This window comes from Scyliorhinus torazame, chromosome 18 (genome assembly GCF_047496885.1).
Source record: "Scyliorhinus torazame isolate Kashiwa2021f chromosome 18, sScyTor2.1, whole genome shotgun sequence".
NCBI classification, from domain to species: Eukaryota; Metazoa; Chordata; class Chondrichthyes; order Carcharhiniformes; family Scyliorhinidae; genus Scyliorhinus; species Scyliorhinus torazame.
Window position 1 is genome coordinate 57,489,508 of NC_092724.1, and position 71,697 is coordinate 57,561,204.

The following is a 71,697-nucleotide window of genomic DNA, read 5'->3' on the forward strand; positions in this document are numbered from 1 at the left end:
GTACCCGTCCGGCCCCAGGGCTTTACCTGACTGCATTGCCTTCAAGCCCTCAGCTATTTCTTCGGCCCTGATCGGAGCCCTCAACCCATCCACCAGCTCCCTGTCCACCCTTGGAAAGGTCAGTCCGTCCAAAAAGCGTCTCATCCTCTTGGGCCCCGTGGGGGGTTCCAAGCGATAGAGCCCGCTGTAAAAGTCCCTGAACGCCCTGTTTAACCCAGCTGAGTCCACTACCAGGTTCCCATCCCCATCAATCACCTTTTCTATTCCCCTGGCCGCCTCCCTCTTCCTGAGCTGCTGTGCCAGCATTCTGCTGGCCTTCCTCCCATGTTCATAAAATGTTCCCCTCACCTTTCTAAGCTGCTCCACTGCCTTGCCTGTGGACAACACCCCAAACTCAGTCTGCAGCCTCCGGCGTTCCCTTAACAGTTCCACCCCCCGGGGTCGCTGCATACCTCCTATCTATCTGTAGAATCTCCTTAACCAGTGGGTCCGTCTCTGCCCTATCCGTCCTGTGGCAGGAGATCTCAGACCCGTGTCATGCTCCTCGTGTACGATGTGGGAGCTCAGGGACACGTCCACTGTTCCTGGCTCCTTCACGTGCAAGAAGTGTGTCCAGTTGCAGCTCCTGTTAGACCACTTAACGGCTCTGGAGCTGTGGATGGACTCACTTTGGAGCATCCGCGATGCTGAGGACGTCATGGATAGCACATTTAGCGAGTTGGTCACACCGCAGGTGAAACGTACTGAGGGAGATAGAAAATGGGTGACCAAAAGACAGAGCAAGAGTAGGAAGGCAGTGCAGGTGTCCTCTGCGGTCATCTCCCTGCAAAACAGATATACCGCTTTGGATACTGTTGAGGGAGATGGCTCACCAGGGGAAAGCAGCAGCCAGGTTCATGGCACCATGGCTGGCTCTGCTGCGCAGCTGGGCAGGAAGAAGAATGGCAGGGCTATAGTGATAGGGGACTCAATTGTAAGGGGAATAGACAGGCGGTTCTGCGGATGCTATCGAGACTCCAGGATGGTATGTTGCCTCCCTGGTGCAAGGGTCAAGGATGTCTCGGAGCGGCTGCAGGACATTCTCGGGGGGGGAAGGGTGAACAGTCAGCTGTTGTGGTGCACATAGGCACCAACGATATAGGTACAAAATGGGACGAGATCCTACAAGCTGAATTTAGGGAGCTAGGAGTTAAACTAAAAAGTAGGACCTCAAAGGTAGTAATCTCAGGATTGCTACCAGTGCCACAAGCTAGTCAGAGTAGGAATGTCAGGATAGAGAGGATGAATGCATGGCTCGAAAGGTGGTGCAAGAGGGAGGGAGTCAAATTCCTGGGACATTGGAACTGGTTCTAGGGGAGGTGGGACCAGTACAAACCGGACGGTCTGCACCTGGGCAGGACTGGAACCGATGTCCTAGGGGGGGTGTTTGCTAGAGCTGTTGGGGAGAGTTTAAACTAATGTGGCAGGGGGATGGGAACCGATGCAGGAAGTTGGAAGGTATTAAAACAGGGACAGAAATAAAAGGCAGTAAGGGGGAAAGTGTAAGACAGAGAAGCCATAGTCAAAAATCAAAAAGGGCAACAGTATAAGGTACAGTGACTGAGGGGAGCTCAGTGAATAGGACCAGGAATACTAAAAGAAATAAAACGGGAAGTGAAAACATTAATGGTAAGCGACGCGGCAGGTTGTTACAGGAAGATATGGGTTCAACGACAAGGAAAATTAGGAGAAAGGTTAAGAGGAAATATAACTTAGGAGAGGTTACTGATCGAGGTGTTAAGATTCAGAACAGAGGTAAAAAAGCCAACATAAGTGTACTTTACCTGAATGCTCGTAGTATTCGGAATAAGGTAAATGAATTGATGGCGCAAATCATCGTGAATGACTATGATTTAGTGGCCATTACTGAAACATGGTTAAAGGATGGTCACGACTGGGAGTTAAATATCCGAGGGTATCAAACTTTTCGGAAGGACAGAGTGGATGGTAAGGGAGGTGGTGTAGCTCTGTTATTTAAGGATGACATCCGGGCAACAGTAAGGGATGACATCGGTGCTATGGAGGATAAGGTTGAATCCATTCGGGTGGAAATCAGGAATAGTAACGCGAAAAAGTCACTGATAGGAGTAGTCTATCGACCACCAAATAGTAACATTATGGTGGGGCAGGCAATAAACAAAGAAATAACAGATGCATGTAGAAATGGTACAGCAGTTATCATGGGGGATTTTAATCTACATGTTGATTGGTTTAACCAGGTTGGTCAAGGCAGCCTTGAGGAGGAGTTTATAGACTGTATTCTCGATAGTTTCCTAGAACAGTATGTAATGGAACCTACGAGGGAACAAGCGGTCCTAGATCTGGTCCTGTGTAATGAGACAGGATTAATTCAGGATCTCATAGTTAGGGATCCTCTCGGAAGGAGCGATCACAATATGGTGGAATTTAAAATACAGGTGGAGGGTGAGAAGGTAAAATCAAGCACTAGTGTTTTGTGCTTAAACAAAGGAGATTACAATGGGATGAGAGAAGAACTAGCTAAGGTAGACTTGGAGCAAAGGCTTTTCTCGCGAAACAGTTGAGGAACAGTGGAGAACCTTCCAAGTAATTTTTCACAGTGCTCAGCAAAGGTTTATACCAACAAAAAGGAAGGATGGTAAAAAGAGGGAAAATCGACTGTGGATATCTAAGGAAATAAGGGAGAGTATCAAATTGAAGGAAAAAACATACAAAGTAGCAAAGATCAGTGGGAGACTAGAGGACTGGGAAATCTTTAGGGGGCAACAGAAAGCTACTAAAAAAGCTATAAAGAAGAGTAAGATAGATTATGAGAGTAAACTTGCTCAGAATATAAAAACAGATGGTAAAGGTTTCTACAAATATATAAAACAAAAAAGAGTGGCTAAGGTAAATATTGGTCCTTTAGAGGATGAGAAGGGAGATTTAATAATGGGAGATGAGGAAATGGCTGAGGAACTGAACAGGTTTTTTGGGTCGGTCTTCACAGTGGAAGACACAAATAACATGCCAGTGACTGATGGAAATGAGGCTATGACAGGTGAGGACTTTGAGAGGATTGTTATCACCAAGGAGGTAGTGATGGGCAAGCTAATGGGGCTAAAAGTAGACAAGTCTCCTGGACCTGATGGAATGCATCCCAGAGTGTTAAAGAGATGGCTAGGGAAATTGCAAATGCACTAGTGATAATTTAGCAAAATTCACTAGACTCTGGGGTGGTCCCGGCGGATTGGAAATTAGCAAACGTGACACCACTGTTTAAAAAAGGAGGTAGGCAGAAAGCGGGTAATTATAGGCCAGTGAGCTTAACTTCGGTAGTAGGGAAGATACTGGAATCTATCATCAAGGAAGAAATAGCGAGGCATCTGGATGGAAATTGTCCCATTGGGCAGACGCAGCATGGGTTCATAAAGGGCAGGTCGTGCCTAACTAATTTAGTGAAATTTTTTGAGGACATTAACAGTGCGGTAGATAACGGGGAGCCAATGGATGTGGTATATCTGGATTTCCAGAAAGCCTTTGACAAGGTGCCACACAAAAGGTTGTTGCATAAGATAAAGATGCATGGCATTAAGGGGAAAGTAGTAGCATGGATAGAGGATTGGTTAATTAATAGAAAGCAAAGAGTGGGGATTAATGGGTGTTTCTCTGGTTGGCAATCAGTAGCTAGTGGTGTCCCTCAGGGATCAGTGTTGGGCCCACAACTGTTCACAATTTACATAGATGATTTGGAGATGGGGACCAAGGGCAATGTGTCCAAGTTTGCAGACGAATCTAAGATAAGTGGTAAAGCAAAAAATGCAGAGGATACTGGAAGTCTGCAGAGGGATTTGAATAGGCTAAGTGAATGGGCTAGGGTCTGGCAGATGGAATACAATGTTGACAAATGTGAGGTTATCCATTTTGGTAGGAATAACAGCAAAAGGGATTATTATTTAAATGATAAAATATTAAAACATGCTGCTGTGCAGAGAGACCTGGGTGTGCTAGTGCACGAGGTGCAAAAAGTTGGTTTACAGGTGCAACAGGTGATTGAGAAGACAAATGGAATTTTGTCCTTCATTGCTAGAGGTATGGAGTTTAAGATTAGGGAGGTTCTGCTGCAATTGTATAAGGTGTTAGTGAGGCCACACCTGGAGTATTGTGTTCAGTTTTGGTCTCCTTACTTGAGAAAGGACGTACTGGCACTGGAGGGTGTGCAGAGGAGATTCACTAGGTTAATCCCAGAGCTGAAGGGGTTGGATTACGAGGAGAGGTTGAGTAGACTGGGACTGTACTCGTTGGAATTTAGAAGGATGAGGGGGGGATCTTATAGAAACATATAAGATTATGAAGGGAATAGATAGGATAGATGGGGGCAGGTTGTTTCCACTGGCGTGTGAAAGCAGAACTAGGGGGCATAGCCTCAAAATAAGGGGAAGTAGATTTAGGACTGAATTTAGGAGGAACTTCTTCACCCAAAGGGTTGTGAATCTATGGAATTCCTTGCCCAGTGAAGCAGTAGAGGCTCCTTCATTAAATGTTTTTAAGATAAAGATAGATAGTTTTTTGAAGAATAAAGGGATTAAGGGTTATGGTGTTTGGGCCGGAAAGTGGAGCTGAGTCCACAAAAGATCAGCCATGATCTCATTGAATGGTGGAGCAGGCTCGAGGGGCCAGATGGCCTACTCCTGCTCCTAGTTCTTATGTTCTTATGTTCTTATGTCCCTATGAGCTCGGTTCGAAATCAGCTCCCCTCTCGCCACTGCCTTCAGTGCCTCCCAGACCACCTCTGCTGAGACTTCCCCCGTATCGTTGACCTGCAGGTAGTTCTGCATGCACTTCCTCAGCCTCTCGCACACCGCCTCGTCCGCCAACAAGCCCACGTCTAATCGCCATTGCGGGCGCTGGAAGCTCTCCTCACTAACCTGCAGTTCCACCCAGTATGGGGCATGATCCGAAATAGCGATGGCCAAATACCCCATGTCCATCACCCCCGCCAGCAAATCCCTGCTCAAAATGAAAAAATCAATCCGGGAGTACACTTTATGCACATGCGAATAAAAATAAAACTCCCTCCCAGTCGGCTGCCTAAACCTCCATGGGTCGACCCCACCCATCTGCTCCATGAACCCTATCAGTTCCTTTGCCATTGCTGGCACCCTCCCCGTTTTCGAACACGACCTGTCCAGGCCGGGGTCGATGACTGTATTAAAATCCCCTCCCATCACCAACTTGTGCAAGTCCAGATCCGGTATCTTCCCCAGTACCCTCTTTATGAATTCAACATCGTCCCAGTTCGGCGCGTACATGTTGACCAAGACTACCTTCCTCTCCTCCAGCTTACCGTTCACCATGACATAATGGCCCCCCCCCCGGTCCGAAACTATGCTGCCCGCCTGGAATTGCACATGCTTATTGATTAAAATCGCCACCCCTCTTGTCTTGGTGTCCAGCCCCGAATGAAAGACCTGACTGACCCAATCCTTCCTTAGCCTAACTTGATCCGCTACTTTCAGGTGTGTCTCCTGCAACATCACCACGTCCGCCTTCAGGGACCTCAGATGTGCGAACACACGATCTCTCTTGACAAGCCCATTCAACCCTCTAACATACCAGGTGATCAGCATGGTTGGTGGGCACTGCACCCCCCCCCTCCGCCGATCAGCCATCCCCCTTCCTGGGCCCGCCCCCAGCCCATGTGCCGCACCTCCATCGGCCCGCCTCCTGTCAGCCCCCACCCCCGACCTCCTCTCTGTCCCAAAACTTAAGTCCCTCCCTCATCAGCAGAGTAACTCCCCCCTCCCCCCCTAGCAACACCACCTTGTAACCTAACCCCTGCCCTATATTGAACCTACATACCCCCCCCCCCCCCACCACTGTGCTTCCGTAGACTAGCTCACCCAGCTAGCCTGGTGACCCTTGCCTCCGGCGCCAAAAAGTCTCCCACCTATTGTTCCCTACTCCCCTCCCCCCGCCCATCAAAACCACTTCCCTCATCGAACAGAGACCGAACAATCTCCCAATTACCATAGGAGACAACCCAAAACAGACACAACTCCCACAAAGAACCCCCACAATAGTGCAAATCAGAGTGATAAAAAGTAAAAAGCCCCACCCAGCCACCCCCATCAAAACACTGAAAACCCATGGAAACCGAATAACTTTTACTCACCCATCTTTGCCCAAAGTAAAAAAAAGAAGAAAAACGACAATCAAAACATATATACATTGCTCAAAAAAGGCTGCCACTTAAGTCCAAAAAGTTCTCAGTTCTGCGCCAGTCCCTTTTTCTTGGCAAAGTCCATCGCGTCTTCGGGGGATTAGAAATAATGATGCTGGTCCTCGTGCGTAACCCAAAGACGCGCTGGATAGAGAAGCCCAAATTTCACCTTCCTCTTAAACAGGATCTCCTTCACTTGCCTGAAGACTGCCCTCCTTCTGGCCACCTCCTTACTCAGGTCCTGGTAGACCCTCAGTATGTTATTGTCCCATTTGCAGCTCCTAGTACGCTTGGCCCACTGGAGAACACACTCTTTATCCAAAAATCTGTGGAACCGGCCCACCATCGCCCTTGGGGGGGTCCCCCGGCCGTGGCTTCCTCGCCATCGCACTGTACGCCCTGTCCACCTCCAACGGTCTGGGAAAGGCCCCCTCCCCCAGAGGCTTCTGGAACATATTCACCACAAACGCGCCAGCATCAGCCCCCTCAGCCCCTTCAGGGAGACCGACAATTCTTCAGTTCTGTCAGCGAGCTCGGTTCTCCAGATCTTCCACCTTCTCCAGCAGCCTCTTTTGCTGATCCTTCAGCACCCCACCTCTAGCTTGACCACCGTTTGGTGCTCCTCCTGGTCCGCCAGCGCTTTCTCCAGCTTCTGAATCGTCCGATCCTGGGCATCCAGCCTGTGCTCCAGCCGATCGATCGACTCCTTTATCGGGTCAAGACAGTCCCGTTTCTGTCTGGCAAAGCCCTCCTGGATGACCTGTATCACCTCCTCAGTCGATGGCTGGGCCGTCGCAGCAGGGATCCGAACATCAGCCATGTTGTCTTCAGCGGCCACCTCTACCCAGCCCTTGCTTATCTTTTTATTTCTTCCTTTTCGGTCCCTTGGGGTTCTCCGTTCCATGCACCACTGTGTGGGTCCAGTGCCTAAATGTCTGCACCTTCAAAGCCCAAACTCAAAATCACGAAAAAATCGGGGAAAAAGGTCCAAATGTCCGGCCAGAGCAGGAGCCACCAAGTGTGTGACTTACTCCTTCATAGCCGCCACCGGAAGTCGGGTTTTGTTTTCTTGTTGATTCATTGGTTTGTGTTTTTGGTGTACTGTGGATGTTTTTAGCGTATTGTGGATTGTTTTGAGTTTGGCTGTGTTCTTTTGTATTATGGAGTTGTTAATAAACTCAAAATATCCACATGTGTAGCAGATCTTATGAGCCTTCCATCTTGCACACCCAGCCTACCATGATAACATCCCTGTTAGCCTGGACTCCAAGGGCACAGCTCCCATCTACAATGCTTCATTACCTTGCAGCCTGGGTTGGGGAGATACATGTGTTATGGGCTAGGCGTTTTCTCTCACTCTCGTATTCAAGCCGCTTTAATTCTTTCTCATGTTCCATTTGTTTAATTTGCAACTGAATTTTTGCCATTTCCAATGAGTCAAACTCTATCTCAGGCCACTTTAAATGCTTAACCACCGCCATAATTACCTCACCTTTTCGCATTTTGTCAGGTAATGTTAACTGCAATGTTTTTGCCAGACCCAAAAGTCTGCGTTTAGTCTCTGTCCGTAAGGTATCACATGTCACCACGACCAACCCCAAAAACTTCTGAGCCTCTGAAAGAGCCATTGTTCACAACACTCGCCCCACTTAAACTAAAATACCACACCGGAAAAGCAACAATCCTTCACTGTCTTTAAGTTCACAAAAGCCAATCCAATAGATAGACTTTTATCCCCCTCGAGCCCCCAATTGTTATGGAAAAGGGGTGTTCAGAACCCCAAAATGTATCATGGAGTTCAACCAACCTCTCCCTTTAATGTAATTGTTGCTTTTCCTAGCACAAGGCTTGTTCCCTAGGTGTGGGATTACAATTATGGACATGTGGGTTTTTAAACACAAAACAATGTTTATTCCATGACATCAACTTAACATCTTAAATAAACATTGGATCTCTGAACACCCCTTACTTCAAAGATAACTCCGAAAATATTGCAACAGTAAATAATACCTCAAAATGTTCCTTCAAACTTCCAAGAGACTTAACACCTTTAAACAGAATCACATCAGGTTAAAGGCCTTACTATTATGAGTTTAAATCACCCAAATGATCCAGAGATAGTCTTTCATGGCAGAGATCCAGCTCACTGCAAACACAGACACTCCCAAGCTCTTTTCAAACTGCAAAACTAAACTGCAAAATGGCTGACCTGACCTCAGCTCCACCCACTCTCTGACATCACTGTTTTCTTAAAGGTACATTGCTTAAGCATCCATGTCTTAAAGGTACTCTCACATGACACATGTGACTGGCCTTTTTGTCTGTGCTGTGTTCGGTTCCTATTGCCCTCATGGAGCAAATCACCACCCCATGTCAGAGTCCCTCACATTGCTCATCCAACCAGGCGTTTCAACGGACCCCACCTTGGGACCCCACGGCTGACCCCTGTGCTGAACCTGTGGGTTTCCCTGCTCTCACCACTTCCAGCTGCCAATACAGAAAGTCTAACCTTCCGAGAAACCAGATTAGACATCAGCAAAGGAGACCCAAGATGCGCAAAGTCCACACCAATGACAGACCCCTTGGACCTACAGCGCCACGTAATGAAGACCTGCTAAGGCCTACGAGCAGCAAATCCTCCCACCCACAACTGCCTATACTGAATACCCCCCCCCTCCAAAACTGGCCCCAAGAATGGCTTAGCTTGATCCCCGACGTCCTTTCCGGTGCCCTCGCTACATTGGACTCCCTGTTGTGTAATGGTGACCTGCACGCACATCTCCAATATCCCTTTCAAAGGTGAGTTTGCCAGGTTTCCCATTTTTTTGAGCTGTTGTAACCCATGCTGGATTGAATATTCAAAGAATTTATGGTGGGACAGCTCGCTAATTATATTATAATGTATTAAAATGAGGTACCTGTCCTTCCTCGGTGGGATCCTCATTGCATCATAGGCGAGGGGAGTGGAAAATCAGGAAACAAGATCTCGCCGATGAGAATCTCTTTTCGTGACTCTCTTGAGACTTTGGGCTCACGTTGTCACTTACGCTGACGGTGAAGGCAGTCTCCAAACCTCCCGCATCCATTGTGAATAGTATTTCTGTCATTTGGGAAACTAAATAATCCTTTCTGACTAATCTTGAAATCCAATCTTTGGACAATTCTGGATCATCGAAAGGAATGGGTCTGTTATTAGAGAGTCAAATTCTCCCACTCCTCCAGATAACTTTTCAGGCCAAAGCCATGACAGGAAGATGGCATTTCCTTCCTTGACGCGCTAATGTGCTGTAAGTTAACCATATACATGAGGAATGCAGTAGAAATAGAAGGTGTTTCAGATGAGAGAAGCACTGGAGGTTGATCTCTGTTGTTTAGCCGCCTGAATTTAGATGGTTGAACTCCAGAAGGACATCTTCAATCCTGAAGGTTTGTCCCTTGACATCTGCACCAAACCTGGGTGGATATATGCGAAGTGGGATATTCCTCCAGGGAGAATGTGAGAACCCCATAATCAGGCAATTATTACATTTCAAAATCTTTAAGGAATGGAAAATGAGTTGATTGAATTACTGAATTTTCTGACATTAAACCAACCAGAAGAAAACTGATACCATCAGTTGAAAGACCATCAGGTGAGGTACCAGATGACTGCCAGTTCTCGCTGGAGTAACACCATGGACATTGGGAACTGTGTTTCCTTTCGAACAATTCTGGATCAGTCAACATCAATGGGGCCACCAGAGCAGCTTTAGAGTCAGACCTGATTCAACATTCTCTAAACTTCTCAAAATAAACTTCCCATTTTTTGACTAAAAACAAACCATAATGCTTATACCATATTGATATAAATATCTCTCTGACTCTTTCCTTCTTTTTACACAGTGTTTATAAAGTATGTTGATCTAAAACTGACAAGGCCACACTGCTACAGAAGGTCGCCTCTTTAAACAGGGATATGTCTAACCATTACTCAAAAGGGTGGAGCTGAAACTGAGATATTTGTTTATGATGCAGTAAAATGAAAATAGATTGTGTTTGACTCTGTTCTGGACAGTCCTCTCATTAAAATAACATTGTACACTTCCTGCTGGGACCCCAGCGGTTTGTTAGTCTCACCCATCTAACTGCAATTAAACACTGAAAGCTGATTGGGGGAAGCTGCCATCCTTAATACAGTTTTGCTTTAACCAATCTCCTTTAGCATTTACATGAGGTTCAATTAGCTCTCAATGTTCTGATTCCATGAAAATAACATATTTTATAACTAGATCTTATATGGGAGTTAGTGCAATATAGTTCATAATTTACATAGTCAGTTGCTGGTTGATGGCAGATTAGAATATGATAGTCAGGTGGTGAGCTAGTTAGTGCATCAGGAACTAGTTAAACATTCATCTCTCCCAGAGGGAGGGAACGGGTAGTGTAGTGTTAGTCACACTATACCAGCAGTCCAAAAGCCCAGGCGAATGCTCCTGGGACATGGTTCAAGTCCCACTAATTCCTGAACATTGATCCATTTAGTAGCTGAATTAGTTCAGTTGGGAGAGTGTCAGTTAGACTAAATGTCCCCATGTTATGCTTGGGTTCCTCCTGTGGCCCAGGGGTATAATTCACTGAACTGCTAAAATACAAACCTAAAGCAATGCTGATTCAAATCTCACCACATAAATGGTTGAATTTCAATTCTGAAATAAAACTCCATCCAGATAGGTAACAGCAAGGAGTTCCTTTTTTGCACATTCATTCTCTGTGGAAGCAGTGTCCGATTGTCGAAATGTGAACTGAGGGGGTTTATGGGTTGCGTGGGGATGGGAAACAGAAGTTGGGACCATTAACAAGTCCCAATCCCGCTGTCCCTGAGGAATGGTGGGCACAATCACACATCAGGATTTTCCTAGATTCTCCCGCATGGAGACAGATTCCAGATATAATGGGTAGTGGGTGGGCTGTTGAAGGAGACGCGAAAGGACCAATGAGGAGTCTTCCAGCTTGAGAGGTTTCAGGAGAGACTAAATAACAGTAACTGTCCTATAATTACCTGAACAGGCGCCATAGTGTGGCGACTGGGGTATTTTCACAGTAACTTCATTGCAGTGTTAATGTAAGTCTACTTGTGACACGAATAAAGATTATTGTTATGAAGAACTTTCTGTATCATGTTTCACATGGTTTCTCTTCTATTAGTATACGTGGTCTATCAGTGTATGAGAAAAGTATCATCCTCAGTTTGAGAACGTTTCATTTGAGGAGAGTTAACTTCAAGGACTGCTGTCATTCTAGAAATGATGTGGAGATGCCGGTGCTGGACTGGGGTGGCACAGTAAGAAGTCTTGTTCTCGGTTTGTTCTCACTGGAACGACGGAGGTTGAGGGGCGCCCTGATAGAGGTCTACAAAATTATGAGGGGCATAGACAGAGAATAGTCAGAGGTTTTTCCCCAGGGTAGAGGGGTCAATTACTAGGGGGCATAGGTTTAAGGTGAGAGGGGCAAGGTTTAGAGTAGATGTACGAGGCAAGTTTTTCACACAGAGGGTAGTCGGTGCCTGGAACTCGCTACCGGAGGAGGTGGTGGAAGCAGGGACGATAGTGACATTTAAGGGGCATCTTGACAAATACATGAATAGGATGTGAATAGAGGGATACGGACCCAGGAAGTGTAGAAGATTGTAGTTTAGTCGGGCAGCATGGTCGGCACGGGCTTGGTGGGCCGAAGGTCCTGTTCCTGTGCTGTACATTTCTTTGTTCTTTGTTTGTCTTACAACACCAGGTTAAAGTCCAACAGGTTTGTTATAAATCACTAGCTTTTGTGATTCACCTGCTGAAGGAACTGCGCTCTGAAAGCTAGTGATTCGAAACAAACCTGTTTGACTTTAACATGGTGTTGTAAGACTTCTTTCTGTGCCATTCTAGAAGGCATTTCACCACCGCCTGCTCAAGGACAACTGGGAATGGCCAATAAATACTGGCCTCTCCAGCGACGCCCACATCCTGTAAATGAATTTAAAATTGAATTTTGCACCAGATTGTAATATAGCGGGAATATTTTGTTACTGGTGGTGTGGACAGCAATTCATTCTCCAGATTTGAACTGAAGAAGCAGGCAAACATAAAAGTGAAGTGGGAAATATCAGACAAGAAAGTATTTTGTTTAAAATGTAATTCAGTCTCTAACTGGACTGAGGTGTCACAACATCAATCTGAATCTCTGACTCTGATTGGGAGGGGTTTCAGACCCTTGCTCTGATTGGTGAGTGTGAATTCTCTAATTTGCATGGGGTTCCTTCCTGGTCTGAATGGCTCTATAACTGGGTTCAATGGGCAGCTGCTGCCACAGTCTGGCACAGATACACTCGCTGAAGGAGACAGCAAGCTCACGGGCAGAAATGATGCGGATGTTGTGTTTTTTCTGCTCTCTGGCGCTGTGGCTGGGCTGTAAGTACAAACACTGAACTCTGCTCCTCCCGCAGCAGCAGGTGGAGGTCTTGGAATCACTTTTAAACAGTCAATTTATAATGTTTAATTTCTGCTCTTTTACAGATGGACAGCCTCAGACTCTGACTCAGCCTCCAGTCCTGACTGTGACACCGGGAAACACGGCCACACTGGAATGTAACATTGGAACGGGTGATAGCTATGCTGTGAGCTGGTACAAGCAGACACCAGGAGCAGCTCCTCAATGGATCCTCTATTACTATCACGCTCACGGTATCCCTACCTATGGTTCCGGGTTTAGTAGCGACCGTTTCACATCGAAAGCCAACAGCGGCCACAACATTTACCAGTTAATCATAAAGAACGTGGAGGTGAATGATGCTGCCGTCTATTACTGTGGAAAGTGGGTTTCCTCGAGCAGTGCTTATGTGTCACAGTGACAGAGGGTAAAACAATAACTGAAATCAGCAAATATAATAAAATTAATAACTTTTGTGTTTGGTAACACATTCTAATATTTTACATTACATAAAATCACTTGAATGTTGTCCTTAATACAATATTTTATAATTACTATCATTCAATTTTTGATAAAATTCTGAATCTCATTGCCCAGTATTGAGTGTTGATATTTTACTGTCAGTGTGTGGATGTTACTGTGAGTTTATTCCTTATTGTTCCTCACCAGCAGGAACTCTGGGAATACAGGAAGCCTGAATAATGCTGGACTGGAGAATCTGAGCGTGTTTTCAGTCTGATTCCAGGATCCGGGATAACTGTATGGACTGAACCCTAGAACATCACACTGTGTGGGTGTTTGGCCAAGGGACCAAACTCTTTGTTGCGGGTAAGTGGCTGGATTATCCCTCTTGAATAAAGTTATCTTTCTCTTACCCTTTGAAAGGGTGACTATTGGCTGTGCAGCAAAACAGAACAGGCAATGAACACAGAGCAAGATGCTGCACACAATGTGACCAATCATCAATTATTATTTTTAATGGAATTAATTGAAGGAATATTGACCAGGACACTGGGATAATAATGTCATGGGACCTATTGCATCCACCTGTATGGGTTTATATTTACACAAGTCATTGATGTTGTCAGGGCAGATTGAAGAAGTGGTTATACAGGTACATGGGATCCTGGGCTTTAGAAATATTGGCATAGAGAACAAAGGAAAGGAAATTCTGATGGTCTTTTATAAAACACTGATTTGGCCACAACTTGAACATTGTGTCCAATTCTGGGTAACACTCTTTGGGAAGGATGTGATGGCATTAGAAATGTTTATGAAATCATAGAATTCCTACAGTGCAGGAGGAGGCCATTCAACCCATCGAGTCTGCACTGACCCTCTGAAAGAGCACTCTACCTAGGCCCACTCCTCCATTCTATCCCTGTAACCTAACCTGCACATCTCTGGATGCTAAGCAGCAATTTAGCATGGCCAATCCACCTAGCCTGCACATCTTTGGAGTGTGTGAGGAAACCGGAGCACCCGGAGGAAACCCACACAGACATGGGAGAATGAACAAACTCCACACAGGCAGAACCCAGGTCCCTGGCACTGTGAGACAGCAGTGCTAATCACTGTGCCACAGAGCCACCCGCTTTTAAAACATTTATGAAAACAGTTCCAGGGAAGAGAGATTTCAGTTTCATGGATAGGTGGAGGTGATCTCCTTGAGGAGATTTGATGGAGGTGCTAAAATCCATGAGGGGTCTGGATAGAGTAAAAAGTGTTCCCATTGGCTGATGGGTTCAGAATAAGAATACACTGATATAAACTGAATTACAAATGAACCAAAGGCCACATGAGGAAAATCTTTATTTTACAGACGGCAAGTGTTGATGATCTGGAATGCAGTCTGAGATTGAATAGTGGCTTTAACATGGAATTGGATAATTATCCAAATGGAAAACCCTTGCAGGGTGATGGGGGGTTGGGTGGAAGCTGGGACACTGGGACTAGCTGAATTGTCCTTATATGGACACGGCAAACCGAATAGCTTCCGCCTCTGCTGTAAACATTTTCTGATTGTTCAATCAGCACGTGTGGAATTTTTAACCACTTTACAACTTTCTATTTCCAGTCACATATTTGGATATTGTCTCCCTCATTCCCTCAGGCTTGTTTCAGTTGGAGCCTTGACACTTACTGTCTATGGACCTCTAGACCACACACCTGGTGACCTCATATGTTGTCAAGAGTTTGAGATGCTTCTTCTACCCTTCCTGTGGCAGTGGGTGGCCATTAATGGAGGGGTATTAATGATGGCTGGCTTGTAAAGGGGAAATGAAAGAGGTGCAGCTGGGAGGAGAGTGTGGGTCTATTCCCTGGGTCTGGTGCCACCCTACACTGACAGTTTGTGTCTCACACGTCCATTAATGGCACAGTGTCAGAATAAATCCCTGTAGATTTTCAGAGGCATTGATCACTTGGGTTTTGGTGAGCACTGGAATCTGGAATCTCTTCTCTTCCCAAACAGGGGCACGGGGGTCAAATGAAGCATTTCTGGTGATTCACCTGATATCATCCAACTCAACACAGACTGGGGATAGAACCTGGGAGCTGGAGGAGAAAAACCCATAGTGAGCGATGTTCTAAACCATAGGGTAGTTTAACGCAGTTGGTTGTATGACTGGTTCATGATGTTGTGCGGTGCCAGCAGAGTGGGTTCAATTCTCATAATGGCTGAGGTTATTCGTGAAGGCTCACCTTCTCAACCTTGCCCCTCGCCTGAGGTGTGGTGACCCACAGGTTAAATCACCACCAGTCAGCTCTCAACAGGTGAAAGCAGACTATGGTCCTCAGGGGCTGTGGCGATTTTCATTTCAATCCAGAGTCACCAGGAGGATCCCAAAACAATAAATTTTACATCAAACTTAGTACTTCCTGTTCTCAAAGCTTTGACAATCGAAATAAAATCTTCTCACTTGATGAATTTCAGGACCCATTACAGGAAGCTATAACCTTTCACTGCAGTTTCTTTTAAACTTGGAAATGATGCCAATGTTTCTCTGACGTTTTATACAAATATCTCTTCTCTGGTTCTGATTGCAGCTCAGCAACTCCCTGACCCTTCAGTAAAACTGCTCGGACCTTCAGCCGATGCGATATCCACTAAAGGAGCCGGCACGTTAGTTTGCCTGGTCAGCAAACTATCCATGGGCTTTGCTGCGGTCAGCTGGACAGTCGATGGGAGCCCGACGAGCAGTGATGTCCAAACCAGCGTGGCATCGCGGAACCCGGACAACAGCTTCAGTCTCAGCAGCTACCTGGCAGTCCCTGGCAGAGATTGGAGCAGTGGGAAGGTGTACTCCTGTACAGTTCGACAAGGAGCAGCTCCAAAAACAACTGCAACCGCCTCTCAATCCGGGTGTTAAATAGATGGAAATGTGTTGTGCCTGCATAGTGAGAACATGTTAATTTGTCACCATTCTCTCTGCCACCATTGTCCGCACTCTATCCTTTGTACTGCTGCATTTTTTGTTTCTGTTTTGCTCTGTAGGATTCTGTTGTATCTTTTGAAGTTTTTTGTAGCAGTGCAAAGTTTTGCTCAGTCTTTCCCATTGCAAGAGGCTACACAAGGGTTGAAGTGACCAATTACTTGACTGCAATCATGGTTGTTTTCGTTAGAGAGAAGAAGGTTAAGAGGAGACTTAATAGAGGCATACAAAATGATCAGAGGGTTAGATAGGGTGGACAGTGAGAGCCTTCTCCCGCGGATGGAAATGGCTAGCACGAGGGGACATAGCCTTAAACTGAGGGGTAATAGATATAGGACAGAGGTCAGGGGTAGGTTCTTTACGCAAAGAGTAGTGAGGCCGTGGAATGCCCTACCTGCTACAGTAGTGAACTCGCCAACATTAAGGGCATTTAAAAGTTTATTGGATAAACATATGGATGATAATGGTATAGTGTAGGTTAGATGGCTTTTGTTTCGGTGCAACATCGTGGGCCGAAGGGCCTGTACTGCGCTGTATTGTTCTATGTTCTATGTTCTAATCATGAATTTCAGTTCAAATGGGTGGTCTGCTCAACACCAGTGCTGTGTTTAATTAAAATTATGAATGAAAACTGTTGATCAGCTAACAGTATCAGACTGGTAATGACTGTCACCGATTTTAACTTCCCAAGAAATAGAATCTGTGCAGTAAATATTTCCGCCTGTGTGTGTGTGTGTGTGTGTTCGGTCATCTTGGGTGGAATTTAATGCCCCTCTGGAAGTGCTTTCAGAGACGCGAGGTGCATGAGTTCGGGGTGGTGGATGTGGGTCCAGGGCTGGATGTCCTGCCAGCAGCCTTGCCACCCACAGGCCAACTGAGGCTTCAAGGAGCTTCTTAAGGTCTCACCCTGCTGCTGTTGCGTAATCAACCTGTGATGAACAGCGGACACCCCATCTGGCGCGATGCCACAGCTAACCATGTCGATGTTGTCTTCTAGAGGATGTCCCTAGAGCAGCCCACAAGAAAGTCACCCTCGAAGTTGCCCTTCTTTCCTCACTGTCGACATTCATCCGCTTCGCACTCTCCTCTGTTTGGGGATCCAAGGCCAATCCTTCCTACAGGCTTCAGTACAATACTGGTGGTGACCACCACCCCTGCTGGCCCTGTTGTGTAGCTGCCGATTGATTGCCTGGCCGTTCTCCAGGGTGGGATGTACATCCCAAAGTATAAAGTGTAGCAATTAAATGGCCCTGGCAGAGCTGGTAGACCTGGTGGCATATGTCCACTGTCAATTAGGAACTTTAGGAGTTGGCACCACATTTATTGGGGATGTTTAGTGAGGAGCTGGAGAAGGGGGAGCTGCCGGAGACACTGACACAGGCATCAATCACACTAATTCCAAAGAAGGGGAAGGACCCGCTAGACTGTGGGTCATACAGGCCAACATCATTGTTAAATACGGATACGTTGGATACGTTAGTGGCGGGGAGGATGGAAGGATGCATTCCGGGGTGGTTGAAGAGGACCAAACGGGCTTCGTGAAGGATAGGCAACTTTCCAATAACATTAGGCGCTTATTAAATATGATCATGACCCGTCGAGGGGATGGGTACCAGAGGTAGTGGTCTCTATGGACGCGGAGAAGGCTTTCGATGGGTGGAGTGGGTTTACCTGTTTGAAGTTCTGGGAAGGTTTGGTTTTGGGTGTGTTGTGGTGTGGGTACGCCCGTTGTACGTGGCCCCCGGTGGCGAGTGTATGGACAAACAAGATGCTTTCATAGAGCTTCGGGTTACACAGGGGAATGAGCCAGGGGTGTCCGCTGTCGCCGTTTTGTTTGCGCTGGTGATAGAGCCCTTGACGATGGCCCTTAGGGGGTCAGCACAGTGGCAAGGGATTACAAAGGGGAGAATTATGGACATACTAGAGAGATTCAGGGCCTTCTCAGGCTATAAGCTGAAAGTTGGAAAAAGTGAGGTGCTTCCGGTCAATGAGGTGGGTCAGGAAACCAATCTGTGGGTGTTGACATTTAGGGTTGCCAGGGATAGGTTTAGGTATTTGGGGGTCTATGTGACGGGGGAGTGGGTGACGATACACAAATGGAACCTAACAAAGTCGGTGGAGGAGGTTAGGGAGCACTTTAAGACTGGGATACATTACATCTGGCACTGGGGAAGGTCCAGGTGATAAAAATGAACATCCTATCAAAGTTCCTTTTTGTAATCCAGACCCTCCCGATCTTCATTCCAAAGGCCTTTTTCGGGAAACTGGATGCAACGATTTCAGAGTTTATATGGGCAAGGAAGGTACCGAGGGTGAAGATGGCCCTGTTACAGACGCAGAGGCAGAAAGCGGGATTTGACGTTACCAAATCTGCTGCACTATTACAAGGCGGCGAATGTAGAGAAGGTGAGGTAGTGATGGGAAGGAGAGGGATCAGAAATACTGTAGAGGGTCCAGCCTGAGAGCCATGGTGACGGCGGCGCTACCGCTGGCATTGAGCAGGTATACTGAGAGCCCGGTCATACAATCCGCGATTAGGGGGGTGGGGAGGGGGTGGCGGGGGCGGGTGCCCAGGGAGATTGGCAAACTGTAAACTGTGAGATGTTTTTGTACTTTTGAATCTGTCTGGAATAAAATACATTTTTTTTAAAAGTGGCTCAGTAGTACCAGCACAGACCGAGCTGGCTGGGTCATAAGGGACATGCCTGCTAGATTGGGTCAAGTCATGAGGGAACCAACTAGAATGAAAGATATGCTCATCTTCACCTGCCTGCTGCAGATGCACCTGTCCATGTCAGGATCGGTAGGAGCGATCACCTCACGGTCCTTGTGCAGAAAGGGACCTGCCTTCACTTCGAGGATACTCTCCATCGTGTTGTGTGGCACTACTATTAGAACCCCTTTGGGAGCCATGGACTGTGTTCCATTTGTTTTCCCCCTTACGCAGCTGAGTATGAACTCCCCTGGTAATTGGGAGCAGGGTTTCCCCTTAATGAGGAAAAAAAACACAGTCTAAAAAAGCTGACCTGGGTGCAGGTCAGGGAGGGTTGCCCTTCGGGGAGAGGAATTATAGGGCGCGATTCTCCAGCCTCGTTACACTCGCGTTCAAGCGTAACAAGGCCAATGAATAATGGAAGGGGCCAAAAACGAGATCTGCGCCGGGCGCCAAACAGTTTCGATGCAACTGGCCCGCACCCCGAGTCAAAATCGGGATTTCGCCGTAGCATGGTGAAAAACCAATTATCACCACTTAAGCCCCATTTCCACACAATTAATGGGAGCCATGGCCATATCCAACAGCCTCTCGTCATTCAGCAGCCTCCCCAGAAAGTGCTCCCGCTGGCGCTGATTAGTAATCCTTTGAAAAAACGTGGTCCTGGCAGAAGGGGATCTGTGGGGAGCCAAGGAGGTGAGTAGCCATCTTTGCTCACAGGCAAGGAGCCCAGGGGGCTGGGCTTGCCACCACAGTGGCCGGCGGGGGGTGGGGGACACTCCGCAAGGGATGGCCGCCATGGGAGGGTGGGGGGGAGGTATTGAAAAGGGCAATCGCTCATGGCACCACCAGGCCAACCCCTGTATCCCAACCCCATTCCAACCCTTGTCCCTGCCTGTCTGCCCCACTGATCACCCATAACCCCCACCGACTGCTGAGGACTCTGGCTTCGCAGCTGAAGGCTATCACTAATAGGGAATTGGCAATCGTGGGTAAATGGGCACTTGACACATGCCAAGTGGATTTCCGTGGGTGGGTGGGCCATGCAGCATGTAGGAGTCATTGCCCAGCATTCCATTGCACCTTGATGCCTGGACACTGTGCCTGAACACTGCGGGAGGCAACACCACACACGTAGCAGTCAATGCCCCAGCACCCAGGGGATGGGACACAGCTCTGGGGACAAGTCCACGGCCGGAAGCTCGGTGAGCGCCAGGAGGATGGGGGGGGGGGGGAGCGCATTGCGGAAGGAAGTGACAAAGGCATCAGAATGGTTGTGCAAAAGGTTGTTTGATGTGCTGTACCATACCTGTTAGCAGGAGAGAATCTCAAAGAAATCACTCAATGCTCAGGGCCGGTCCTTGCATCAAACGTTCATTTCACCGGCGGGGTGATGGCGGCTGTTAAATTCTCAGACCGTCTCTCCACCGAACAAAGTAAAACATCCATTCTTATACATTTTTCTAAACAGCTACACAGCCCATTTCGAGTGGACTTTGTCCAATGATACTGATTATAGATTACATACATCAGTTATGAGGCACGATCAATTTGACTTAAAGACGAAAGTTGAATCCAAACTGAGACTTTATTGGCCTCCCACAGCAGCTGGTGAAATGGCTGCGAGTTGGAGGACATGTATATTTATACCCCGCCTCCTGGGCGGAGCCAGCAGGCAGGGGCCACAGGCGAACCTGTAGTGCAGGTTCTACCGTACAACCTCTAATATAAGTACAACAGTGGTTTACCACATTCACCCCCTGTTAAAATTGAGTCTGGCGGGGGTGGTGGCTAACTATATACAATCATGATTTTAATATTTACAGAGCAAAACAAAGGTCTCTTGGCGTCCGGTGGACCGGTCAGAGGTTCAGCCGGTCCGGGGCCTTGATGGTCCTTTGAGAGCGACAAAGTGGTGACGGCAATGTTGGTGCTGACCTGGTCGAGCATGCCGAAATCATCTTCATCGACGGGCGTGGACAGGGGGAGGACGCACGGTCCTGGGGGTGGTGGTGTTGCGAGCAACCAGGGGGGGGGTGGCGCCGGGGGCGACGGGGGGGGGGGGGGGGGGGGAGATGGGGGGGGCGGTGGAACCTGCTGGTGCCAGGTCCCTGAGGGAGACAGTATGACAGTATCCTGGCGGCCGTCGGGGAATGCCACGTAGGCGTACTGGGGGTTTGCGTGGAGCAAGCACGGAGAAGCACGGTTCCTGGAGCTGTGAGCCAAGTCGGGAGTGCCACCCCGGATGTAGACTTCCTGGGTAAGGCAAAAAGACGTTCATGCGGTGTATTGTTAGTGGCAGTGCAGAGTAACGAGCGAATGGAATGTAGTGCATCAGGGAGGAACCTCTTGCCAGCGGGAGGCCGGGAGAGTTCTGGACCATAGGGCCAGCTGGACGGCCCTCCATACCGTCCCATTCTCCCTTTCTACCTGTCCATTTCCCTGGGGGTTGTAGCTTGTCGTTCTGCTGGAGGCGATACCCCTGCTGAGCAGGAACTGACGCAGCTCATCGCTCATGAATGAGGATCCCCTGTCACTGTAGATGTAGGCGGGGAAACCGAACAGAGTGAAGATCGAATTGAGGGCTTTAATGACTGTTGCAGACATCATGTCGGGGCAAGGGATGGCGAAGGGGAACCGGGAGTATTCATCGATCAAACTGAGGAAATATGTGTGACGATCGGTGGATGGGAGGCGGCCTTTGAAGTCCATGCTGAGGAGTTCAAAGGGGCGGGAGGCCTTCACCAGACGCGCGCGGTCCGGCCGGTAGAAGTGCGGCTTGCACTCTGCACAGACCTGGCAGTCCCTGGTGATTGTCCTTACTTCCTCGTCGGAGTAGGGTAAATTTTGTGCTTGAATGAAGTGGTACAACCGTGTGACCCCTGAGTGACAAAGGCTGTCGTGCAGTGTCCGGAGTTGGACTACCTGTGCGCTGGCACATGTGATGCACGATCAATAACCACGAAAGCGAGGTTGTAGTCCAACTGAAGGCTTTAATAAGCTAGATGTTTTCCCCAGCAGCTCAGGTACAGGATGAAGGCTGCTGGGGCGGCACGGGCTCTTATACCCTGCCTGGCAGGGCGGAGCTACCATACAGCTTGACCAATAGGAAGCATACAATTTCTACCAATGGTGTTCCAGCATTACCAGGTACCGTAATACCTCTACTACCACAACATGTACCTTGGGATAGGGCGTCTGGGAGCTCGTTATGTTTGCCAGGGCGATACCTAATCTCGTAATTATAGGTGGCGAGCTCGATTCTCCACCACAAGATTTTGTCATTTTTGATCTTGTCCCGCTGTGTGTTGTTGAACATAAAGGTTACCGACCATTGGTCAGTGAGGAGGGTGAATCTCCTGCCGGCCAGGTAATGCCTCCAATGCCGCACAGCTTCAACGATAACTTAGGCCTCTTTTTCGACGGATGAGTGCCGGATTTCAGAGAAAAGAATGCCACGGGCCTGCCTGCCTGATTGAGGGTGGCGGCAAGGGCGACGCCTGATGCGTCGCTTTCTACTTGGAAGGGCAGTGTTTCATCTACAGCGTGCATTGTGGCCTTGGCAATATCAGCTCTGATCCGGGCGAAGGCCTGTTGGGCCTCGGCCGTCAGGGAAAACTAGGTGGACTGTATGAGTGGGCGGGCCTTGTCCGCATAGTTTGGGACCCACTGCGCGTAATATGAAAAAAACCCAGGCAGCGTTTGAGGGCCGTGCCCCAGAACTCCGTTCTGGACCACAGAGCCGAGGATGGCGAAGCGGTTCATGCTGAACACACACTTCTCCTTGTTGTAAGTGAGGTTTAGGAGAGAAGTGAGGTTTAGGAGAGTAGCGGCGCAGAGACGTTTAGCAAGTTTGGCATCGTAGTCCTGCTGATCATGGCAGCAGATGGTGACATTGTCTAGGTAGGGAAACGTGGCCCGCAAACCTTACCGGTCAACCATTCGGTCCATCTCCCTTTGGAAGACCGAGACCCCGTTAGTGACGCCGAAGGGGTCCCTAAGGAAGTGATATAGGCGGCCGTCTGCCTCGAAAGCGGTGTATGGGCGGTCCGATTTACGGATGGGGAGCTGCTGGTAGGTGGATTTCAGGTCCACTGTTGAGAAGGCCCGGTACTGTGCAATCTGGTTAACCATGTCAGATATGCGTGGGAGGGGGTACGCGTCGAGCTGCGTGTACCGGTTGATGGTCTGGCTGTAGTCCACGACCATTCGGTGTTTCTCCCCAGATTTAACCACTACCACTTGGGCTCTCCAGGGGCTTTTGCTGGTCTCGATGATGCCTTCCCGAAGCAGCCGCTGGACTTCGGACCTGATGAAGGTCTTGTCCTGGGTGCTGTACCGTCTGCTCCTGGTGGCGACAGGTTTGCAATCTGGAGTTAGATTAGCAAAGAGGGAAGGTGGGTCGACCTTTAGGGTCGCGAGGCCGCACACAGTAAAGGGTGGTAAGGGTCTGCCGAATTTAAGGGTTAGGCTCTGGAGGTTGCACTGGAAATCCAGGCCGAGGGTAAGTGCAGTGCAGAGGTTAGGGAGAACGTAGAGGCGGAAGCCGTGGAATTCTACGCCCTGGACCGTGAGCGTGACCGTACAGTACCCCCGGATCGCTACGCAATGGGATCTGGAGGCCAGGGAGATTTTTTGATTGGCGGTGTGTATCGTGAGGGAGCAGCGCCTTACTGTATCCGTGTGTATAAAGTTCTCGGTGCTCCCGGAGTCCAACAGGCAAGAGGTCACATGGCCGTCGACTTTCACGCTGGTGGATGCGTTGGTCAGGTTATGCGGGCGAGACTGGTCGACTGACATGGAGGCAAGCCTTGATTAGTCATCGGGTAATGGGGCGGCCATTGAGTTCCGATCTTGGAATGCTGGTGGTGCCCATGTGCTGAGGGGTAGACAAGATGGCAGCGCCCGGAGATTTTGGGGGTTACAAAATGGCGGCGCCCATGGAACGCACGTTGCGGGGGTGGAGCAAGATGGCGGCACCCATGAAACGCACGTGTTGCGCGGAGGGGAAGATGGCGACGCCCACTGATCGCACATGGTCTGGGGAGGAGGAGAAGATGGTGACGCCTATTGTCCGTGACTGGGGGGATGGGATGGGGGCGATCGCGGCCACTGAGCGGGCCTGGCACACCGCGGCGAAGTGGCCTTCTTCCCGCAGGCTTTACAAACGGCAGCGCGAGCCGGGCAGCGTTGGCGGGGCTTCTTTTGCTGGCCGCAAAAGTAGCATCATGACCACCCGGGGCTTGCTGGCTGGCATGTAGCGCAGGCATATTGGGTGGGCAGTGCCCCCGCTGGGGCGGCTGCCTGTGAGGTCCATGAAGCAGAGGAGGGGTGGGCCGTGCGGCTGGGGGCGTAGGACTGGACATTGCGCAGGGCGACCGTCATGGAGAGCGCTGGTGTTTTAGTCTCTGCGAGGTCGGGCGTGGCCCCTTCTAGGAGCCGCTGACATATGATGTCTGACCCAATTCCGGTCACAAAGGCGTCCCTCATAAGGAGGTCTGAGTGTTCCTTAGCTGTAACGTCCTGGCAGTCACAGTCCCGGACTAGTGGGATTAGGGCCCTCCAGTAGTCTTCTATGGACTCACCCGGTAGTGGAGAACGAGTTGCGAGCACCTGCCTGGCGAAGAGCGTGTTTGTCTTTGTGGTATTATAGTTATTACGGTACCTGATAGGCTGGAGCACCATTGATGGAAATTGTATGCTTCCTATTGGTCAAGCTGCATGGTAGCTCCGCCCTGCCAGGCAGGGTATAAGAGCCCGTGCCGCCCCAGCAGCCTTCATCCTGTACCTGAGCTGCTGGGGGAAACATCTAGCTTATTAAAGCCTTCAGTTGGACTACAACCTCGCTTTAGTGGTCATTGATCGTGCATCAATTTAATAAGCTAGTTTTTTTAAGAATGGAGCTCCGAATCAAGCTGGAGTGTCTGCAACTCAGCCCCCACGCGGTGAACTCAGTGGCGATCTTCAAGCATTGGCTGGCGTGTTTTAAAGGGTATCTTGGGACAGCCGAAAGCACACCCACAGGAGAGCAGAAACTGCAAGTCCTGCACTCAAGGGTGAGCCCGGAGATTTACACCCTCATCGAGGTAGCGGAAGACTTTGATGCAGCAATAGAGCTGCTAAAAGGACACTATATTCGCCCGGTAAACCAGGACTACGCCCGGCACCTGCTTGCAACAAGGCGACAAACCCCTGGGGAATCGCTGGAAAAATTCTACCGTGCACTCCTGGTGTTGGGAAGAAGCTGCAGCTGCCCTCAAGTTTCGACGAGTGAATACACTGAACTCTTAGTCCGGGACGCGTTCGTGGCAGGTATACTATCCTCACAAATCCGCTAGCGACTGTTAAAAAAAGACACTCTGGGTCTCAGGAAGGCACGGGCCATTGCAGGCTGCCTGGAAGTGGCCTCCAGAAACGCCCGCGCTTACGTTCCCAACTGCGCGGCTGCCCACTGGGCAGCGTGGAACCCCTCAGCGGCCAACACCGAGACTTCCCCCATCCTCCCACAGGTCTGCACTGCAAGGCGGCCTGGCAACCCGATGGGGCCCCGCTGCTACTTTTGCGGGCAGGCCAAGCACCCCCGTCAGCGCTGCCCGGCCCGCGCATCCACCTGCAAGGGATGCAGCAAAAAGGGCCATTTCGAGGGGGTATGTCAGGCCCGTGCGGTTTCCGCGGTCTCTAGCGGCGAATGCGGACCACAACCACAAACTTCTCCACAGTCCCCGTGCGGGCAGCGGTCGCCGCCATCTTCCTATTTCAGGGCCATGTGCGGACCCCGGGCGCCGCCATCTTGTTCCACGGACGCCACATTGGAGGGATGGGAACCGCAATTTTGTGCACCCCAGCCATGTGCAACCAATCGGAGCCGCCATCTTGGATGAACCCTCAGGACCCCAGCTCGGCTGACCACGCACTGCCCGAAGAGAACTCTCAACTGCTGCGATTAGCCTCTGTGACTCTGGATCAGTCCCGGCCTCGAACGCTCTCAACTGCTGCAACAACCATATTCATCAACGGGCACGAGACATCCTGCCTAATCGACTCTGGGAGCACAGAGACCTTCATACACCCCGACACGGTAAGGCACTGTTCTCTCCTCATCCACCCCGTTAATCAAAAAATCTCCCTGGCCTCAGGTTCACACTCAGTGGAGATAAAGTGGTTTTGTGTAGCAAACCTCATAGTCCAGGGAAGGGAGTTCAAAAATTTCCGTCTCTACGTCCTTCCCCACCTCTGCGCGGCTGCACTCCTGGGTTTAGACTTCCAGTGTAATCTCCAAAGTCTAACCTTCAAATTCGGTGGCCCTAAACCCCCCCTCACTGTCCGCGGCCTCGCGACCCTTAAGGTCGACCCGCCTTCCCTGTTTGCGAAACTCACCCCGGATTGCAAACCCGTCGCTACCAGGAGCAGGCGGTACAGTGCCCAGGACCGGATCTTTATTAGGTCAGAGGTCCAAAGGCTACTGAGGGAAGGGGTCATTGAGGCCAGTAACAGCCCCTGGAGAGCTCAAGTAGTGGTGCTAAAGACCGGGGAGAAGCATAGGATGGTCATCGTCTACAGTCAGACCATCAACAGGTTTACGCAGCTGGATGCAAACCCTCTCCCCCGCATATCCGACCTGGTAAACAGGATCACACATTATAAGGTCTTCTCCACGGTGGATCTCAAGTCCGCCTACCACCAGCTCCCATCCGCACTAGTGACCGCAAATACACTGCCTTCGAGGCAGATGGGCGGCTCTACCACTTCTTCAGGGTTCCCTTCGGGGTCTTGGTCTTCCAGCGCGAGATGGACCGAATGGTTGACCGGTACGGTTTACGGGCAACATTCCTGTATCTCGATAATGTCACCATCTGCGGCAACGACCAGTAGGACCACGGCACCAACCTCCGAAAATTTATCCAGACCGCAAAAATCCTTAACCTTACATACAACAAGGATAAATGCATGTTTAGCACCGACCGCCTAGCCATCCTCGGCTACGTAGTGCGAAATGGAGTTCTAGGCCCCGATCCTGAACGCATGCGCCTCCTTATGGAGTTCCTCCTCCCTCACTGTTCCAAGGCCCTGAAGCGTTGCCTAGGGTTTTTCAGCTACTACTCCCAGTGGGCCCCCAACTATACGGACAAGGCACGTCCCCTGATCCAATCCACAGATTTTCCCCTGTCGATAGAGGCGCCCCAGGCCTTCAGCCGCATCAAAGCAGACATTGCGAAGGCCACGATGCATGCCATCGACGCGTCCCTCCCCTTCCAGGTCAAGAGCGATGCGTCCGACATAGCTCTGGCGGCCACGCTCAACCAAGCGGGCAGACCGGTGGCCTTCTTCTCTCATACCCTCCATGCTTCCGAAATCCGCCATTCCTCAGTCGAAAAGGAGGCCCAGGTCATAGTAGAAGCTGTGCTACATTGTAGGCATTACCTGGCCGGCAGGAGATTCACTCTCCTCACGGACCAACGGTCGGTGGCATTCATGTTTGATAATGCACAGCGGGGCAAGATAAAAAACGACAAGATCTTGCGGTGGAGGATCGAACTCTCCACCTACAACTACGAGATCTTGTATCGTCCCGGGAAGCTAAATGAGCCTCCTGATGCCCTGTCCACCGCACAAGTGGACCGCCTCCGAGCCCTCCACGAGGACCTCTGCCACCCGGGGGTCACCCACTTTTTCCATTTTGTCAAGACCCCGCAACCTGTCCTACTCCATCGAGGAGGTCTGGACAGCCACCAGGGACTGCCAAATTTGCGCGGAGTACAAACTGCACTTCTACCTGGCCAGAGAAAGTGCATCTGATAAAGGCTTCCCGTTCCTTTGAACGCCTCAGCATGGACTTCAAAGGTCCCCTCCCCTCCACTGACCGCAACACGTACTTCCTGAACGTGATTGACGAGTACTCCCGGTTCCCATTCGCCATCCCCTGCCCCGACATGACTGCAACCACCATCATCAAGGCCGTCCATAGCATCGTTGCACTGTTCGGGTTCCCCGCTTACATACATAGTGATAGGGGGTCCTCCTCTATGAGCGACGAGCTGCGTCAATTCCTGCTCAGCAAGGGCATCGCCTCGAGCAGGACGACCAGTTACAACCCCCAGGGAAACGGACAGGTAGAGAGGGAGAACGGAACAGTCTGGAAGACCGTCCTACTGGCCCTACGGTCCAGGAACTTCCCAATCTCCCGCTGGCAGGAAGTCCTCCCGGATGCCCTCCACTCCATCCGGTCACTGCTTTGTACGACCACCAACCAAACACGTCACGAACGTCTCCTTGTCTTCCCCAGGAAGTCCTCCTCTGGGACTTCGCTCCCGACCTGGCTGGCAGCACCCGGACCCATCCTGCTCCGAAAACATGTGCGGGCGCACAAGTCAGATCCGTTGGTCAAGAGGGTCCATCTGCTCCATGCTAATCCCCAGTACGCCTACGTGGCGTATCCCGACGGCCGACAAGATACGGTCTCCCTACAAGACCTGCCGCCCGCCAGATCCCCAACGCACACCCCAGCCACCAGTCCCACCCTCCCCTCCACCGGGGCACCTTACAGGAGGATTGGTCCTTCTGCCGGCCCCGTCTAGGCCCCCCCACCCACCGACGCCTCCCGCAGGCGCGCCCTTCCCAGGTCAACTGTTTTCCCCACCAGCACCGTCTAGGGGTGCCAAAGCTGCCATGGAGATCAAAGCCACGCTCCTGGAGTCACAGACACCCGAGCCTCCACCGGAGTCACCACCGAAGCTCCGACGATCACAGAGGACGACCAGGGCCCCCGATCGACTGATTGCTTCAATTTAAATTGTAAACTGTCAACTGTAAATGTAAATCATCAAATGTATATAGCTATCAGAATTGTAAATAGTTACAAAACAATGTACGGAGGTATTACGGTACCTCCACAACGAATTCTACCACGTTGCCATGTTTGTAGTATCAGGCCACCACCCCCGCCGGACTCTTTTTTAACAGGGGGTGAATGTGGTATTATAGGTATTATGGTACCTGATAGGCTGGAGCACCATTGGTGGAAACTGTATGCTGTCTATTGGTTCGGATGTATGGTAGCTCCGCCCTGCTAGGCGGGGTATAAGAGCCCGTGCTGCCCAGCAGCCTTCATTCTGTACCTAAGCTGCTGGGGGAAACATCTAGCTTATTAAAGCCTTCAGTTGGACTACAACCTCGCTTTAGTGGTCATTGATCGTGCATCAGTCTTCTGTTCGTAATTGTCCTTGAGTCGAGTCATGGCTTCGGCGTAGTTTGGCACATCCTGGATCAGCGGGAAGAGTTTGGAGCTGAGCCTGGAATATAAGATCTGGATCTTCTGAGCCTCTGGAACAGTGGTCGGCGCCACGTTGATATACGCTTCAAAGCAAGCTAGCCAGTGCTGGAAGCCCTTTCTGGCGTCGTTTGAGTCTGGATCCAACTGCAGGCGATCTGGTTTAACACGGAGGTCCATCCTTCGAAACTGATACCAATAAATTGAGGCACCATCAATTTGACTTAAAGACGAAAGTTGAATCCAAACTGAGGCTTTATTGGTATCAGATGTGTGGCCTCCCACAGCAGCTGCCGAAATGTCTGCGAGCTGGAGGACACACTTATTTATAACCGGCCTCCTGGGCGGAGCCAGCAGGCAGGGGCCAGAGGCGAACCTGTAGTGCATGTTCTACTGTACAACCTCTAATATAAGTACAACAGTGGTTTACCACAAGTTATATATCCAATTAAATTTGACATTACGTAAAGTGGGTTGGTACTTGTGGTAGTCTGCGTAGAGGTATTACGGTACCTGGTAATGCTGGAACACCATTGGTAGATATTGTACATTTCCTATTGGTCAAGCTGTATGGTAGCTCCTCCCTACAAGGCGGGTTATAAGAGTCCGTGCCGCCCCAGCAACTTTCTTTCTGTACCTGAGCTTCTGGGGGAAACATCTAGCTTATTAAAGCCTTCAGTTGGACTACAACCTCGCTTTAGTGGTCATTGGTCGTCCATCAATTTATTAAGCTAGATTTAAGGGATGGAGCTCCGAATCAAGCTGGAGTGTCTGCAACGCAGCCCCCACGCGGCGAACTCAGCGGCAATCTTCAAGCATTGGCTGGCGTGTTTTAAAGGATATCTCGGAACGGCCGAAAACACATCCACGGGAGAACAGAAATTGCAAGTCCTGCACTCGAGGGTGAGCCTGGAAATTTACACCCTCATCGAGGACGCGGACGACTTCGATGCAGCAATGGAGCTGCTGAAAGGACATTATATTCGCCCGATAAACCAGGTCTACGCCCAAAATCTGCTAGCAACAAGGTGACAAATCCCTGGGGAATCGCTGGAAGAATTCTACCGTGCGCTCCTGGTGTTGGGGAGAAACTGCAGCTGCCCGCAAGTTTCGGCGAGCGACCACACAGAACTCTTGATCCGGGACGCTTTCGTGGAAGGTATGCTGTCCTCCCAAATCTGCCAGCGATTCCTGGAAAAAGACACCATAGGCTTCAAGGAGGCATGGGCCCTTGCAGGCTCCCTGGATGTGGCCTCCCGAAACGCCCGCGCTTTTGTTCCCGACTTCGCGTTAGCCCCTTGGGCAGCATGGAACTCCTCCGCAGCCGACGCTGAGACATCTCCCATCCCCCCACAAGCTTGTGCTGCAAGGCGGCCTGGCAACCCCGGGGGGGGGGGGGGGGGGGGGGCCCGCTTCTACTTTTGCGGGCAGGCCAAGCACCCCCGGCAGCGCTGCCCGGCCCGCGCATTCACCTGCAAGGGATGCGGTAAAAAGGGCCACTTTGTGGTGGTATGCCAGGCCCGTGCGGTCGCCGTGGTCTCCGGTGGTGAATGCGGACCGCCACCACAAACCTCGCCACGGTCCCCGTGCGGTCAGCGGGCGCTGCCACCATCCTCCTCTAGGGCCAGGTGCGGCCCCCGGGTGCCACCATCTTGTCCTGTGGACGCCACGTTCGATGGATGGGTGCCGCCATTTTGTGCACCCCCAGCCATGTGCGACCAATGGGACCGCCATTTTGGATGGACTCCCAGGACTCCAGCTTGGCTGACCGCAGACTGCCCGAAGAGAACACTCAACTGCTGCGATTAGCCTCGGTGACCCCGGATCAGTCCCGGCCTCGAACACTCTCAACTGCTACAACAGTACTAATCAACGGGCACGAGATGTCCTGCTTAATCGACTCTGGGAGCACGGAGACCTTCATACACCCCGACACGGTAAGGCTCTGTTCTCTCCTCGTCCACCCCGTTAATCAAAAAATCTTCCTGGCCTCCGGTTCCCACTCAGTAAAGATAAAGGGTTTTTGTGTAGCAAACCTCATAGTCCAGGGAAGACAGTTTAAAAATTACCGGCTCTACGTTCTTCCCCACCTCTGCGCAACCACACTCCTAGGTTTAGACTTCCAGTGTAATCTCCAAAGTCTAAATTTCTAATTCGGCGGCCCTATACCCCCCTCACTGTCTGTGGCCTCGCGACCCTCAAGGTCGATCCGCCTTCCCTGTTTGCGAACCTCACCCCGGATTGCAAACCCGGCGCCACCAGAGCAGACGGTACAGTGCCCAGGATCGGATCTTTATTAGGTCAGAGGTCCAAAGGCTACTGAGGGAAGGAGTCATTGAAGCTAGCAACAGTCCCTGGAGAGCTCAAGTAGTGGTGGTAAAGACCGGGGAGAAGCATAGGATGGTCATCGTCTACAGTCAGACCATCAACAGGTTCACGCAGCTGGATGCGTACCCTCTCCCCCGCATATCCGACCTGGTAAACAGGATCGCGCATTACAAGGTCTTCTCCACGATGGATCTTAAGTCAGCCTCCCACCAGCTCCCCATCCGCACTAGTGACCGCAAATATACTGCCTTCGAGGCAGATGACCGGCTCTATCACTTCTTAAGGGTTCCCTTCGGTGTCATCAACGGGGTCTTGGTCTTCCAGCGCGAGATGGACCGAATGGTTGACCGGTACGATTTACGGGCAACATTCCCGTATCTTGATAATGTCACCATCTGCGGACACGACCAGCAGGACCATGACACCAACCTCCGCAAATTGCTCCAGACCGCAAAGATCCTTAACCTTACGTATAACAAGGATAAATGCGTGTTTAGCACCGACCGCCTAACCATCCTCGGCCAGGTAGTGCGAAATGGAGTTATAGACCCCGAGCCTGAAAGCATGCGCCCCCTTATGGAGTTCCCCCTCCCTTACTGCTCCAAGGCCCTGAAGCGCTGCCTAGGGTTTTTCTCTTACTATGCCCAGTGGGTCCCCAACTATGCAGACAAGGCCCATCCCCTGATCCAATCCACAGCTTTTCCCGTCAATAGAGGCCCGCCAGGCCTTCAGCCGCATCAAAGCAGACATTGCAAAGGCCACGATGCACGCCATCGACGAGCCCCTCCCCTTCCAGGTCGAGAGCATCGCGTCTGACGTAGCTCTGGCGGCCACCCTCAACCGATAATGCACAGCGGGGCAAGATAAAAAACGATAAGATCTTGCGGTGGAGGATCAAACTCTCCACCTACAACTACGAGATCTTGTATCGTCCCGGGAAGCTAAACGAGCCTCCTGATGCCCTGTCCCGTGGCACATGTGCCAACGCACAAAAGGACCGCCTCCGAGCCCTCCACGAGGACCTCTGCCACCCGGGGGTCACTCGCTTTTTCCACTTTATCAAGATCCACAACCTGCCCCCTACTCCATCGAGGAGGTCAGGGCAGCCACCAGGGACTGCCAAATCTGCGCGGAGTGCAAACCACACTTTGACCTGGCCAGAGAAAGCACACCTGATAAAGGCTTCCCGTCCCTTTGAACGCCTCAACATGGACTTCAAAGGCCCCCTCCCCTCCACCGACCGCAACACATACTTCCTGAACGTGATTGACGAGTACTCCCGCTTCCCATTCGCCATCACCTGCCCCGACATGACCGCAACCACCATCATCAAGGCCCTCCATAGCACCTTTGCACTGTTCGGGTTCCCCGCTTACATACATAGTGATAGGGGGTCCTCCTTTATGAGCGACGAATGTTTGAGGGTAAATCAACATCTGACATGTGGGAGGCTTTCAAGTGTCAGTTGAAAGGAATTCAGGACCGGCATGTTCCTGTGAGGAAGAAGGATAAATACGGCAATTTTCAGGAACCTTGGATAACGAGAGAAATTGTAGGCCTCGTCAAAAAGAAAAAGGAGGCATTTGTCAGGGCTAAAAGGCTGGGAACAGACGAAGTCTATGTGGAATATAAGGAAAGTAGGAAGGAACTTAAGCAAGGAGTCAGGAGGGCTAGAAGGGGTCACGAAAAGTCATTGGCAAATAGGGTTAAGGCTTTTTACATGTACATAAAAAGCAAGAAGATAGCCAGGGAAAGGGTGGCCCACTGAAAGATAGGCAAGGGAATCTATGTGTGGAGCCAGAGGAAATGGGCGAGGTACTAAGTGAATACTTTGCATCAGTATTCACCAAAGAGAAGAAATTGGTAGATGTTGAATCTGGAGAAGGGTGTGTAGATAGCCTGGGTCACATTGAGATCCAAAAAGACGAGGTGTTGGGCGTCTTGAAAAATATTAAGGTAGATAAGTCCCCAGGGCCTGATGGGATCTACCCCAGAATACTGAAGGAGGCTAGAGAGGAAATTGCTGAGGCCTTGACAGAAATCTTTGGATCCTCACTGTCTTCAGGTGATATCCCGGAGGACTGGAGAATAGCCAATGCTGTTCCTCTGTTTAAGAAGGATAGCAAGGATAATCCAGGGAACTACAAGAGGGTGAGCCTTACGTCAGTGGTAGGGAAATTACTGGAGAGAATTCTTCGAGACAGGATCTACTCCCATTTGGAAGCAAATGGACGTATTAGTGAGAGGCAGCATGGTTTTGTGAAGGGAGGTCGTGTCTCACTTACTTGATAGAGTTTTTCGAGGAGGTCACAAAGATGATTGATGCAGGTAGGGCAATGGATGTTGTCTATATGGACTTCAGTAAGGCCTTTGACAAGGTCCCTCATGGTAGACTAGTACAAAAGGTGAAGTCACACGGGATCAGGGGTGAGCTGGCAAGGTGGATACAGAACGGGCTAGGTCATAGAAGGCAGAGAGTAGCAATGGGAGGATGCTTTTCTAATTGGAGGGCTGTGACTAGTGGTGTTCCGCAGGGATCAGTGCTGGGACCTTTGCTGTTTGTAGTATATATAAATGATTTGGAGGAAAATGTAACTGGTCTGATTAGTAAGTTTGCAGAAGACACAAAGGTTGGTGGAATTGTGGATAGCGATGAGGACTGTCAGAGGATACAGCAGGATTTAGATTGTTTGGAGACTTGGGCAGAGAGGTGGTAGATGAAGTTTAATCCGGACAAATGTGAGGTAATGCATTTTGGAAGCTCCAATTCATGTAGGGAACATACAGTGAATGGTAGAATCCTCAAGAGTATTGAAAGTCAGAGAGATCTAGGTGTACAGGTCCACAGGTCACTGAAAGGGGCAACACAGATGGAAAAGGTAGTCAAGAAGGCATACGGCATGCTTGCCTTCATTGGCTGGGGCATTGAGTATAAGAATTGGCAAGTCATGTTGCAGCTGTATAGAACCTTAGTTAGGCCACACTTGGAGTATAGTGTTCAATTCTGGTCGCCACACTACCAGAAGGATGTGGAGGCTTTAGAGAGGGTGCAGAAGAGATTTACCAGAATGTTGCCTGGTATGGAGGGCATTAGCTATGAGGAGCGATTGAATAAACTCGGTTTGTTCTCACTGGAACGACGGAGGATAGGGGCGACCTGATAGAGGTCTACAAAATTATGAGGGCATAGACAGAGTGGATAGTCAGAGGCTTTTCCCCAGGGTAGAGGGGTCAATTACTAGGGGGCATCGGTTTAAGGTGCTAGGGGCAAGGTTTAGAGTAGATGTATGAGGCAAGTTTTTTACACAGAGGGTAGTGGGTGCCTCGAACCCGCTACCGGAGGAGGTGGTGGAAGCAGGGACGATAGTGACATTTAAGGGGCATCTTGACAAATACATGAATAGGATGGGAATAGAGGGATACGGACCCAGGAAGTGTAGAAGATTGTAGTTTAGTCGGGTAGCATGGTCGGCACGGGCTTGGAGGGTCGAAGGGCCTGTTCCTGTGCTGTACTTTTCTTTGTTCTTTGTTCTTTGTTTGCGTCAATTCCTGCTCAGCAAGGGCATCGCCTCGAGCAGGACGACCAGTTACAATCTCCGGGGTAACGGACAGGTAGAGAGGGAGAACGGAACGGTCTGGAAGACCGTCCTACTGGCCCTACGGTTCAGGAATCTTCCAGTCTCCCGTTGACAGGAAGTCCTCCCGCATGCCCTCCACTCCATCCAGTCACTGCTTCGTACCACGACCAACCAAACACTCACGAATGTCTCCTTGTCTTCCCCAGGGAGTCCTCCTCTGGGACCTCGCTCCTGACCTGGCTGGCAGCTCCCGGACCCATCCTGCTCTGAAAACACGTGCGGGTGCACAAGTTGGACCCATTGGTCGAGAGGGTCCATCTTCTCCACGCTAACCCCTGGTACGCCTACGTGGCGTACTCCGACGGCCGACAAGATACGGTCTCCCTACGAGACCTGGCGCCCGCCGGAGCCCCACGCACACCCCAGCCACCAGTCCCACCCTCCCTCCCACCGGTGCACCCTACAGGAGGATCGGTCCTTCCGCTGGCCCCGTCTAGGCCCCCCCACCCACCGACGCACCCCGCAGATGCTCCCTTCCCAGGTCAACCGTTTTCCCCAACAGCGCCGTCTAGGGGTGTTGAAGCTGCCACAGAGATCGAGGCCACGCTCCCTGAGTCACAGACGCCCGAGCCTCCACCGGCGTCACCATCGAAGCATCGACGATCACAGAGGACGACCAGGGCCCCTGATCGACTGATTGCTTCATTTTAAAGTGTATACAGTTACCAACGCTGTACGGAGGTGTTACGGTACCTCCATAACTATAATTTTTACCACGTTACCATGTTGTAATATCAAGCCACCACCCCCGCCGGACTCTTTTTTAACAGGGGGTGAATGTGGTAGTCTGTGTAGAGGTATTACGGTACCTGGTAATGCTGGAACACCATTGGTAGAGATTGTATGTTTCCTATTGGTCAAGCTGCATGGTAGCTCCACCCTGCAAGGCAGGGTATAAGAGCCCGTGCCGCCCCAGCAGCCTTCTTTCTGTACCTGAGCTGCTGGAGGAAACATCTAGCTTATTAAAGCCTTCAGTTGGACTACAACCTCGCTTTAGTGGTCATTGATTGTGCATCAGTACTTTACCAGCCCCTGACTTCATGAAGAAGTCACTCATACTGACTGTTAAAGTTATCTTTCTTTATCTAACATAAAGTTATCTTCATGTATCCCAGTCTTAAAGTTCTCCTTGTCCTGTGGACGCTGTTTATCACTTCTTTGTGATGCCTCCCGAGAACCTCCCATGCCTGTTTTCCTTGCAATGTCTTAATATCAATCATCCTTGTTTCCCTGACTATCTCTGCTGTCTGTAATTAACTGACGTTATTTATACCAGTTTGCAACTTAATCCAGCTTATTGTTGTTCAGGAATGTGGCTAATTCAGCTAAAAGCCATTTTGTGTCTGTAGTACTGCAAATTCAGTTAACAGCCATTTTGTGTAGCTTCTTTTTAATTGCATGTCTGTACTTTATTTTAAAAAAAATTAATTTTAGAGTGCCCAATCCATTTTTCCAATTAAGGGGCAATTTAGCGTGGCCAATCCACCTACTCTGCACATCTTTGTCTTGTGGGGGTGAAACCCACGCAAACACGGGGAGAATGTGCAAACTCCACACGGACAGTGACCCAGAGCCGATATCGAACCTGGGACCTCGGTGCTGTGAGGCAGCAGTGCTAACCACTGTGCCATCACGCTGCCCCATGTCTGTCCTTTCTGATATTAGTAATTCATAGGTTATAAAATCACATCTATTCTTACAAATTGCCCCTTATACAGGCATCTAAGCCAGGGTACCTTTATCTAAAATCTTCTGTCTAAATCTGACTTCAACAGTACCCCGTTCCCAATAGTGCTCGCAATCCCCCTCTCTACCCCCTCCCACCCCCTACCTAGCCCCCACCCCCTCCCCCCTACCCAGAGCCCTCAGAGATCCTTTTTACCTCGCCCAGTGGCTCTTGATGCCCTTGGCGGGTATCCTCTGGGGGCTCTGGGGCCAGAGGGTCCTGGCTCAATTGTCGGCGACTCATGCCCAGCTGTGCCGCCCTATCCCGTGTGTTGCCTGGGAGATGCGGCCTCATGAGAGAGGTGGAATTCAGGGAGCTGGTGGCCACCGTCACCACTCCATGGGAAGGGTCTGGGTTGGCATTCAGCGCCTCCTCCTCCCGGTCGCTGCTCATAGGGCCCGTCTCAAGGGCCCTCACCTTGGGACGGAGGGGCGGCTGGTTTGAGCCCTGGCTGCCCCTGCATCATCTGGCTCTGTCAGCCCTAGTGGTTCCACATGATCCCCACCATGGTGTTGACGCCCTCAGCGATGCTCCTCAGTGACTGGGACATTCTCCGCAGTGCCTCAGCCATGTCCACCTGCGACTGGGACAAGCTCCGCAGCGCCTCGGCCATTCCCACCTGAAAGCGGGCCATGTCGCTTGGAACCTCATCAAGAATAGCCTGTTACCCAGTGAGTCGGACATTCTGCCCAGACCCTTAGCCATGTCTGTCGCCGACTGCGCGAGCCCTTGGACACCTTCACTCATGGTGCCGACGTCGTGCCCCAGGCTCTCCACTGCAGTTGCCACCCTGCAGTGTTGGCCTCGGTGCCACTCAATGCCGGCGCCATCTCCTGTGCCCGTAACCTCTAGGACTCCTCCAAGCGACTATGGATCTGCTGGAGTGATGCTGACATCTCCTCCTAATGTCCCGGCCACTCCCTATCATCTCCATCAGCTCCGGGTACCTCTGTTCCACAGGCTCAGCATCAGACCGGGACCCAGCTGGGTCCTGAGATCCAGCAGCCCTCCGACCGCTGTCTCACCTGAGACTTCCTGCATCCACCTGATGTACATCAGCAGCAGTGTGGTGCTCACCAGAATGTGTCTCAGAAACCTGACCACTAACATGTCCCACCAAGATAATAATAATCTTTATTGTCACAAGTCGGCTTACATTAACACTGTAATGAAGTTACTGTGAAAATCCCCTAGTCGCCACATTCCGGTGCTTGTTCGGGTACACTGAGGGAGAATTCAGAATGTCCAATTCACCTAATAACACGTCTTTTGGGACTTGTGGGAGGAAACTGGAGCACCCGGAGGAAACCCATGCAGACACGAGGAGAACGTGCAGACTCCTCACGGACAGAGAGGAGCCGGGCATGGAGAGTGGGGATGGCAGCTGTGCCGCGACCATTGTGGCATCCTTGGAGCTCTCCTCCGAGGTGTTCTCCTCAGAGTCAGGAGAGTGGGCCACCCAGGATGGGCTGGCGCCGTCGGCTGGAAGACCTGCCGGTGAATGTGGTCAGTGGGAGTGATGGGTCAGTCAGTAAGGCAATCACTACTCACGTTTGACAGGTCACCCGGTGGTTCCACACCTTTGCAGCGTCCGTCAGCTTGCACGTGGCTGACCGCTCTGTCCTCAGTCACCTCCAGGGTCTGCTCCTCGAAGGAAGTGAGGATTCTCATGTCTGGCACCCTACCGGCAGTTTTGGCCCTCTCCTGCCGATTGCGGGAGAGCTTTTCCTGAGGAGACACAGAGAGGGCATCGTTAGCCTCACGCGTGGTCCAGTGGTGGGAGAGGGGGTGTGAAGGCAGTGTTGGGGGGGAAGGGGGAGGGAGGGCTGGGGGTCACTTGGAGAGTTGGGAGGTGGATGCTCCCTTGGTGGGGGTGGGGGGGGGCGGGGGGGAGCATTGGTGTCTACTCACTCATGCTGCCCGGTGTAGGTCGTTGACCTTCTTCCTGCTCTGCTGGCCAGTCCTCTTGGTCATACTGTTGGAACTAACGTCTGCCGCCACCTCACTCCAGGCAGCACTGGCTGCCTTTTGGCTCACCCTCCGGAACTCCCAGAGGAACAGGACATCTCTCCTGGCCTCCACTGTGTCCAGGCACCTCCCCAGGTCAGCGTCCCTGAATCTTGGGGCCGGTCTCCTCGGCGCCATTATTGTGAGCTGGCTGAGGTTGGCTAAGCAAGTGCAGTTTAAGTGCCGCTCGACCTTGTCAGCAGGGGGCTGGCGAGTGCGGTCCCAGCAAATCGGCTGCCGAGGCGTTATTTGCGGCGAGAAGCCCGTCGGGCCTCGTTAAATAGACCAATTATCGTTGAATAGCGTTGCCGGTTTCGCTGGGCCGAGCGGTAATTCCCGCTCGCTACAACGCTTGGAAATCTTTCCGGAGAAAATCGCGCCCATAGTCTTTTGTAGTTTTGTGTACACCGTAATAAAACTTGTTAATTCCTACCCTATCGTGTGTTACTGTCGTCTCTCCCGTTCGGGTTCTACAACTACCACTGTGCTAAGTGGAATGGACTTCAAACAGTTCTATCAACACATGACTGGGCATCCGTGAGGCATTGTGGGCAGCAGCAGAATTGTACTCAACCACAATTTGCAACCTCATGGCCTGGCGTAACCCCCACTCTCCCATTATCACCAAGCTAGGGGGTCAACCCTGGTTCAATGAAGAGTGCAGGAGGGCATTTCAGGAGCAGCACCAGGCATACCTAAAAATAAGGTGTCAACCTAGTTGGGTCGACACATACTACATGTGTGCCAAACAGCATAAACAGCAAGTAATATTATGATTATTATTATTATTAATAGACTAATTTCACAAACAATGGATCAGATATAAGCACTGCAGCCCTGCCCCATTCAGACATAAATAACGATGGACAATTAAACAACTCACTGGATGAGGAAGTTCCTCAGATACCCTCACCCTTAATGATGAAGGAACCCAGTGCAAGCGATAAGGCTGAATCTTCAGCCAGAAGTGCCGAGTAGATAATCCATCTTGGCCTCCTCTGGAGAGCCCCAGCATCACAGATATCAGTCTACAGCCAATTCAATTTACTTCATGTGATATCAGGAAACAGCTCAAGGCATTTGATACTGCAAAGACAATGAGCCCTGGCAATATTCCGGCAATAGTATTGAAGAATTGTCTCCAATACTTGGTGCATTCCCAGCCAAGTTGTTCAAGTACAGTTACAGCACCGGCATCTACCTGGCAATCTGTAAAATCTCTCAGGTTAGTCCTGTGCACATGGAACAGGATAAATCCACCCTGGCCAATTACCGCCCCATCAGTCTACTCTCAGTCATCAGTAAAGTGATGGAAGGAGTCATCAACAGTGCTATCAATCGGCATTTACTCAACAAATACCTGCTCACTGATGTTCAATTTGGGTTCCATCAGGGTCACACTGCTGCTGGTCTCATTACAGCCTTGTTTTAAACATGGGCAAATGAGCTGAATGCCAGAGGTGAGGTGAGAGTGACTGCCCTTGACATCAAGGCAGTGTTGGACCAAAGATGGCATCAAGGAGCCCTGGCAAAAATGACATCAATGGGAAACAACGGAAAACCCCTCCACTGGTTGGAGTCATTTGGCACGAAGGAAGATGGTTGTGGTGGTTGGAGGTTGGTCATCTCAGCTCCAGAATATCAGTGCAGGAGTTCCTCAGGGTAGTGCCCTCGGCCTAATCATCTTCAGCTGCTTCATCAGTGACCTCCCTTCCATCATAAGGTCAGAAATGGGGAAGTTCGCTGATGACTGCACAATGTTCAGCACCATTTGTAACTCCTCACATACTTAAGCAGCCCATGTCTACCTGCAGCAAAATCTGGACAATATCCAGGCTTAGATTGACAAGTAGCAAGTTACATTGATGCCGCACAAGTGCCAAGCAATGACTATCTCCAACAAGGGAGAATCCAACCATTGCCTCCTGGCATCCAATGGCATTATCATCGCTGAATCCTCCATTATCAACATCCTCCTGTGGATTCCCAGTGACCAGGAACTGAACTAGCCACACCATAGAAGTACAATTTCTGTAAGAACAGGTCAGAGGCTAGAAATTCAAAGAACAAACAAAGAACAAAGAAATGTACAGCACAGGAACAGGCCCTTCGGCCCTCCAAGCCAGTGCCGACCATGCTGCCCGACTAAACTACAATCTTCTGCACTTCCTGGGTCCGTATCCCTCTATTCCCATCCTATTCATGTATTTGTCAAGATGCCCCTTAAATGTCCCTATCGTCGCTGCTTCCACCACCTCCTCCGGTAGCGAGTTCCAGGCACCCACTACCCTCTGCATAAAAAAATTGCCTCGTACATCTACTCTAAACCTTGCCCCTCTCACCTTAAGCCTATGCCCCCTAGTAATTGACCCCTCTACCCCGGGGAAAAGCCTCTGACTATCCACTCTGTCTATGCCCCTCATAATTTTGTAGACCTCTATCAGGTCGCCCCTCAACCTCCTTCGTTCCAGTGAGAACAAACCGAGTTTATTCAACCGCTCCTCATAGCTAATGCCTTCCATACCAGGCAACATTCTGGTAAATCTCTTCTGCACCCTCTCTAAAGCCTCCACATCATTCTGGTAGTGTGGCAACCAGAATTGAACACTATACTCCAAGTGTGGCCTAACTAAGGTTCTATACAGCTGCAACATGACTTGCCAATTCTTATACTCAATGACCCGGCCATTGAAGGCAAGCCTGCTGTATGCCTTCTTGACTACCTTCTCCACCTGCGTTGCCCCTTTCAGTGACCTGTGGACCTGTATTCCTAGATCTCTTTGACTTTCAATACTCTTGAGGGTTCTACCATTCACTGTATATTCCCTACCTGCAATAGACCTTCCAAAATGTATTACCTCACATTTGTCCGGATTAAACTCCATCTGTCATCTCTCCGCCCAAGTCTCCAAACAATCTAAATCCTGCTGTATCCTCTGACAGTCCTCATCGCTATCCACAATTCCACCAACCTTTGTGTCGTCTGCAAACTTACTAATCAGACCAGTTACATTTTCCTCCAAATCATTTATATATACTACAAACAGCAAAGGTCCCAGCACTGATCCCTGTGGAACACCACTGGTCACAGCCCTCCAATTAGAAAAGCATCCTTCCATTGCTACTCTCTGCCTTCTGTGACCTAGCCAGTTCTGTATCCACCTTGCCAGCTCACCCCTGATCCCGTGTGACTTCACCTTTTGTACTAGTCTACCATGAGGGACCTTGTCAAAGGCCTTACTGAAGTCCATATAGACAACATCCATTGCCCTACCTGCATCAATCATCTTAGTGACTGCCTCGAAAAACTCTATCAAGTTAGTGAGACACGACCTCCCTTCACAAAACCATGCTGCCTCTCACTAATACGTCCATTTGCTTCCAAATGGGAGTAGATCCTGTCTCGAAGAATTCTCTCCAGTAATTTCCCTACCACTGAAGTAAGGCTCACCGGCCTGTAGTTCCCTGGATTATCCTTGCTACCCTTCTTAAACAGAGGAACAACATTGGCTATTCTCCAGTCCTCCGGGACATCCCCTGAAGACAGTGAGGATCCAAAGATTTCTGTCAAGGCCTCAGCAATTTCCTCTCCAGCCTCCTTCAGTATTCTGGGGTAGATCCCATCAGGCCCTGGGGACTTATCTACCTTAATATTTTTTAAGACACCCAACACCTCGTCTTTTTGGATCTCAATGTGACCCAGGCTATCTACACACCCTTCTCCAGACTCAACATCTACCAATTTCTTCTCTTTGGTGAATACTGATGCAAAGTATTCATTTAGTACCTCGCCCATTTCCTCTGGCTCCACACATAGATTCCCTTGCCTATCCTTCAGTGGGCCAACCCTTTCCCTGGCTACCCTCTTGCTTTTTATGTACGTGTAAAAAGCCTTGGGATTTTCCTTAACCCTATTTGCCAATGACTTTTCCTGACCCCTTCTTGCCCTCCTGACTCCTTGCTTAAGTTCCTTCCTACTTTCCTTATATTCCACACAGGCTTCGTCTGTTCCCAGCCTTTTAGCCCTGACAAGTGCCTCCTTTTTCTTTTTGACGAGGCCTACAATATCTCTCGTTATCCAAGGTTCCCGAAAATTGCCGTATTTATCCTTCTTCCTGACAGGAACATGCCGGTCCTGAATTCCTTTCAACTGACACTTGAAAGCCTCCCACATGTCAGATGTTGATTTGCCCTCAAACATCCGCCCCCAATCTATGTTCTTCAGTTCCTGCCTAATATTGTTATAATTAGCCTTCCCCCATTTAGCACATTCATCCTAGGACCACTCTTATCCTTGTCCACCAGCACTTTAAAACTTACTGAATTGTGGTCCCTGTTCCCAAAATGCTCCCCTACTGAAACATCTACCACCTGGCCGGGCTCATTCCCCAATACCAGGTCCAGTACCGCCCCTTCCCTAGTTGGACTGTCCACATATTGTTTTAAGAAGCCCTCCTGGATGCTCCTTACAAACTCCGCCCCGTCTAAGCCCCTGGCACTAAGTGAGTCCCAGTCAATATTGGGGAAGTTGAAGTCTCCCATCACCACAACCCTGTTGTTTTTACTCTTTTCCAAAATCTGTCTACCTATCTGCTCCTCTATCTCCCGCTGACTGTTGGGAGGCCTGTAGTAAACCCCCAACATTGTGACTGCACCCTTCTTATTCCTGATCTCTACCCATATAGCCTCACTGCCCTCTGAGGTGTCCTCCCGCAGTATAGCTGTGATATTCTCCCTAACCAGTAGCGCAACTCCACCACCCCTTTTACATCCCCCTCTATCCCGCCTGAAACATCTAAATCCTGGAACATTTAGCTGCCAATCCTGCCCTTCCCTCAACCAGGTCTCTGTAATGGCAACAACATCATAGTTCCAAGTACTAATCCAAGGTCTAGGTTCATCTGCCATACCCGTAATACTTCTTGCATTAAAACATATGCACTTCAGGCCACCAGACCCGCTGTGTTCAGCAACTTCTCCCTGTCTGCTCTGCCTCAGAGCCACACTGTCCCTATTCCCTAGTTCTCCCTCAATGCTCTCACCTTCTGACCTATTGCTCCCGTGCCCACCCCCCTGCCATACTAGTTTAAACCCTCCCGTGTGACACTAGCAAACCTCGCGGCCAGGATATTTATGCCTCTCCAGTTTAGATGCAACCCGTCCTTCTTATATAGGTCACACCTGCCCCGGAAGAGCTCCCAGTGGTCCAGATAATGGAAACCCTCCCTCCTACACCAGCTGTTTAGCCACGTGTTTAGCTGCTCTATCTTCCTATTTCTAGCCTCACTGGCACGTGGCACAGGGAGTAATCCCGAGATTACAACCCTAGCGGTCCTGTCTTTTAACTTTCTGCCTAGCTCCCTGAACTCCTGCTGCAGGACCTCATGCCCCTTCCTGCCTATGTCGTTAGTACCAATATGTACAATGACCTCTGCCTGTTTGCCCTCCCCCTTCAGGATGCCCTCTACCCATTGGGAGACATCCTGGACCCTGGCACCAGGAAGGCAACATACCATCCTGAATTCTGTGGTGAGTATCTCACTTCCTGGCTCCCCAAAGCCTGTCCATCATCTACAAGGCACAAGTCAGGAGTCTGATGGAATACTTCCCATTTGCCTGGGTGAGTGCAGCTCCATCTATCTCAAGATGCTCGGCATCATCCAGGGCAAAGCAGCCCACTTGATTGGCCTAGCCAGGGACGCCCACATCCCATGAATAAAAGAAGCTTCTTTAGCATGTTGGGGAGGATTCAAACTAAATTGGCAAGGGTACGGGCACGAGTATCTTGAAATTTAAAAAATGATCAGGTGCATAAAAAAGTGAGTGTTGGACAGTACTAAGTAAGGAAGTAATACAATATTAAATTGAAGCAGAGTAGGAAAGACTGTGAAGAATATAAAGCTGCACATAAAAACAAAATTGTTGTGAGTAGGATTGAATTACAAGCACAAATAGCTAATATTGACAATAAAGGAAATGTGGTTTAGAAATGGTGATGACTGGGCATTTAATATTCAACAATACAAAGTGTTCAGAAAAGATAAGGAAGGGGAGCGGGGTGGGGTGGTAGTACTGATTAGGGAAGGCATTGCAGCATTGGAAAGTGAGAATGTCCTTGAGGGGACAATAGCAGAGTCCATTTGAATGGAGTTGAGAAAGAAAAAGGGTATGATTGTGCTACAGGGGGTACCCTATAGCTCTCCAAATAGTGAGAGTGATAGAGGAACATATCTGCAGGGAAATCACAATCAATGCAAGTATTAAGTTGTGACATTTAAGGACTTTAATGACCTAAATATTGGTTTGATTTTATTTTTGATTTTATTTATTTATTGTCACATGTACCGATGTACAGTGAAAAGTATTGTTCTGCGGCCAAGGAAACGTACACAAAAAAATAGTAGATAGTTACAGTGAATGCAAAAAAGTACACTGTACATCGACAAATAAGTAATTAGTTACAGTATGGAACAAGGGCAAAATATGACATAAGCAAGAGCAGCATAGAGCGTTGTGAATAATGTCTTATAGGGATCAAATCACTCCGAGGGAGAGCCGTTGAGGAATCTAGTAGCTGTGGGGAAGAAGCTGTTCCTAAGTCTGGATATATGGGTCTTCAGACTTCGGTATCTTCTGCCTGGAAGGGTCTGGAAGAGGGCACAGCTTGGGTGCGAGGGGCCTCTGACAATGCTGTCTGCCTTCCTGAGGTAGGGGAGGTGTAGACAGAATCAATTGGAGGATGGCAAGCTTGTGTGATGCATTGGGCTGAGTTCACCTCATTCTGCAGTTTCTTGCGATCTTGGGCAGAGCAGTTGCCATTCCAAGCTGTATCGAATGCTCTCTGTGGCACATCTGTCGAAGTTTGCGAGAGTCGATGCAGACATGCCGAATTTCTTTAGCTTCCGTAGGAAGTAGAGACGTTGTTGGGCTTTCTTAACTGTTGCAACAACGTGAGTGGTCCAGGACAGTCTGTTGATGATGATGACCTCCAGGAACTTAAAGCGAATAATCAATGTGAGTAAAGAGTGCGGAGAAGGGGGAGATCATTGTCCGTGAGGAGTCTGCATATTCTCCCCGTGTATGCGTGGGTCTCACCCCAACAACCCAAAGATGTGCAGAGTAGGTGGATTGGCCACACTAAATGGCCCCTTAACTGGGAAAAAAATAATTAGGCACTGTAGGGTTGGTTTAGCACAGTGGGCTAAACAGCTGGCTTCTAATGCAAAATAAGGCCAACAGCGCAGGTTCAATTTCCATACTGGCCTCCCTGAACAGGTGCCGGAATGTGGCGACTAGGGGCTTTTCACAGTAACTTAATTGAAGCCTACTTGTGACAATAAGCTATTATCATTATTAATTTTTTTTTAAAAGGGTGTGGGGAAGGGAAGAATTTCCTTCATCAATATGTTCTCAAACTACAATTATTGTGTCTGATGCTGGGGAATGAGGTGGGTCAAGATGACCAAGTGACTGTGGGGCAACACTTGGTACAAGTCATTATTGTATCAAAAGTTTAAATTAGCAATGGAGACAAGCAAGAGGCAATCAAAAGCAGAACTTCTAATTTGGAAGATGTCTAACTTCAAAGGTTTGAGAGGGGATCTAGCCAGGATGAAGTGGAACCAAAGATTGACAGGAGAAACTGCAACAGAACAATGGATGATCTTTAAGACGATGTTTCAGGCCCCCTGCGAGAACTCTGTTACATTGATAACTGTTTCAGTGTCACATCAGGTTCTTATTTGGACCTGGAAACATTTATCAATTTTTCTTCCAATTTCCACCTTTCTCCCACCTTCTCTGCTATCACCACCATCTCCCTTCCCTTCCCCTCCTTGACTTTTCGATCACCATTTCTGGTGATAGACTGACCACCAATATTCATCACACGTCCACTGATTCCCACAGGTACATTGACGGCAGCTCCTTGTATCCCGCCAGCTGTAAGGACTCCTCCCATTCTCCCAGTTTCTCCACCTCCTTTGCATCTGTTCCGATGATGTCACCTGCGAAACAGTGCTTCTGGTATGTCTGAGTTTTACCTTACCCAAGGTTTCCTCCCAACTCTGGTTGACAGCACATTCAAATGTGTCAAACCCTTCTCCGGCACCTCTGCTCTCACCCCTTCCACTCCCTCCCAGAATCATGCTCGGGTGGTGGTTGTCATCACTTTTCACCCCACCAGCCTCTGCTTTCAAAGGATCATCCTCCAGCATTTCTACCAGCTCAAGCACGATACCACCATGAAAAACCTCTTCCCCTCACCACCACGGTCTTTTGTTCTTCCAGTAACACATTCTGCTATTTTATATTCAAAAAAGTAAAGTTGCCTTAGTCCCAGATAACCATAGGCTGTTTTCCCCTTTGAAGGGGAAATCTAACTGGCAGTGAGGGGCAAGGCTCATGTATATCCTCAGCCAGTACGGGAATTGAACCTGCACAAACCAGCTGCCCAGCCAATCACACAAGCATGTGATTTCACTGCATTTACCTCTCTTTGATGTGGATAGTGTTTACAAACATTAGGATTTCACCGCTTGAAGCCTGTAAGGATATGAATGGATCAAAGCTGCAGATGGTTTTTAATGTGCTGTCACGACTAGAAAGCTATGAATGGCTTGCAAACAATTGACCTGTGGGAACCTGACACAGGCACAGCTTCTCTCCTTCGAGGAATGGACTCGGCTGCAAGGTAAGTATTACAGCTATAATGCTTCACATTGCCCCTGTCTGGACTACTCTCTAGCTTCCAGACAGGGGTCCATTTTCTGGGGGGAGTCTGTGTGTGCGGGAGGGGGGGGGGGTGAAGGTCTGTGTGTGGGGAAGGTCTGTGGAGGGGGTTCCTTTGGACAGGATTCACTGTGGAGGTCCCCCTATTACAGCTGTCCCTTGGGAGGGAGCCATATTGCAGGGGTCCCTGTGGGGGATTCCCAATTACAGGGGTCCTTAGGGGGCATCCCCCTATAACAGAGTCCCTCGGGGGTTGGGGGGGGTGCGTTGGGGGTGGTTCTCTATTACAGGAGTCCCTGGGGAAATGGGTCAGATCACCCTGTACTTGCATGACGTGGAACACTGAATTGCATCCCACCTTATGACAGCAAGGGGGTCATAAAACTGGTGTGATTCAGCTTCTTTAAATACATTAAAAACAAATGGGAGGCAAAACTTGACATTGGGCCGCTCCAAAATGACGCTGGTAATTTTGTGATGGGAGACAAGGAAATAGCCGAGGAACTGAATAAGTACTTTGCGTCAGTGTTCACAGTAGAAGACATGAGTAATATCCCAACAATTCCGGAGAGTCAGGGGGCAGAGTTGAATATGGTAGCCATCACAAAGGAGACAGTGCTAGAGAAACTAAGAGGTCTAAAAATTGATAAATCTCCGGGCCCAGATGGGCTACATCCTAGAGTTCTAAAGGAGTTAGCTGAAGAAATAGTGGAGGCGTTTGTGATGATGTTTCAAAAGTCACTGGAGTCAGGGAAAGTACCAGAGGATTGGAAAATCTCTGTTGTAACCCCCCTGTTCAAGAAGGGAACAAGGAAAAAGATGGAAAATTATAGGCCAATTAGCCTAACCTCGGTTGTTGGCAAGATTCTAGAATCCATTGTTAAGGATGAGATTTCTAAATTCTTGGAAGTGCAGGGTCGGATTAGGACTAGTCAGCATGGATCTAGTAAGGGGAGGTCGTGCCTGACAAACCTGTTAGAGTTCTTTGAAGAGATAACAAATAGGTTAGACCAAGGAGAGCCAATGGATGTTATCTATCTTGACTTCCAAAAGGCCTTTGATAAGGTGCCTCACGGGAGACTGCTGAGTAAAATTAGGGCTCATGGTATTCGAGGCAAGGTACTAACATGGATTGACGATTGGCTGTCAGGCAGAAGGCAGAGAGTTGGGATAAAAGGTTCTTTTTCGGAAGGCAACCGGTGACGAGTGGTGTCCCGCAGGGTTCAGTGTTGGGGCCACAGCTGTTCTCTTTATATATTAACGATCTAGATGATGGGACTGAGGGCATTCTGGCTAAGTTTGCCGATGATACAAAGGTAGGTTGAGGGGCAGGTAGTATGGAGGAGGTGGGGAGGCTTCAGAAAGATTTAGACAGTTTAGGAGAGTGGTCCAAGAAATGGCTGATGAAATTCAACATGGGCAAGTGCGAGGTCTTGCACTTTGGAAAAAAGAATAGAGGCGTGGACTATTTTCTAAACGGTGACAAAATTCATAATGCTGAAGTGCAAAGGGACTTGGGAGTCCTAGTCCAGGATTCTCTAAAGGTAAACTTGCAGGTTGAGTCCGTAATTAAGAAAGCAAATGCAATGTTGTCATTCATCTCAAGAGGCTTGGAATATAAAAGCAGGGATGTACTTCTGAAGCTTTATAAAGCATTGGTTAGGCCCCATTTAGAATACTGTGAGCAATTTTGGGCCCCACACCTCAGGAAGGACATACTGGCACTGGAGCGGGTCCAGCGGAGATTCACACGGATGATCCCAGGAATGGTAGGCCTAACATACGATGAACATCTGAGGATCCTGGGATTATATTCATTGGAGTTTAGGAGGTTGAGGGGAGATCTAATAGAAACTTACAAGACAATGAATGGCTTAGATAGGGTGGACGTAGGGAAGTTGTTTCCATTAACAGGGGAGATTAGGACCCGGGGGCACAGCCTTAGAATAAAAGGGAGTCACTTTAGAACAGAGATGAGGAGAAATTTCTTCAGCCAGAGAGTGGTGGGTCTGTGGAATTCATTGCCACAGAGGGCGGTGGAGGCCGGGACGTTGAGTGTCTTTAAGACAGAAGTTGATAAATTCTTGATTTCTCGAAGAATTAAGCGCTATGGAGAGAGAGCGGGTAAATGGAGTTGAAATCAGCCATGATTGAATGGTGGAGTGGACTCAATGGGCCGAATGGCCTTACTTCCACTCCTATGTCTTATGGTCTTATGGTCTTATGGTCATGCCAAACATGAACCCTGCCGGTGAAAGAATAGTTGTACTTAAAAGGTGTTATTCTAAGACGTAAGATTGCAATGTGTAGATCTTGCTTGGTCTGTCTATATTTGAGAAAGGAGCTGCGCTCCGAAAGCTAGTGATTTGAAACAAACCTGTTGAACTTTAACCTGGGGTTGTAAGACGTCTTACTATAATTGAGAAGTTGGGATTTCACCCATGAATCATTCATGGGGCTAGGTTCTTAAATCCTGGGCAATGAGGAGGAAAAATAGTGTGATTTATATTCCACTTCTCACACATACCCTGAAATGGTTTACCAATAAATTGCGGACCATTATCTGTAATAATCTCCCTGGCACACAAAATAGACTGAACGTAATTCTAAGAGGGTGTGCAAGAGTTGTGACTGAGGTATTGTCCAACTGTTGAATAACAGGCTACTCGGTAAAGTAGCTGATGATGATGATGATGACGTCAATGTCATGCAAATAAAATAGGTCGGATGCGATTCTGGACGAGGGATGGATCGTAACTTCATGAGGAATCAATGGTTCTTTGTGCTGACTTGGCATACCCTGCACATCTTGACGATACCTTCAATGTCATTGTTCATATCTGGCCAATAAACTATGGCTGTGATTTTCAACCCCTGCCTCCTGCTGGGATTTTCCTGCCTTGCTGAAAATCAGTGGACTTTGGCTGGCCTGCTCCATCCACAGTGGGGCCACAAACTCCCAGCTGGCCTCTAGCAAGTCTTCTTCCCTGATCTTTGCTCAGGCGTAGGTGATGAAATTATCCGTCACTAAAATGCCAGTAAGATGACCTCCCTGCCTTTAAAAATGACTTCATGGGAAGTGCTCGGTTCACCCTGATAAGACAAAAATGATCTCATGTGTTCTTGGACCTGCTGAATTGAACGTGGCCATCCTCCCATGAAGCCATATCTTCTTGTAACTGCTGCCATCTGCATTCTACAAAATGTATCCGATCAATTTGGGGGACATCTCCAAGTTTGATGTCAATGAAGCCAATTTGGAGTTCCAAGGATATATCTTCTATTCTTGCTGGGTTAGGCTATCTGCTAAATGTATCTGATGCCACCATCAAGTTGCCTGACTTGTGCCTAACCTCACTGTCATAACCCTGTATATTTATCAAGAGATGTTGCAGCGTTGGTGTTGCACTGGTTAATGGTTTTCACCAACTCATCTCTAGTGGCTTTTGGTCACTCTCCATCGTAAATATATTGCTAAATAAGTAGGTGTGAAAGCACAAGATTCCAAACACTAACCTGTCCGAAGTTGGAGTAGTTGGATTGCAGACAGCAATTTTGAAACAAATGCATTTAGTTTGCCTTTTTGTAATATGCATACTCCCAGACCTTTCTCTGAGGCATCTGTCGCCAAGGTAGTTGGTTCCCGAAGATCGTAGATTTACAATGCCGATGCTCCTGATAATGGCTGTTTCAGTGCTTTGAAGAGGTATTGGTGTTCTTCATGCAACAGGAATCAAAAATCCTTTCTCAACAATTCACCAGCGCTGAAAATCTTTTGAGCGAAATTGGGAATGTATGGAGACAAGAAATTAAAGAGCCCTGGACATCTTTGAAATATAATAATCTATGATTAATCTAGGACAAAGGTTCGGCACAACATCGTGGGCCGAAGGGCCTGTTCTGTGCTGTATTTTTCTATGTTCTATGTTTTATGTTCTAGTTTCTGATGTTGATCTGCCCTTATAGGTCTGACTGATTCCATGGATTACACCAGTGTGAGGTCACAGCATGCCGTTAGACTTGCAATCGGCAGATATTTGAGTCTCCACAATGTAGAATCTCTGTGACACTCAGGATGATTGAATGTACCTGCATTCCAGGGCATTAGCACCTGCACATAGAACTTGTGAACTGTTGTAGGTTTTGCCAAGGTCTTTCATGTCTTTGGATACATGCCTTCTAGAATCCCCAGGGGTAGTATGTTGGCATTTGTCCCTGTGTCAATTTTGGCCAGTAGTGAGTAGTTACCAACTTCCTTCCGGCAGTTCATTTGAATCTTGGCAAACACTTTGGATGGTGAATTGGCATGTATGTTTTCCATAAGATTGATGGTGTGAAACATGTGTTCACTGCTCTTTGTCTCATCACGTACACCATCGTCATTTTCTGGCTTGTCAATCATCTTATGTTTATGTTTCTGAAGGGACACCAGATGATCAGTGTCGTTGCTTGAATGTACCCATTGTCTACCCATTTGGATCAGTGCACAGCCCTTTGCACTTGCGTCAGCCTTTGCTCCGGTGCACACCCGCTGCCAGAGGCCCTTTTTGAAATGAAATGAAAATCGCTTATTGTCACAAGTAGGCTTCAAACGAAGTTACTGTGAAAAGCCCCTAGTCGCCACATTCCAGCGCCTGTTCGGGGAGGCTGGTACGGGAATTGAACCGTGCTGCTGGCCTGCCTTGGTCTGCTTTCAAAGCCAGTGATTTAGCCCTGTGCTAAACAGCCCCTTTTTGCCACAGGCCTTGCAGAATTGATGATAAACTGGGCATTTTCATGGCGCAAATAGAACCCCACACCTTCCGCATCTCTTGCTAGGTTTGGGTGTTCTACTGAGTTTGCCAACAATCGGGGTTGTACATAAGACTTGTAAACTCTGTTGACCTGCGAGGACCACTTCATAATTACGTCAATCTTTGAATATTTCTTTGATGCTTTATGTCTTGGGCTTGTCGAGCAGATCTTTCTGGAATTCTTCCATGGGAGTGGATGCGATCGCCAAATCAACAGTCCTGACAGCTAGACGTGCATTTGAAAAATTACAGTACATATCCTTTAGTCTGAATCTGTGTCTTAGATTAAGAGGTAGCAAATTTAAAACAGAGTTGAGGAGAAATTACTTCTTCCAAAGGGTTACCCATCTAAGGAATTTGCTACCCCCGAGTGTCGTGGAACAGTGAGTAAATTTAAGGAGGAGTTAGAGAGATTTTTAATTGGTAATGGTTTGATGGGTTATAGAGAACGGGCAGGATGGTGGAGTTAAGGCCAGGATGAGTTCAGCCATGATCGAAAGGCAAAGCAGACTCGATGGGCCAAATGGCCTAATTCTGCTCCTCTCTCTTATGAACTTATCTGCTGACAACTTGGTGTGTGGATTCTGTGGGCTTGAACTCTAGTCATTGAATACAGGAGTTTAACCTGATTCTGAACTCATTTTCCAATGTAGACCATGGGTGGTATTCTCAGTCAGCTGCTGCCGAAATCGGGATACACAATAGGGCAGAGAATCAATTCCAATTCCGAAATCACACGATTTCACGACAAATCACAATTCTCTGTCACCTCATGTCGTGGAAATCATAATAAAGACAAATTCCTCGAGGTTCGATTTAAGGAAATTTATTTACACAAATATACTTGTGGAGAGAGAGTGTTTCAGCTGCAAAGCCAAGGCACTGCACTCTGAGTTATGCAGTCAAAAACCATTATATTTATAGGTTGAAATAAACAACTTTGAAGAGATAAAGCTTGGGAACATACGCAAGAGGAAATATGAATGTTTTGCCCTTGGTTTAAAAACAATTTGAGTACGCATTTTGTTGTCCTTCGGAAGAACAACGTATTATCATAATAAGGCCAGTACCACATACTAAGCAGTATTTGGTTTACATTACTTGACCTCCTTATTTTCGCTCAAAAGCAGTGTTAAAATATAGTTAATATTCCCAGCATGCTTCTAAATTGGTAACTCATTAACTTCCCTTCCACACCTCGACAATGGTGTCAATGTGTTCCAGAACACACGTACAGTAAACATTGTTTGCATATCATTAGCGGGCCCAACCCGGTATTCTCCGGGGCTTCCACGGTTTTCCGCCTCCAATTGCTCGAATTACCGACAGGGAGGTTCACTTGTGCTTTTAAAAATCATGAAACCGGCATTGTGGCCAATGAGGGAGGGAAAGGAGGTAGGACACAGAGAGGCGTGACTGCGGCTGGACACTGGCTGGGCTGGCTGGGGTGGGGGGTCGGGGGAGGGTGATGGGGAATGGGCCATGTGGCTGGCGTGACCCACCACGGGACTGGAGCGGTGTCTAGGCACAGACCGCCATTGCCGCGGCCTGCAAGGCAGCCATCTTGCTGCGCACCCCACCGATACCCACCTTGGCCTGTGGTTCTCAGAGTGACATCGGCTGTATGGTTACCCCCATTCCCCACCCCTCCACCTCAGCACTACTGCCCCCGCCCTCCACCTCACCACCTCCGAACCCCACCCTCCGGCATACCACACCCCGCCACCTGCCAGCAAGGCTTCACGGGGCCCACTCAAGGGCAATACCCACAATAGCCCCTACGGAGGTGCTGGAAGGAGGCCGCAGAGTGTACCGCTGGCAAGGGCAGAGACAGCCGACGATACCTTTGGCAGCAGAGACGGGCACCAAGGCCAGAGGTGCCCAGGGTGCCGGGTATTGACAGGGCCAGGAGTGTGGGGGTGGGGGGGAGGTGACATTCGGGGGCAGAGTCTGCAGTGCCAACCAGGGGCACCATGTAGTCCATTGGACTTGGTTGGGCACGGGGGTACAAACCATGCTAACACATCAGCCTTTCACTCCCTGCAGACAATGATATTGGAATTAAACCAGCAATGTTGGCTTTCCTTCAAGTTATCGCAGCCCTGAGGATGACCTGCAGCTGTACGAACTGGAGCTGCTCGAGGAGGAGGAAGCTGCAGCAGCGGATCATGCAACAGGGGATCGTGCAGCAGGGGATCGTGCAGCAGCGGATTGTGCAGCAGCGGATCGTGCAGCAGCGGAGCGTGCAGCAGCGGATCGTGCAGCAGCGGATCGTGCAGCAGCGGATCATGCAGCAGCGGATCGTGCAGCAGCGGAGCGTGCAGCAGCGGATCGTGCAGCAGCGGATCGTGCAGCAGCGGAGCGTGCAGCAGCGGAGCGTGCAGCAGCGGATCGTGCAGCAGCGGATCGTGCAGCAGCGGAGCGTGCAGCAGCGGATCGTGCAGCAGCGGATCGTGCAGCAGCGGATCGTGCAGCAGCGGAGCGTGCAGCAGCGGATCGTGCAGCAGCGGATCGTGCAGCAGGGGATCATGCAGCAGCGGATCGTGCAGCAGCGGATCGTGCAGCAGCGGAGCGTGCAGCAGCGGAGCGTGCAGCAGCGGATCGTGCAGCAGCGGATCGTGCAGCAGGGGATCGTGCAGCAGCGGATCGTGCAGCAGCGGAGCGTGCAGCAGCGGATCGTGCAGCAGCGGAGCGTGCAGCAGCGGAGCGTGCAGCAGCGGAGCGTGCAGCAGCGGACCGTGCAGCAGCGGAGCGTGCAGCAGCGGATCGTGCAGCAGCGGATCATGCAGCAGGGGATCGTGCAGCAGCGGATCGTGCAGCAGCGGATCGTGCAACAGCGGATCGTGCAGCAGCGGATCGTGCAGCAGCGGATCGTGCAGCAGGGGATCGTGCAGCAGCGGAGCGTGCAGCAGCGGATCGTGCAGCAGCGGAGCGTGCAGCAGCGGATCGTGCAGCAGCGGATCGTGCAGCAGGGGATCGTGCAGCAGCGGATCGTGCAGCAGCAGAGCGTGCAGCAGCGGATCGCGCAGCAGCGGATCGTGCAGCAGGGGATCATGCAGCAGCGGATCGTGCAGCAGCGGGTTGTGCAGCAGGGGATCGTGCAGCAGCGGATCGTGCAGCAGCGGATCGTGCAGCAGGGGATCATGCAGCAGCGGATCGTGCAGCAGCGGGTTGTGCAGCAGGGGATCGTGCAGCAGCGGATTGTGCAGCAGCGGATCGTGCAGCAGCGGATCGTGCAGCAGCGGATCGTGCAGCAGCGGATCGTGCAGCAGCGGATCGTGCAGCAGCGGATCGTGCAGCAGCGGAGCGTGCAGCAGGGGTTCGTGCAGCAGCGGATCGTGCAGCAGCGGATCGTGCAGCAGCGGAGCGTGCAGCAGCGGATCGTGCAGCAGCGGATCGTGCAGCAGGGGATCGTGCAGCAGCGGATCGTGCAGCAGCGGAGCGTGCAGCAGCGGATCGTGCAGCAGCGGATCGTGCAGCAGCGGATCGTGCAGCAGTGGATCGTGCAGCAGCGGATCATGCAGCAGCGGATCGTGCAGCAGCGTATCGTGCAGCAGCGGATCGTGCAGCAGTGGATCGTGCAGCAGCGGATCGTGCAGCAGTGGATCGTGCAGCAGCGGATCATGCAGCAGCGGAGCGTGCAGCAGCGGATCGTGCAGCAGCGGATCGTGCAGCAGCGGATCGTGCAGCAGTGGATCGTGCAGCAGCGGATCATGCAGCAGCGGATCGTGCAGCAGCGTATCGTGCAGCAGCGGATCGTGCAGCAGCGGATCGTGCAGCAGGGGATCGTGCAGCAGCGGATCGTGCAGCAGCGGATCGTGCAGCAGCGGATCGTGCAGCAGCGGATCGTGCAGCAGCGGATCATGCAGCAGCGGATCGTGCAGCAGGGGATCGTGCAGCAGCGGATCGTGCAGCAGCGGATCATGCAGCAGCGGATCGTGCAGCAGGGGAGCGTGCAGCAGCGGATCGTGCAGCAGCGGATCGTGCAGCAGCGGATCGTGCAGCAGCGGATCGTGCAGCAGCGGATCATGCAGCAGCGGATCATGCAGCAGCGGATCGTGCAGCAGCGGATCGTGCAGCAGCGGATCGTGCAGCAGCGGATCGTGCAGCAGCGGATCGTGCAGCAGCGGATCGTGCAGCAGCGGATCGTGCAGCAGCGGATCGTGCAGCAGCGGATCATGCAGCAGCGGATCGTGCAGCAGGGGATCGTGCAGCAGCGGATCGTGCAGCAGCGGATCGTGCAGCAGCGGATCGTGCAGCAGCGGATCGTGCAGCAGCGGATCGTGCAGCAGCGGATCGTGCAGCAGCGGATCGTGCAGCAGCGGATCGTGCAGCAGCGGATCGTGCAGCAGCGGATCGTGCAGCAGTGGAGTAAGCCTCAGAGGAACAGGAGGCAGCTGCTCAGGATGGAGAGCAGGGCTCCTGACAGGCCGAGGAGGAGGAGGTGCAAAGGAGATGCCACATGAGGCCTCGCGAGTACCGGCAGCACCTATCATTCGAGTACCTGCCAGACCAGACATTCCGTCGAAGACTCCGGCTGAGCAGGGAGACAGTGCGACATACTTGGCACCGCGGGGGTCAAGGTGATGGTTGCCCTGAATATTTACGCCACGGAGTCCATCCAGGCGCCGAGTGAGGATCTGTCTGGGGTCTCACACACCTCAGTGCAGAGATGCATCTGTGCTGTTCTGGAGGCGCAATATGCCCCAGGCAGCTCTATTTCAATGTGGGCTGAGCCCACCAGGACGCCCGGGCAGCAGGGTTCGCCGCCATCGTCGACATGCCCCGGGTCGAGGGGGTAATCGCCGGGAGCTATGTCGCCCAAGGAGCACCAGCAGATGACAGGCCACCCTACACAAACCAAAAGGGGTTCCACTCGATGAACATGCAGCAGATATGTGGCCATGAGCTGCACGTCATGCACGTCTGCGCCCGATACCCGGGCAGTGTGCACACTGGCACACTTGACGATTCCTGACATGTTCGAGATGCCCCCCCCCCGGCTGGGGTGGTTCCTGGGTGACAGGGTCTAACCACTGCGGTCATGGCTGATGACGCCCACCCGGAGGCCACAGATCGATACGGAAACATGCTAAAACCACACCCATGCAGCGACCAGGAGCCTGATCGAGTGATGGTTCAGCCTGCTGAAGTTGCAGTTCAAGTGCCTGGACTGCTCTTGAGTGCTTCAGTATGATGCTGAGAGGGTTGCCCGCATCGTGGTGGCCTGCTACATCCTCCACAACATCGCACAGCAGAGAGGCGATGTGCTGGAGAGAAGGATGAATGCTCAGCCTTTTCTGATGAGGAGGGTGCGGGGGACGGCAAGGATGAGATAGGCATGGGGCCCAGGCAGGCATGGGAGGCCACACGACATATGCACTAGGGCCAATGTGCACGGGGTGCTCTGATTGCCTCCAGGGTCACCGCCACAGGCCAGGGGCACAGACACCACATCCCAATCTCCCGCCCCTCTCCCCCCCCCGCCCACCTGCACACCCTCCATGATACATACCTGCAGCACTACAGGGTGGGGGCTCTGGTTTGGTAGTAACAGCAGGTCTGGTCCATGAGATGGAGGATGATGACCATTCGCTCTGCGATGAACACTGCTGCTCTGTATCGTTTGACAACGCCTGACTCGTGACCATGGTAGCACTTTCCACCGTCCACCTGGGTGATCCCTGCATGGGAGCTAGCCATTCCATCACATGGTGCCATTGAATCCTTGGGGTGGCATTGGTGGGGACGGTCGGTGAGGGGGAGGGTATGAAGCCCAGGCCACCCACAACAGCTGCCCCATTTCACCCCCCCCCCCCCGGCACATCCTCCCTGGTCAACCCAGACCAGCACACCCTTCACACCCATCTGACAGAGCACCGAGGAAGGTTGTAAAAGTGTGATCGGGCGTTTAATGTGACAATGGATGTACAGATTTGTACCCTAGCCCCGATAACTAAACTGTGCCCTGCCAACCTAACTGGTGTCTAACCTTCTGGCCTTACGGGCCCTAATGCTATGTCTAGGTTGATCCCCAGGCGGGGTCAGGAGTGCAGGTGGCCTGCTGTGACTGGGCCACGCTCAGGAGCACCACTGCAATTTCCAGATGGCTCTGGGACATGGCGCCTGCGAGGCAGCAAATCTCTCCTGGGCCTCGGCTCTGGGACATGGCGCCTGCGAGGTAGCAAATCTCTCCTGGGCCTCGGCTCTGGGACATGGCGCCTGCGCTGAATGCCCCAGGACTTGGACATGCTGATCCGTAACTGTAAACTTTGCCCTCAATACCTCCACCGCGGACACCACCCGTACGGTGCTTGCCTGGGTGGCACGCATGGTCAGCACCTCCTCCTGCTCCTGCACCTGTAGTGCTGGATGCTCGCTGGTAACCCCTCATGTAGTCCCTGGCTCTGCGACTGCATCCCCACAATCGATGGGACCGTCCATTCCTTAAGTCCGAAACCCGTTTGGATGGCAGCTAGTTCCTGGGTGTGGTGAATGTATAATTACTGATAATTCACCAGTGTGCTGTGTTATGTTATTAACCCCGTGGGCTTCACCTATGGGCCATTGTGTGGCTTCACCCACAGGGAGATATGTTGGGGCATGTACGGTCTCCGCCCAAGGCTCCACCCCTTTAGAGGAAGTATAAGAGCAGCTGACCTGCGGGGCCGCCTTCAGTATTGTATCGGTTGCAGGCAGGCACAGTTCTAAGCTGATTAAAACCACGGTTTACTTCTCCACGTGTCTATGTGCGAATTGATGGTCGCATCACTGGGGTCAGTCTGCCCTCTGACTGTCCACTCCCTCAGGTGTTTGTACCTTCACCGGATGTACCAGATTAGCTGTGGGGTGCGCACCAGATAGTGTCCCAGGAGCCTCTTCACTAAAATGTCCAACCGAGGTGAGTGTCTCTGGGATGGAGGGTGTTGGAGACAGCTGTGACAGGAAATAAGTGTCATCCTCAGACTCGAGCTCCGGGGTGGCCTGAGTCTCGGATCAAGGGCTGGTATCCGTGCTGCTTTCGTCGTCAGTGCTCGGCTCATGGGGGGGCCCTGGCTGTCGCACTGGCTGGGGGCAGGGACACCAGATGGACCCACCCCATCACCAGCAGGTCCTGCAAGACACAAGACAAGATGCATGATTAGACCGCGGGCTGGGGGGAAGGTCAGTGTAAGGGTGCGGGATTGGTGAGGGTCAGGGTGGTGTCGGGTGAGGGTTGTATGATGGTGCGGGGGTGTTGAGGGTGAGTGTGGTGTAGGGTGAGGATAGGGGTGAGGATTGGGGTGCAGGGGTGGTGAGGGTGGGTGTCAGGGTAATGTGGTGATGCAGGGTTGGTGAGGGTGGGGGAGGGGGAGGGTGGGAGTGAGGGTGGTGTGGGGGTGAGGGTCGGTGTAGGGGTGAGGGTGGGGGTCAGGGTAATGTGGTGGAGCAGGGTTGGTGAGGGTGGGGGAAGAGGAGGGTGGGGGTGAGGGTGGTGTTGGGGTGAGGTAGGGGTGCGGGGTTGGTGAGGGTGTGGGTTGTATGGTGGTGCGGGGGTGGTGAGGGTGGTGTAGGTGAGGGTAGGGGTGAGGGTAAGGCTGTGGGGGTGAGGGTGAGGGGGGTCTGGGGGTGAGGGTGAGTGTGGGGGTGAGGTAGGGGTGCGGGGTTGGTGAGGGTGTGGGTTGTATTGTGGTGCGGGGGTGGTGAGGGTGGTGTAGGTGAGGGTAGGGCTGTGGGGGTGGTGAGGGTTACGGTGGAAGTGAGGGTGGTGTGGGGGTGAGGGTGGTGGTGAGGGTGAGGGTGGGAGTGAGGGTGGTGTGGGGGTGAGGGTGGGAGTGAGGGTGAGGGTGGGGGTGAGGGTGGTGATGAAGGTGAGGGTGGGAGTGAGGGTGGTGTGGGGTTGATGAGGGTGAGGGTTGTATGGTGGTGCGGGGTTGGTGAGGGTGAGGTGGTGTAGGGTGAGGGTAGGGGTGAGGGAGGGGTGTGGGGTGGTGAACGTGAGGGTGAGGGTGGGAGTGAGGGTAGTGGTGCGGGGGTGGTGAGGGTGAGGGTGAGGGAGGGAGTAAGGGTGGTGTGGGGGTGAGGGTGGGAATGAGGGTGGTGTAGGGGTGAGGGTGGGAGTGAGGGTGGTGTGGGTTTGGTGAGGGTTGTATGGTAGTGCGGAGGTGGTGAGGGTAGGGGTGAGGGGAGGGGTGCGGGGGCGGTGAGGGTGAGGGTGGGAATGAGGGTGGTGTAGGGGTGAGGGTGGGAATGAGGGTGGTGTAGGGGTGAGGGTGGGAGTGAGGGTGGTGTGGGTTTGGTGAGGGTTGTATGGTAGTGCGGAGGTGGTGAGGGTAGGGGTGAGGGGAGGGGTGCGGGGGCGGTGAGGGTGAGGGTGGGAGTGAGGATGGTGTGGGGGTGAAGTAGGGGTGTGGGGTTGGTGAGGGTGAGGGTTGTATGGTAGTGCGGGGGTGGTGAGGGTGAGGGTGGTGTAGGGTGAGGGTAGGGGTACGGGGGTGGTGAGGGTGAGGGTGGTGTGGCGGTGAGGGTGGGAGTGAGAGTGGTGTGGGGGTGAGGGTGGTGTGGGGGTGAGGGTGGGAGTGAGAGTGGTGTGGGGGTGAGGGTGGTGTGGGGGTGAGGGTGGGAGTGAGGGTGGTGGTGAGGGTGAGGGTGGGAGTGAGGGTGGTGTGGGGGTGAGGTAGGGGGGTAGGGTTGGTGAGGGTGAGGGTTGTATGGTGGTGCAGGGGTGGTGAGGGTGAGGGTGGTGTAGGGTGAGGGTAGGGGTGAGGGTAGGGGTGCGGGGGTGGTGAGGGAGAGGGTGGGAGTGAGGGTGGTGTGGGAGTGAGGGTGGGGTTGGGGGGGGGGTGGTTGACACACGTGTCACGGGGAACCGGAACTCACTTGCTTGCCCACAGCCGACTCCTACCCCGCCAACCTCCCTTTCCTCTCGGTCGCCGACCACGTCCAGGGCCCTCTGCTCTGCCACAGTGAGGGGCCACAGGTCCGGCAGTCCACCTCCGTTTTCTCCCACTCACAGCGGTTATGGGCGACCTTCTCCTGGAGGTGGTGGGGGAGTGCGGCAAACGGAAAATGACACTGTTCGACAGTCCGACCAACGAATGCAGCCCATGTGGTGGGTAGCTGGTGGCTCAGTGGCCCGGGCACCCGGCCATGGCAGCCAGTATGGGTACCCACATGTGGTGCAGGGTGGGTGTTTGACCACCCTCTGGGCTGTGGGGGGAGGGGGGAGGTTTCTGGGTGTTTGGAATGGGATTAGTGCCAGGGGCACTGCCTCCTCACCCTAGCCGCCCTGAGGAGGTCGTGCAGTTTTTCCGGCACTGCTGGCCGGTCCACACAGTGTTATTGGTGTCGCTGACCGCCTCTGCCATATGCACCCAGGCATGGCGAATGGCGACGCCTGGAATCCGCCTTCCTGGGCCAGGGTACAGGGTAACCTGCCTCTCCTCCACCGCGTCCAGGAGGGTCTCCAGATCAGCACCAGTGAAGCGTGGTGCCGAGGGTCTTGCTGCCATTTTGTTGACTGGTGTGTGTGGAGACTGGAGTGTATATATGCGGCAGCAGCTTGTCAGCCTCCTGAGTGTCAATCGTGAAACCAGCAAATCCCACACAGTTTCTCATTGGCATCGGTTGTGTTCCACATGGAGTCAGTGCTAGCGAACAGTAGCTGAATTGGTCCAGGTGCAGCGCCAGTTTTGCTGTCGTGGAACGCCACAAATCCTGCGCTGGGGTCAACACTTTCGTTAATGGAGAATCCAGCCCTTAGATCCTAAGTGGCAGCTACCAAAAAAAAAAGGAACAAAAATCGAACCAAAGAAAGAATAAAATCATGCATTTGAGTCTTTTTACCTTTGGGTGAAGATATAAAATGGATGACATTGAAGTGAAGATCATTGTACACCTTGATGAATTTTCCTGCCATACCTTTGATGGAAAGGAAATAAAACGTAGACAGTATAATGACAGGCGAATTGAATTTCAATAGCAGCCCAGTTAAACTGAATACAGTGATGCATGATCAATTGGACAAAGACGAGAGTTGAATACAACTGAGGCTATATTGCGCTAAAATGTGTGTCCTCCCACAGCAGCTGGCGAAATGGCTGCTGCACGGAAGACACACATATATATACCCCACCTACTGGGCGGAGCCAGCAGGCAGGGACTAACGCCATACCTGTAGTACAGGTCCTACAGGACATCACCTCATATAGGTGCAACAGTGGTTTACCACACACAGGGTGTTCAGTGGATGAAGTTGCCAGGTAGAAATCAAGAAACTTAAAAAATAAATGGATTGCTTTCTCAAAGTTAGAAAGCCAATGCTCAGAGTGGACAGGGCAATCCCTTAAACCATCTCCCTGCTGGCTTCAAAATACAATTCAAATTTGTGGCCCACACAAAAGAGATTCACTGGCTGGGATTCTCCTATCCCGTGCTATTCTCCTATCCCGTGCCAAGTTCTGACGCCGACGTGAAAAGCCGCGCAAACCACTGTACCGGAGACGATATCCCTTTAAACAATTAGTGTCTGACAGATGCAGAAACCAAGATATTTGTGTAATGCTGGTATCAGAAACCGATCTGGAGGGTTTGACTCTTCTGGACAGTCCCTCTCCTTAAAATAACATTGCACAGTTCCTGCTGGAACACCAGGTGTTTGCTAGTTTCACCCATTGGGGGAAGCTGGTTTGAGCTGCATAAAGTCATATTTAATCTGACTGGGTGAAGCTGCCATCTTAATGAAGTTTTGTTTCAGCCCAATTCCCTTCAATATTTAAGTGAGTTGTAATTACATACTTACACAGGTTACATGCATGTAGATTCACAGGGCGGGATTCTCCGACCCCCCCCACCGGGTCGGAGAATCGCCGGGGGGGGCGGCGTGAATCCCACCCCACCGCCGGCTGCAGAATTCTTTGGCGCCGTTTTTTTTGCGGGGCTGGAATCGCGCCGGTCGGGGGCCGTTAGCAGCGCCCCCCCCCCCTCCCCCCCGGCGATGGGCCGAGCGGCCGCCCGTTTTCGGGCAGTCCCGCCGGTGTATATTACACCAGGTCCGTACTGGCGGGACCTGGCTATGCAGGTGGTCTGCGGAGTCCTTGGGGTGGCGCGGGGGGGATCCGGCCCCGGGGGGACCCCCACGGTGGCCTGGCCCGCGATCGGGGCCCACCGATCTGTGCGCGGGCCTGTACCATGGGGGCACTCTTTCCCTCCACGCCGGCCACTGTAAAGCTCCGCCATGGCCGGCGCGGAGAAGAAACCCCCTGTGCATGCGCAGGAAATACGCTAGCGGTTCTGCGCATGCGCCAGAACACACTGGCGCTCCTGCACATGCGGCGACTCGCGCCGGCCGGCGGAGGACCTTGGGCGACGGTTGGCGCGGCGCCAACCCCTCCAGTTCCGGCCTAGCCCCTGAAGGTGCGGAGGATTCCGCACCTTCCAGGTGGTCCGACGCCGGATTGGTTCACGCCACTCCTTGCCGCCGGTACGGCCCGCCCCGCTGGGTAGTGGAGAATCCCGGCCACACTCTCTCAGAGTTGAATTTCAATGATATGCTGAGCGCAGCAATATGAATGTGGAACTCGATATGACTATGTTTGATTCTTCACTTCATTTACTTCATCTAACAAGAGCCAACATGTCCCAGAACAATTCAATATCGGGTATGGATTGAAAACAGCCACAAATACACACCTTGAATCCAGGCCATGTCCCCAGCATGGCAGAGAAACAGGCCATTCAGCCCAACCAGTCTGTGCTGGTATTTATGGTCCATTGAAGTCTCCTCCCACATTTCCTCATCTAAATCTCCCATCATAACCATCCATTCCCTTCCCACTCTCAAATGCCTGCCTAACTTCCCCTTGAATGTTCCTATACTATTTGCTTCACCTGCTCCCTATGCTAGTGAGTTCCACCTTCTTAGGGCCAGTAAGTTTCACTCTGAGTGCTCTGATTCAATGAAAAAACAGACTCAGATAATAGAATGTATTTTTTAATGAAGAGTTTTTCATATTATACAGAGCAAAGATGAGCGTGAACAGACACTGAAAAAATCCACATTGGTTGTCTTCCATTGTTTACATCGGTTTCATTTCTTGTTTTTCGTTTCCCAGTAGGCGTTTAGTTTTAGTTGGAGACCTCTCCTCCCTTTCTTCCTGACCCCCCTTCTCTTCTAGTCGTCTGGTGTGCCGTCTTCCGTCGTCCGGTCTTTATCCTGTTCCTGTTGGGGTGGCATGACGTATGTATTTTGTTATGTGTTGGGCCTGATTTGGCTCCATGACTCTTTATTCCCTCCCACTCCTCCTCCTCCCCTCCCCCCCCTTCTCGTTTGTGTGGGTTGTTTTACCGTGGCTTCCCCCTCCCTCCCTCTGGCTAATTGGTTGCAAACAGGTCTTGATGGCTCCCATGTTTTGTGGCAGCCCACTTCCGACCCCCGGATGGTGAATTTAATTTTTTCCATCTGGAGAAATCCCGACAGGTCGGACAGCCAATCTGCAGCTTTGGGTGGTGCCGCTGATCGCCACTCAAGCAGGATTCTTCGGCGGGCGATCAGGAAGGCAAAGGCAAGGGCGTCGGCCCTCCTCCCCGTGAATAGAGTGGCTGTTCTGATACCCCGAAGACTGCCACTCTTGGGCATGGTTCCTCCCTCACCCCTACCACCTTGTACATCGCCTCAAAGAAGCTATCTAGTATCCGACTAGTCTGGAGCAAGACCAGAACATGTGGGCATGGCTGGCCGGGTCTCCTTGGCACCATTCGTATTTGTCCTCCACCTCCAGGAAGAACCTGCTCATTCAGGTTCTGGTTAAGTGGGCTCTGTGTACCACTTTAGGCTTAGCCTTGTGCATGTGGACGTTGAGTTGACCCTGTACAGTGCTTTGCTCCAGAGTCCCCATCCTATTTCAAACCCCAGGCCTTCCTGGCCAGGGCCGGAGGGAGGTCCCCGTGTAGGAGCCCTCCTCCATTCTCACCCATTCAGCATCTGGCTCCTTTTTCCACCCCTTTCCGCTTTCCGCTGTTGCTGCCCAGTGGGAATATTGCAGGTTTGGGGGGGGCTAAGCCCTCATGTTTCTCATTCTCTGCAGGACTTTTTTGGGATCCGAGGATTACCCCCCCCCCCTTATACAAACGCCATGATCAATTTTTCCACTGAGTTGAAAAAGGCCTTGGGGATGCAGATCGGTATGAATCTGAACAGAAAGAGGAACCTGGGCAGTACGTTCATCTTGATGGTCTGCATTCTACCTGTCAGGGAGAGTGGATGTGTCTCCCACCTCTGCAGATCCTTTTTACTTCCTCCACCGGGCTGGTCAGGTTTAATTTGTGGTTCCATGTCCAGTCATAGGCGATTTGGATCCCCACGTAGTGGAATTTGTGTCGGGCCTGTTGAAATGGCAGCCTCTCCAGCTCTGCCCATCCCCCTTGAGGGTTAATCGGGAAGATCTCAGCAGGGATTCTCCGAGCCCGCGCCGGGTTGGAGAATCGCCGGGGGCGCTAGAAATTCCCGCCACACCGCTCCAACGCTGGGCCGCCGATTCTCTGGTGACCGGAGAATCGGTGCCAATCGCGCCCGCGTGGTCGACGCGTCGTTGGTCCAGGGCCGCCAAAATAGGCCCCCGCGGCGATTCTCTGCGGGCGACCGGCCGAACTCCCACTGGCGTTGTTTACATCTGTTACCACCCGGCGGGAGCTGGGGCCCACGGCCGCGAAGGCGGTCCTGGTGGGGGGGCGGGGGAAACTGACTCGGGGGGGGGGGCCTCAGCGGTGGCCAGGCCCACGATCAGGTGCAACCGATCGACGGGCCATTGCGATCTGGGAGGACCTAACTTACTCCACGCGGGCCCGCTGTGTGGCTCCACCATGTCGGCGGCGCCCGCGCCCAGGTGGGCCGCTGCGAGCATGCGCGGACCTGCTTGCGGCCACCGTGCGCATGCGCGGCCAGGACAGAAGGGTCCCGCCGGCAGCCAGAGCTGCAGGACGCATGCCCGGGCTCTGCTAGCCCCCTGGAAAACGGAGAATCACCCTGGACTTTCGAGGAAAAAGTCCAGAGTGATTCTCGCCCTTTTTCCGGCAGGCGTGGGGACTTGGTCCCCAAAAGGGAGAATCCCGGCCCTCATTTTTGCTCAGGTTGAGTTTGTAGTCGGAGAAGGTTCCAAACTCTTTCAAGAGCGCCATCAACCCCTCCATGTTGCTTTGCGGGTCCAAGATGTAGAGGATCAGGTCATCCGCGTCGAGTGAGACTCTGTGCTCTCTGTCTCCTCTCCGGATCCCCTTCCAATTCTTTGCTCCCCTGAGCACGATCGCTAGTGGTTCGATCGCTAGGGCAAACAGCAGTGGGGTCAGAGGGCATCCCTGTCTAGTGCTTCTGTGCAGCTGGAAATACTTACAGCTAGTGGTCTTCATGGGCCGCACGTTGTGGGGGCTGGACAAGATGGCGGCACCCATGGGCCGCACGTGAACTGAGGGGGGATGAGCTCGCGGCCCCGGGAGGTGAAGATGGGGGCGCCCACTGGCCGCTCGCGGCCCCGGGAGGTGAAGATGGCGGCGCACACTGGCCGCGCGTGGTCCGGGACGAAGATGGCAGGTGTAACAGTGGTTTACCACAGCCACCCTCTCTTCCCTATCCCAATGTGCTTTGTAAGCAATAATTTCACAGCTGATCACAGCCTTCAGTGCCCCCCAGAAAGTAGGGGGTGAGACCTTGGTTGGTGGGTTAGGTTTCGTGCACGGCCGCCGCCACATTGTACGGCACGACTGGTGCAGGTCGTCAGCCGTGCGCACGCGCGTCCTGGAACCCCATATTCGGCGCAATCCGCGGGAGTTTCACTCGGTGCCGGTGCTAGCCCCTAACCAGTACTGGAATCTGTGAGGGGTCGGTGCCGATTTTCTTGCCATGAAGCACCATGCGTCCCACACTGGCGTCAGCACGTAGCCGCAGGAACGGAGAAACCCACCCTTTGTGTACCTGGGAGAAGGGTCCACTGCCCCCGTCTGCTCCATGAATATGCTGAGTTCTTTCGCCCTGTTGGAGGTCTTTCCCATTTTGGGGTTCGACCTAACTGTCCGTGTGTCCTGTACACAGTTAAAGACGGTGGTGTCGATGTCGGAGAATTCCGCCATGGTCTTTTTTATAAACTCCGTGTCGTCCCAGTTGGGAGCGCACACGTTCACCAGGACTACCGGTGCCCCATCCAGGACACCGCTGACCATGACGTACCGACCCCTAGGTCCGTAAACATCCTCGTGGCAGTGAACCTTGTCCACTTCTTTAACCATGATGTGGAGATGCCGGCGTTGGACTGGGGTGAGCACAGTACGAAGTCTTACAACACCAGGTTAAAGTCCAACAGGTTTGTTTCGATGTCACTAGCTTTCGGAGCGCTGCTCCTTCCTCAGGTGAATGCCTCGGCACCTGAGGAAGGAGCAGCGCTCCGAAAGCTAGTGACATCGAAACAAACCTGTTGGACTTTAACCTGGTGTTGTAAGACTTCGTACTGCACTTCTTTAACAGTATGGCTATCCCCCTGGCTCTCGTTTCATACCAGGAATGGTAGGTCTGTCCCACCCAGCCCTTCCTTACCCGCAGTTGCTCCTTTTCCCTCAGGTCCATCTCTTGGGGGAAGACTACATCAGCTTTCATACTTTTCAGATGGGCGAAGACTCTGAATCTTTTCACTGGCCCGTTAAGTCCCCTGATGTTCCAGGTGACTATACCGATGGGGGGTTTCTATGGCCTGCTCCTGCGGGATCAACCATTCTTACCTGATGGATGCAACCCTGCACTCCGGGATTTCCCTTTGTCCAGGGGCCACCCAACATGGCTGCGTACTGTGTGTACACCATGTGGGTGAGCCCCTGCACCCTGGAGTTTCCCTTTGTTCAGGGACCCTCCAAAGTGGTTGCTTGCGGTGCCTTTGTGTTCCAAGTCGTCACGTGTGGCCTGTTGTAGCTAGCCTAATGGCCTTACCACCCTTGTTCCTATGTTCTCCCTATGGCTCCTTCTCCCTACACCCCCCCCCGTCCTCTTCCCCCCCTTTCCTGTTGCTGTTTCTCCCCCGTGTTCCCCTCCCCCCGTTTCTTTCACTAGTTGTCCCCCTGTTAGTGCTAGCTACCCCCCCCCCCCCCACCCCACCCCGCCGTTGCCAGCCGTTCTCTCCTTTTCAGGAAACGCACGACGGCCCCTCTCTCTCTTGTGCTTCCTGGTGCTAGCTTTCCCGCTAATGTGGTGGCCCCCCCTTCCCGGGGTCGGCTATATACCTACCCTACGCCCACTATCTGTTCTCCCTTCCTGCCATTCCCTTCACCCTTTCCTGCGCTCTGCTGCCCTCATCCTTTCCTTCCAATGCTGTAACTCCTTTCCTCAAAATGAGGCATGGTAGTCCCGCATAAAGTGTCCTTCGAGTTGGTTAAGTAAATCAATGAAGTCTCTCTGGGTGCTCTTCTCACCGCTGTTTCTGCTGCTATTTTTCCAGCCCGTTCTCGAGGATAAATTTGTCCATGTTGGCAGGAGCCGCAAAGAAGTGCTCACTGCCCTGGCATGTGACCCAGAGTTTGGCCGTGGAACAGCATACCAAATTTTACTGTTGTATTGTGTATACTGCATACGAGGGTATTACAGTAAGGCCCCTGTACTACAGGTTTGGGGGTAGATCCCTGCCTGCTGGCTCTGCCCAGTAGGCGGAGTATAAATGTGCGTGCTCACCGAGCTGCAGCCATTTCGGCAGCAGCTACGGGAGGCTACACATCTCTGTGTAATAAAGCCTCGATTACTCTCTACTCTCGTCTGGTCGTAATTGATAGTGCATCAGTTTATTACGCAGAGATTTTACTACAATGGATCTCCGCATCAAGCTGGATCGCCTGCAGCTGCACCCTCAAGCGGACAATGCCAAGTCGGCCTTCGACCACTGGCTAGCTTGCTTTGAAGCATACATTGGATCTGCGACAGAACCACCCTCAGAGGCACAGAAGCTCCAGATTCTTGACACACGGCTGAGCTCCGATATCTTTCCCCTCATCCGGGATGCACCGACCTACGCTGAGGCCATGGCGCTACTGAAGGAGAACTACACTCAGCAGACCAGCAAAATCTACGCCAGGCACCTCCTGTCCGCACAGCATCAACTCCCCGGTGAGTCTGTGGAAGATTTCTGGCGTGCCCTGCTCGCCCTAGTGAGAGACTGTGATTGCCAGGCCGTTTCGGCCGTTGAACATTCTGACCTGCTAGTTAGAGACGCGTTCGTTACGGGCATAGGGTCGGCCTACATCCGCCAGCGCCTCTTAGAAGGGGCTACCCTCGACCTCGCACCGACCAAGAAACTAGCGATCTCGCTCACAGTGCCCTCACGCAATGTACAGGCGTAAGCCCCTGACCGCACGGCCCACCCCTCCTGGGCATCGTGGACCCCACCAGCAAACACCCCATTGTGAACCCCATCACGACCGCCCCCAGCCAACCCCGGGCCTGCGCCGCACAGCAGTCAACCAACCCCGGGGGACCCAAGTGCTACTTATGCGGACAGATAAAACACCCCCGGCAGAGCTGCCCGGCGCGGAGCGCACTCTGCAAGGCCTGCGGGAATAAAGGACATTTCGCTGCTATGTGCCAGGCCCGCTCGATCGCCGCTATTGTCCTTGCACCCCCCCACGTGCGACCCATGGGCACCGCCATCTTCCTCGCCTCAGACCACGTGCGGCCCGTGGGCGCCGCCACCTTGCTCGCCTCACAACACGTGCGGCCCGTGGGTAGTTGTGAAAATTGGAGAGAAAAACAGGACGGTCGTTGACTACAGTCAGACCATCAATCGGTAAACGCAGCTCAACGTGTACCCCCTCCCACGCATATCTGATATGGTCAATCAGATTGCACAGTACCGGGTCTTCTCAACAGTGGATCTGAAATCTGCCTACCACCAGCTCCCCATTCGTAAGGCGGACCGCCCGTACACCACGTTTGAAGCGGACGACCGCCTTTACCACTTCCTTAGGGTTCACTTTGGTGTCCTAACGGGGTCTCTGTCTTCCAACGGGAGATGGACCGAATGGTTGACCGGTACGGACTGCGGGCCACCTTCCTGTACCTGGATAACGTCACCATCTGTGGTCACAACCAGCAGGACCACGACACTAACCTTTCCAAATTCCTCCACACCGCTAAACTCCTCAACCTAACCCACAACAAGGAGAAGTGCGTGTTCAGCACGAACCGATTAGCCATCCTCGGCTATGTGGTCCAGAATGGAGTGCTAGGGCCCGACCCCGATCGCATGCGCCCCCTCATGAAACTCCCCCTCCCCCACTGCCCCAAGGCCCTCAAACGATGCCTGGGCTTCTTCTCGTACTACGCCGAGTGGGTCCCTAACTATGCGGACAAGGCCCGCTCACTCATTCACTCCACCGTTTTCCCCCTGATGGCCGAGGCTCACCAGGCCTTCGACCGTATCAAGACTGACATCGCCACGGTCGCGATGCACGCGGTCGACGCGCGCTCCCCTTCCAAGTCGAGAGCGATGCATCAGACGTCGCTCTAGCCGCCACCCTCAACCATGCAGGCAGGCCCATGGCATTCTTTTCCCGCACCCGCCATGCCTCCGAAATTCAGCACTCCTCCATCGAAAAGGAGGCCCAAGCTATCATTGAAGCTGTGCGGCATTGGAGGCATTACCTCCCTCAGGGACCTGGCACCAGCTGGGTCCCCACAGCCCCCCCCCCTCTACCCCGGCGCCACCCTCCCTCCCCCCAGCGCACCCCACCACAGCTCCCGCTCCAGGACGATGCGTCCTCCCCTTGGTCCCACCCGGGGATGAAGATGAGGTCGACATGCTCCCGGAGTCACCGACGCCGAAACCGTCACCAGAACTGCGGCGTTCACAACGGCGCTCACAACAACGGATCACACCAGGGGCGCTCGCAACGACGGATCAAGGCGCCCGATCGTCTGAATTTGTAAACTTTTCCTTAAAATGTTAAACACCTGAATGTAAATAGTTTTCCACCCCCCCCGCTGGACTCTTTTTTAACAGGGGGTGAATGTGGTAGTCACCACTGTTGTATTGTATATACCGCATACGAGGGGTATTACGGTAAGGCCCCTGTACTACAGGTACGGGCGTAGATCCCTGCCTGCTGGCTCCGCCCAGTAGGCGGAGTATAAATGTGTGTGCTCTCCGAACGGCAGCCATTTCGGTAGCAGCTGCGGGAGGCCACACATCTCTGCGTAATAAAGCCTTGATTACTCTCTCCTCTTGTCTCGGCGTAATTGATCGTGCATCAGCAGGGACACTTTTTCCCCTCTATTATCGGGCTCTTTTGAGTAAAAGAGTCTATTTTCGTGTTCGCAGGAAGAGAACCACCTGATGTGCGACTACTCAGCACAACCTGTCACCAGAAGTCACTAATATAATGTATTTAAC

General features: G+C 51.6%; 1 protein-coding gene across 1 annotated transcript; it reads left to right on the forward strand.

Moving 5' to 3' along the window:
• The first annotated feature begins 12,558 nt into the window (after positions 1–12,558).
• Positions 12,559–16,274, forward strand: LOC140395224 (immunoglobulin lambda-1 light chain-like). Its single transcript, XM_072482769.1, has 4 exons — positions 12,559–12,651; positions 12,757–13,071; positions 13,448–13,498; positions 15,719–16,274. Exons 1-4 carry the CDS (start codon positions 12,603–12,605, stop codon positions 16,039–16,041), a joined length of 738 nt encoding a protein of 245 aa, XP_072338870.1. The 5' UTR covers positions 12,559–12,602; the 3' UTR covers positions 16,042–16,274.
• Positions 16,275–71,697: the final 55,423 nt, after the last annotated feature.

Coding starts and splice junctions, on each gene's coding strand:
- LOC140395224 (XM_072482769.1), top strand. CDS start 12,603: ATGATGCGGATGTTGTGTTTTTTCTGCTCTCTGGCGCTGTGGCTGGGC. Junction 12,652..12,756: donor TCTGGCGCTGTGGCTGGGCT/GTAAGTACAAAC, acceptor GCTCTTTTACAG/ATGGACAGCCTCAGACTCTG. Junction 13,499..15,718: donor GACCAAACTCTTTGTTGCGG/GTAAGTGGCTGG, acceptor TTCTGATTGCAG/CTCAGCAACTCCCTGACCCT.